General features: G+C 38.7%; 2 protein-coding genes across 3 annotated transcripts; one reads left to right on the plus strand and one right to left on the minus strand.

Moving 5' to 3' along the window:
- Window positions 1-19,035: 19,035 nt before the first annotated feature.
- Window positions 19,036-49,308, plus strand: MIER3 (MIER family member 3). Of its 2 annotated transcripts, none has more exons than XM_082835519.1 (13): window positions 19,036-19,041; window positions 20,487-20,511; window positions 23,466-23,611; window positions 31,994-32,128; window positions 33,333-33,453; window positions 34,399-34,484; window positions 34,675-34,747; window positions 36,511-36,662; window positions 39,127-39,208; window positions 40,580-40,674; window positions 44,863-44,990; window positions 45,074-45,216; window positions 45,328-49,308. In XM_082835519.1, exons 3-13 carry the CDS (start codon window positions 23,513-23,515, stop codon window positions 45,783-45,785), a joined length of 1,572 nt encoding a protein of 523 aa, XP_082691645.1. In that variant the 5' UTR covers window positions 19,036-19,041; window positions 20,487-20,511; window positions 23,466-23,512; the 3' UTR covers window positions 45,786-49,308. The 2 variants fall into 2 exon arrangements, with proteins under 2 accessions (XP_082691645.1, XP_082691646.1); XM_082835520.1 differs by lacking the exon at window positions 19,036-19,041 and adding an exon at window positions 19,497-19,640.
- A 3,949-nt stretch (window positions 49,309-53,257) lies between these two features.
- Window positions 53,258-60,501, minus strand: SETD9 (SET domain containing 9). The gene is made up of 6 exons (XM_082835192.1): window positions 60,387-60,501; window positions 58,407-58,774; window positions 57,081-57,204; window positions 56,743-56,858; window positions 55,913-56,018; window positions 53,258-53,930 (listed from the first exon to the last, which is right to left on the minus strand). The coding sequence occupies exons 1-6, from the start codon at window positions 60,482-60,484 to the stop codon at window positions 53,843-53,845; spliced, it is 900 nt and encodes a 299-aa protein (XP_082691318.1). The 5' UTR covers window positions 60,485-60,501; the 3' UTR covers window positions 53,258-53,842.
- Window positions 60,502-66,303: the final 5,802 nt, after the last annotated feature.

A 66,303-nucleotide genomic window follows, 5' to 3' on the forward strand; every position in this document is an offset into this window, starting at 1 on the left:
AAAGAGGAAAGTTGAATGTGACTGACAGTTATCTTAGCCCCTTTCTTTCTCTTTTGCTCTTGTTGCTGGAATGACAAGCTGAGGGGTGCAGGAGGGGCTGACTTGGGGGCAGCAGCTATTCTGGAATTCCAGCCTGAGAGTGACAAGGATGAGAACATGGCCAGTGCAATTACCAGTTTAGAGGCAGACTCTCATTTCCTCCAGTCTTTTCATTTTCTGCAAATGCAAAGATAAGAGAGAGGAGGGTCAGCATTAGGCTTGGTTATAAAAAATCACAGTTTTTACTGACAATAACTTACAGTTGATACTGTTGATTGTTCCTCTTATCAACAACTTCTCTTTTATGGCTGGTTTATTTAGAAACAAGTGTTGGCATTTGTACCATTTCTGTGTGTTCCAGGCTGAAGAGTCCTAGTTCAGGGTTAGACAGATTTCAAGATTATCGCAGCTAAAGAAGAAATGCTTTCGGCACAATGAGAAAAACCATCAGAAAAGTCATGCACTGTGTTTCTGTTTAACCCTTTATTCTGAGGCTGAGATCACTTAAGTAGAGGTTTCTCCCTTGGAAAACTGACTTGGGTTTGGATTTCTCAAACATTTGAATTTCACCCTAGGAAAATAGGCCCAGTGAGTACACTTCCCTACAGTAATGATTCTATACACAGCAGAAGCCTTTACTTAACAACCATTTAGACTTGGAAAATAGATTAAATCCATTAGCTAGGCCAGTGTTTTCTCTTTTACTGTGGTCATTAACCAAATTGCTAGCTTTAGTTGTAACACAGATAACCATGCTTAAAGATAACCTAGACCTACTGTTTTAGCATTTTTATTTTAATGGGCTTGACAAGGAAATACATTCTCAACCTATTTAGTTTCACAGAATTCAAGTATAAACTTTTAAACATCAACTCTCTGGAGGTGAAATTCACTTACATTTAAGTGCACCCATTTTAAGGGCTTGATTAATGAGTTATACATTTGTATAACCACTACAAATGTAAATTTATATAAGCACTACCATAATCAAGATACAGAATATTTCCATCACCCTTTCCTCCTGCCCTGTGCTGTCAATCCCCACCCACTTTCTGCCACCAGGTAAGCACTGACTTACTTTCTGTCTCTAGATTAGTTTTGCTATTTCGTGAATTTAATATAAATGGAACCAGAGTGCTTTTGAGAGTCATCCATGTTGTTGCATGTATCAGTTCATTCCTTTTTACTGCTCAACAAGATGAATGTATCGTAGAGTGGGAATGATAAAGTAGCATTTATCCCAGGAATGAAAGGTTGGTTAGACGTTGAAAATCACCATATTACCAGAATAAGGTGAAAAACCATATGATCATCTCAATGTATGGAGAAAAGGTACTTGACAAAATTCAACACTCATTTACAATAAATAATCTTAGCCAACTAGTAATAGAAGGGAATGATGATAAAGGGCATATAAGGAAACATGATGATACTTAATGACTGTATTATTTATCTATTGTTGTGTAAAATATTACCCCCAAAATGAACAGCTTAAACAATAAATACTTATCATCTCACAATTTTTGAGGGTTAGGGATTTGGGAGCAGCTTAGCAAGGTGGTTCTGCTTGATTCTCTCATGAGGTTGCATTCAAGACATCAGTTAGGGCTATAGTCATCTGGAGACTTGACTAGGGCTGAAGGATCTGCTTCCGAGACGGTTCGTTCATGAAGCTGTTGGGATAAAGCTTCAGGTTCTTACTCACTGTTTATAGAAAGCCTCAGGTCCTTACCATATGGATCTCTTCACAAGGCTTCTTGAAAGTTCTCACGACTTGGCAACTGCCTTCCCCCAGAGTGAGTGATCCAAGAGAAAGGGAAACAAGGAGGAAGCCACAATGTCTTTTATTACCTGGTCTTTTGGAAGTCACATACCATCATTTCCACCAGAGTCTATTCATTAGAAACAAGTCACTAACTACAGCCCACATTCAAGGGGAGAATATTAAGGCTCCACTTTTTGAAGGGAGGAGTGTCAGATAAATCATGAATATATTTCATAACCACCACAATAGTAAAAAATAAGATGCCTTCCCCCAGGAATATCAGGAACAAGGAAGGATAAGTACTCAACGCATTTTTTTTTTTTAACATTGTCCTGGAGGTCCTAGCCATTGTACTACAGCAAGAAAAAGAGAAAGATATTTGGATTAGAAAGACAGAAGTAAAACTGTCTTAACTATGGATGACAAATTTGTGAACATAGAATATTCTACAGATGCTACAAAAAAGCCTCTAAAACAATAAATAAGTTCAGCAAAGTTGTAGGATACAAGGTCAATATATAAAATTTAAGTTTTTATATACTGGCAATAACCAATGGTGAAATGAAAATTTTAAAATGTCCTTTAAAATAGTCTTGAAAACACATAAAATACTTAGGGATAAGCTTACTAAAGGATGTGCAAGACCTGTACACTGAAAACTATAAAACATTCCTGAAAGAAAGTTAGACCTAAATGAATGGAGAGATATGTCATGTACGTGGATTGCAAAACTCACTGTTGTTCAGATGTCATTTCTTTACAGATTGATCTGTAGATTCAGTGCAATCTCAGTGAAAATATTGGTAGGCATTTTGTAGAAATTGATTAACTGATGCTAAAATTCATATGGAATAAGCAAAGGATGTTGAATAGCTAAAATAATTTTGAAAAAGGGCAAAGTTGAAGGGTTTACACTACCTGAGTTCAAGATTTTTTATACATCTTATTACTATAAGTCATCAAGACAGTGTGGAATTGTCTTAAGGATGGACATATAGAACAATGAAACAAAATATGAGGCCCAGAAATAGGCATTATATGTATATATATAAAATGTATATAATGTAATATAAATATCTCAGTTGATCCAGTTGAATATATATATTATATATACAGTCATCCCTGGGTATCCGGGAGAATGGTTCCAGGACTGCCTAAGGATACCAAAATCCACATATGCTCAAGTCCCTCATGTAAAACCGCATAGTACGGTTTGCCCTTTGTATCGGTGGGTTCCACATCCACACATTCAACCAACCTCAGATCAAAAAAATTTTTTTAAATATTTATTTATTTATTTGGCTCTGCCATGCCTTAGTTGCAGCACGCGGGATCTTCACTGTGGCATGCAGGATCTTTAGCGGTGGCATGTGGGATCTTTAGTTGTGGCATGCAGGATCTTTAAGTTGTGGAATGCGAACTCTTAGTTGCAGCATGTGGGATCTAGTTCCCTGACCAGGGATTGAACCCAGGCTCCCTGCATTGGGAGTGTGGAGTCTTAGCCACTGGACCACCGGGGAAGTCCCAGATCGAAAATATTTTTTAAAAATTCCAAAAATTTCCCAAAAGCAAAACTTAAATTTACCACACTTCAGTAACAATTTACATAACATTTACATTGTATTTGCAACTATTAACATAACATTTACAGTATCAATATTAGGTACTGTAAGTAATCTAGAGATGATTTAAAGTGTATGGGAGGATTTAGGTTATATGCAAATACCATACCATTTTACATAAGGGACTTGAGCATCTGTGGATTTTGGTATCTAAGCGGGGGTGGGAGTGGGGAGGGTGTCCTGGAACCAACCCCTAACAGATACTGAGGGACCACTGTACTCAGTTGATTTTTGACAAAAGTGCCAAGTTATTTCAATGGGGAAAGCTTTTCAACAAATGGTGCTGGGACAACTGTATATCTATATAGAAAAAATTAATCTTGACCTTTAACTCACACAATACATAAAAATTAACTCAAACTAGATCATAGACCTAAATGTTAAAGTTAAAACTATAACATATTTTGAAAAAAAGATATTGCAGAAAATCTCTGAAAACCTGGAGTGGGCAAAAATTACATAAGCTACAAAAGCACCAACCATTTAAAAAAAGGGATACGGGCTTCCCTGGTGGCGCAGTGGTTGAGAGTCCGCCTGCCGATGCAGGGCACACGGGTTCGTGCCCCGGTCCGGGAGGATCCCACATGCCGCGGAGCGGCTGGGCCCGTGAGCCATGGCCGCTGAGCCTGCACGTCCGGAGTCTGTGCTCCGCAACGGGAGAGGCCACAACAGTGAGAGGCCCGCATACCGCCAAAAAAAAAAATAAAAATAAAAAAAGGAATACATTGGACTTTATCGAAATTGAAATCTTCTGTTAAGTGTAAATGTAATCAAGAGAATAGCAGGGATTGAGGCAGAGAAGCCTGTGTGTACACCAAATCCTCGGTGGGTGAAGGGCAGTGGCCAGGCAGTCAGTAAATGACAGTGACGGGGGAGAAGGTTGTATGACTGAGTGCTAGGATTCTCAGAGGGTGCAGCACCCTGCTTCCTATCAGAAGAGCAAGGCCATAGACCTCCCCTCCTGACTCTGAGGTCTGTGCAGTCTGAAAAGATGGTGTCCTGGGCGGGAGCAGTCAAGGAGAGGAGGTAGATTTCAGTTAAGTCAGGTGGTGGAGGGAAATGCCTGGGAAGTGATTCATGGTGTAGGGGTGTGTTGATCACAGAATATAACTTCCAGGGGCTTAGTGGAAGGGCTTGGGAAGCAAATGAGACAGGTTAGGAAGAAGGAATCTTGAGGATAGAGGACAGAAGAGACATATTTTAGACCATGGCTAAAGGAAAACCAGGAAAATCTAGTCCTCTCATTCTCCCACAGCAGTAGTCTGCAACATTTTTTGCTTGAATACTCTCACAAAAGAATTTTGAAAAAAAACTTTACTTTTTTCTTGCTTTTATTAAAATATAACTTTTCTAAAGTACACAGATTTTAAGTGTAAGACTCAATGAATTTTTCCATAATTATACACTCACGTTACCACCACCAAAATCAAGACGTAGAACATTTCCAGCACCTTAGCAGGCTCCCTCATGCTCCCTTCTTATTGATACCTGCCCTCTCTTACCCATAGGTAACCTCTATTCTGGCTTCTATCACCCTTCCTCTCACATTTTTTTAAGTTGAATTACAGTTGATTTATAATACAATGTTGTGTTAATTTCTGCTGTACAGCAAAGTGATTCAGTTACACATGTATGTACATTCTTTTTATATTCTTTTCCATTATGGTTTATCTTAGTATATTGAATACAGTTCCCTGTGCTGTACAGTAGAACCTTGTTTATCCATTCTATATATGATAGATTGCATCTACTAACCCCAGACTCCCAATCCATCCCTCCCCCACCTCCTTCCCCCTTGGCAACCACAAGTCTGTTCTCTATGTCTGAGAGTCTGTTTCTGTTTCATAGATAGGTTCATTTGTGTAATATTTTAGATTCCACATATGAGTGATATTGTATGGTATTAGTTTTTCTCTTTCGGACTGACTTCACTTAGTATGATAATCTCTAGTTCCATCCATGTTACTGCAAATGACATTATTTCATTCTTTTTTTATGGTTGAGTAGTATTCCATTGTATATAGGTACCATATCTTTTTTTCTTTATTCATACATTTTTATTTATTTTTTTAACATCTTTATTGGAGTATAATTGCTTTACAATGGTTAGTTTCTGCTTTATAACAAAGTGAATCAGTTATACATATACATATGTGCCTATATCTCTTCCCTCTTGCATCTCCCTCCCTCCCAATCTCCCTATCCCACCCCTCTAGGTGGTCACAAAGCACCGAGCTGATCTCCCTGTGCTATGCGGCTGCTTCCCACTAGCTATCTATTTTACATTTGGTAGGGTATATATGTTCATGCCACTGTCTCAACGTTTTCCCAGCTTACCCTTCCCCCACCCTGTATCCTCAAGTCCATTCTCTAGTAAGTCTGTGTCTTTATTCCCATCTTGCCCCTACGTTCTTCATGACCAGTTTTTTGTTTTTTTTTTTTAGATTCCATATATATGTGTTAGCATACGGTATTTGTTTTTCTCTTTCTGACTTACTTCACTCTGTTTGACAGACTCTAGGTCCATCCACCTCACTACAAATAGCTCAATTTCATTTCTTTTTATGGCTGAGTAGTATTCCATTGTATCTATGTACCACATCTTCTTTATCCATTCATCTGTTGATGGACAGATAGGTTGCTTCCATGCCCTAGATATTGTAAATAGAGCTGCAGTGAACATTGTGGTATGTGACTCTTTTTGAATTATGGTTTTCTCACGGTATATGCCCAGGAGTGGGATTGCTGCGTCGTATGGTAGTTCTATTTTTAGTTTCTTAAAGAACCTCCATACTGTTCTCCATAGTGGCTCTATCAGTTTACATTCCCACCAACAGTGCAAGAGAGTTCCCTTTTCTCCACACCCTCTCCAGCATTTATTGTTTGTAGATTTTTTGATGATGGCCATTCTGACTGGGTAGTTTTGATTTGCATTCCTCTGATGATTAATGATGTTGAGCATTCTTTCATGTGTTTGTTGGCAATCTGTATATCTTCTTTGGAGAAATGTCTATTTAGGTCTTCTGCCCATTTTCGGATTGGGTTGTTTGTTTTTTTGTTATTGAGCTGCATGAGCTGCTTGTAAATTTTGGAGATTAATCCTTTGTCAGTTGCTTCATTTGCAAATATTTTCTCCCATTCTGAGGGTTGTCTTTTCGTCTTGTTTATGGTTTCCTTTGCTATGCAAAAGTTTTTAAGTTTCACTAGGTCCCATTTGTTTATTTTGTTTTTATTTCCATTTCTCTAGGAGGTGGGTCAAAAGGATCTTGCTGTGATTTATGGCATAGAGTGTTCTGCCTATGTTTTCCTCTAAGAGTTTGATGGTGTCTGACCTTACATTTAGGTCTTTAATCCATTTTGAGTTTATTTTTGTGTATGGTGTTAGGGAGTGTTCTAATTGCATTCTTTTACATGTAGCTGTCCAGTTTTCCCAGCACTACTTATTGAAGAGGCTGTCTTTTCTCCACTGTATATTCTTGCCTCCTTTATCAAAGGTAAAGTGACCATATGTGTGTGGGTTTATCTCTGGGCTTTCTATCCTGTTCCATTTATCTATCTTTCTGTTTTTGTGCCAGTACCATACTGTCTTGATTACTGTAGCTTTGTAGTATGGTCTGAAGTCAGGGAGCCTGATTCCTCCAGCTCCTTTTTTCTTTCTCAAGATTGCTTTGGCTATTCGGGGTCTTTTGTGTTTCCATACAAATTGTGAGATTTTTTTGTTCTAGTCCTGTGAAAAATGCCAGTGGTAGTTTGATAGGGATTGCATTGAATCTGTAGATTGCTTTGGGTAGTAGAGTCATTTTCACAATGTTTATTCTTCCAATCCAAAAACATGGTATATCTCTCCATCTGTTTGTATCATCTTTAATTTCTTTCATCAGTGTCTTATAATTTTCTGCATACAGGTCTTTTGTCTCCTTAGGTAGGTTTATTCCTAGATATTTTATTCTTTTTGTTGCAATGGTAAATGGCAGTGTTTTCTTAATTTCACTTTCAGATTTTTCATCATTAGTGTATAGGAATGCAAGAGATTTCTGTGCATTAATTTTGTATCCTGCTACTTTACCAGATTCATTGATTAGCTCTAGTAGCTTTCTGGTAGCATCTTTGGGATTCTCTATGTATAGTATCATGTCATCTGCAAACAGTGACAGCTTTACTTTTTCTTTTCCAATTTGTATTCCTTTTATTTCTTTTTCTTCTCTGATTGCTGTGGCTAAAACTTCCAAAACTATGTTGAATAATAGTGGTGAGAGTGGGCAACCTTGCCTTGTTCCTGATCTTAGTACTACATCTTCTTTATCCATTCATCTGTCAATGGACATTTAGGTTGTTTCCATGTCTTGGCTGTTGTGAATAGTGCTGCTATGAACATAGGGGTGCATGCATCTTTTTGAATTATAGTTTTGTCCGGATATATGCCCAGGAATGGGATTGCTGGATCATGTGTTAATTCTATTTTTAGTTTTTTGAGGAACCTCTATACTTTTTTCCACAGTGGCTGCACCAGCTTACATTCACACCAACAGTGTCACCCTCCTTTCACATCTTTAAGTTAACATGTAAATATTTCTATTATAAATCTGAATAATTGAAAAAGATGTCATTTCTGGCACATCATATATTGTACCTTGGCCTGCAGAGTTAGCCAATTTAGTTTATGGAAATGTCTCCTGTATAATTGAAATGGCGAAGCCAGTCCTCATTGTCAGACCCATTAACCAGATTGAATTTTTCAGTCAGAAAAAAAATATGACATCATTTATCGATTAATATAAATGTGTTCATATGTCTCCCTGTGATCAACTTATCTTACTTTTGGATTATAATTCTAAGACATATAGATGGCTGCATAAGGTTCAGAGGCTTGCAGGAGTTTGTCACCTGCACGAAACAAGATGCTGCTGCTTTAGTGTTTTTATGAAGCTCTTTTGCTTTGCACCCAGGGAACTGCCTCACAGTTGCTTCTCACAGGAGGGAGCTGTAGACTCAAATTGTCCCTTACGGGGTGTCTTGGAAGTTTTTATACCTGGGAAAGTTTATTTGGGATTTGGGGAAAGGGTCATTGTAAAAGGGAGGTGGGGGTCTTCCCTGGTGGTGCAGTGGTTGAGAGTCTGCCTGCCGATGCAGGGGACACGGGTTTGTGCCCCGGTCCGGGAAGATCCCACATGCCGCGGAGCGGCTGGGCCCGTGAGCCATGGCCGCTGAGCCTGCGCGTCCGGAGCCCGTGCTCCGCAACGGGAGGGGCCACAACAGTGAGAGGCCCGCGTACCGCAAAAAAAAAAAAAAAGGGAGGTGGAAAAGGAGAATTGGCAGACTGTGGAAGACCAAATGTAGGAAAGATTACAAATGGAAATGAAGATAAGTAACCAATCAGCTTAGAACAATCTGCGTGCTCACCCCTGGGAAGCCTGCATGTACCCTGGGGGTGGGGTTTCTCAGTCTCAGCACTACTGGTGTTTTGGGTTATTTAATTCTTTGTTGTGGGGACTATCCTGTGGATTGTAGGATATTTACCAACATCCTTGACCTCTGCTTACTAAAATGCCAGTGGCAACCCCCTCGCCCCAGCTTGACTACCAAAAACATCTCCAGATATTGTTAAATGTTCCAGGGGCTGGGCGGGGGTGGGGCGGCGCGGCAGAACCGCTGCTGGTTGAGGCCCACTGCCCTAGCATCCTCCAGTTTGAGGATTGCTGTCCTGGAAGATAGTAGCTTCACAGAACTCACCTGCAGCCTGGAGAAGGGGCCCACAGTTGCAGTGTGGGACCCCGTTTTCCTCCTTTTCTGGTCCACAGAAGTGGAACTCGAATCTCATTTCCCCATAGGCTGGGTGGCAGCCGGAACAGGGAACCAGGAGCATGGACCACGTGGTCCTTCTTGCAGGGGTGAGCAGAGGGGGTGGGCAGTCGTCTTCACCCTCGCTTCTAGCCTTAGGCACAAAGGAGAGGGTGGGGACCATCTGTAAATGTGGTTTGATGACATCATCAGAGATGACCCTCAGAGACCCCAAGAAAAAACTGAGGAAGATTTTGGAGGACTAGGGATCTTTTAACAAGAGAGAAGGGCAAATGTTAGAAAAATTCTTTCTTTACCCTTAAAACAAGGCATTTTTAAAATGTGGTTTAGGGTAGTACTACTCAAAGGATGGATCCATGAGCTGTTGGTCTCTGACTAGAGGAGCTTGAGCCAAAATATGAATCAACACATACTGCTTCCTTCATTGAGAATATCTTGCTATGAAAAAACGTCAGCTGAATGACTTTAGTGCATAGTGACAAAGTTTACTTACATTCTGGCTCCAGTTCCTTAACTTGTCACGGCAGCAGCCCACACTTAGAGTAGCTAAGAAAATACACTGAGGGTTTTAGAGGGTCATGAAATCAATTTTGTGACTTGCAACCTTTCTTTAAAAATGTCTAATGAAATAAAAAGATATCAGAGTCCATGCTACTTAGAATAAATATTGTTTAATGAAACTTTTGTTTAAGTTATATATAAATATACAAACACACGTGTACTGGGTCACAGTGTAAAATTATATTTCTAACTGGGGATATTGGTTAGAAAAGTTTGAAAAGCACTGGTCTAAGGAAACATGAAAGCACAACTGTGCTGATTTAAGGCTGGATTGTGGTCCATTATGATTCCCAGATCTTTTTCAGTTATGTATCAGCAACAGATACTGCCAATGTTTGATCCATATTCCTCAGTCTACCCTGGAGTTGTCTTTGGACAGTACCTGTTCACACCTGGTTCCCGCATCTCTCTGCCTAAGGTTGTTCTCTGCCTGAGACAGTGGGCCTGGCCCTCCTGAAGGAAGGGCAGGCCAAAAGTGCCCAGGAGTGAATGTCAGGAATGACCTTCAGTGGGGATGGGAATTAGTGGATAAAATTCCAACTTCCTCACCCCTCAGTGGGACAATGCTAAAGCATTACACATCGTTTCTAAGAGGGTTACAACACAGATCGACAAGAGGAAACTGAGATTCAGATAAATGACTTTTCCAAGGTAACATGTGCGAATAACATTTGAACTCAGGGCTGTTTTATTCCAATGTGCACTATGCTATAGCTGTGTTACATATATGTTTTTCCCCTAAGGTACAGTACCTTGACCTGTAAAGTTATTGACCTTCTAACAACTTCTCCAAGTTAACCTGTCTTGTTTTCTGGGCCAGTCCTTACCCTGTGCTGTTAATTTCACTCTATATCCTTCCCTTGAACTGCTCCATATGACAGGTGCCAATTCCTGCAGGCTGCATTTTCCGAGCTCCTGGGTCCGCTGGCTTCTTCCCAGTTCAGGTAATGGGAGGCATTGGCAGGAAATTGGAGGGGGAAGAGAAAAACCAGGGTATTTGTCCTTTCCTCTCTATGCCTAGTTGCATCTCCAGCACAGCTGTATCTTCAGCTGTAGCTAGTCAAGCATACAGTAGTGCCAGCTTCCCCCAGTGACTGGCCTCTGGGCTGTGGTAACATTGATTCTTCCTTTTGTCTTTCCAGCTTAGAAGGCGTAACACTTTCTGCTTTTGCAAATCTATGGATTGCTTCACAGTCCTCTGTTTGGCATCTCAGCCAAACCTATGGCTTATGTAACCAATTCATGGATTAATTTCCTTTGTTTTAAATCTTAGAATGGTTCCCAGTTGGAACCAACTGATATACTTTCTAATCTCCTATTTCATAAAGAGTGATGAGTCCTCTGAACACGATGTGTATCATGCAGGAGCATGTTATTGATTACATGGTATTCAGCTCTGCATCAGCCCCAAGATTCCTTGTCAATGTTTGTCTTTAATTAACAGGGTTGTTTTTTTGTTTTTGCTTTTTCAGTCTCATTTTCCAGCTGGCACGTATGCCAGTGTTCTCTCCTGGGTTCCCTAGAAAATAGAGCCTGAGACAAGGATTAAGAGATGATGATTTGGGGAAGTGCAAAGCCATGGTAGCAAGAGTGAAGAAAGAGGGAAGTTAAACAGGGAAGGATGGGAAGCAGTGCAAGGCGATACGTAACCATGCTGGTCATTGCTTCTTGACAAAGCCACAGGAGACCCAGCAGGTCACTCAGCAAGTACATCTGCTCAACCACTGGACATCTCAGGACAGGCTGGGTGGAGAAACTGTGCCCCAGAGTCATCCACCCAAGGGCGGGAGGAAAGGGAATTTAATTGCCTGGCGCCCTGCAGTCTCCCACATCCCCATTCATCTAAGCTTGCCTGCTATGGAATTCAAACCTCCACGTTTTTGGCTTACACCATCCAATCCCCCTAACAGTCACTCAGGAAGCCAGATTCCATGCTTTGCAGCTATTTATTGTCTGAGTGCAGAAATGGCAGAAGAAGCCAGATACCAGCAGGAGCTGTGTGCATGGAATTGGCCTTCCTCAGTGGAGGCTGCGAGTGTGAGAGGCAGATTGGGTGGAAAGAATCTGAGGGGGCGTGTGTTATGGATTGAATCATTTCCCCCCCCCCCCGAATTAATATGTTGAAGTCCTGATCTCCCAGTACTGCAGGCTATGACTATATTTGGAGATAGGGCCTCTCAAAACATAACTAAGTTAAAATGAGGCTATTAGGGTGGGCCTAATCCAATCTGACTGATGTCCTTATAATTGGAAATTTGGACACACAAAGAGACACCAGGGATACGTGTGCACAGAGGAAAGGCCATGTGAGTATACAGTGAGACGGCAGCCATCTGCAAACCAAGGAGGGAGGCCTCAGGAGAAGCCAAACCTGCCGACACCTTGGCCTTTGACTTCTAGCTCCAGAACTGTGGGAAAATAAATTTCTGTTATTTAAGCCACCGAGCCTGGGGTACTATGTTATGGTGGCCCTAGCAAACTAACACAGCACATAAGATGTTTCTGATACAATCAGTTCCTAAAATTCCTTCTTTCTATTGAGAGAAGTTCTCCCAAAGTATAAGCTTGTTCTTGTACAACTTTGACTTGGTAATTTTGGAGAGAAATCCACCCAGTGGTGTGGTGAATTCATTTGTGTGTAAATATAAATGTCGGGGCATAAGTATTTCAAAAGGTGAAATACAAGTTAGTGAATGAGGAGAGCTGTTTTGCAGTGTAGACTTATGATGAATCTCCTTATAGATCCCAGCACAGTGAGATCATATGTCCCTTCTTCTCCCGGATAGAAGGCCAGGTAGAGCTGATGTGGCCAGTAAGGGCCAGGAAAAACTTTCAGTTATGGGTGAGTGGAGGTCTTAGGGAGATGCTGAGAGTAAAAGCCAAAGAAGCGTGTCCCAGTGAGTCACACAGGTAAGGGATCCCTGTGGGACGTTACTCTGTGGTATGACATCGAGGAGAGTTGGGTATCTGAGGTGGAGGAAGGAGAAAGGACCACAACAGGTCAGAACAAGTGAGCAGTAGGGCTGCCTGACTGCACAGTGAAGTCAGAGGGCTGGTGTCTGTGGCTGGGCTTCCTGGTACGTGTACCACTGGGCAGTCCCAATCTAACCAAAGGCCAGGGATGGAAATGGTTTGTAAATGGATTAATAAGTGAATGACTGTTGCCTTTGTAATACTGTTCCTAATGATGCATTAGGACTCATTGCCTATTATCATCATTATTGTATACCTTAGGTCATTTCTCTCTAAGGAAGTGGCTACCATTGAACTAGATCCTGATTCATTCATTCAAATATATTTACTGAGTGTACATGCACTGTGTGCCAAGCAGTGTGCTAGGCCAGATGTTTGCAAAAAAATGGACTGAGATGGACATGGTCTCTGCGCCCTCCGCTTACCATCTTTTAAGTACTGTATAACTCAGATTATTTTCCTTACTGTATTGTTACAATAAGTTGATCTGATACACATTTTTCTTTTATCCAGTTTCATGGGTTATTCTAAAAGTTGGTCCCTTAGTTTAGCACTTTTTTTTTTCCAAGAGAGATTGCTTAGCCTTGTTTATAAAATTATCAAGATTTCACTTAAATGCTATCTTTTTGTTTTCTAATGGTTCTTGGTGCACTCATTAACATCTTAATATGAAGAAAAGAGCTCAGGCTTTAAATTCAAGCAGCCTTGGGCCCCAATTCAGCTCTGTCATTTAAAAGCTGGATGAGTTTGAATTTCTCTGAGCCTTAGTTTCCTTATCTATAAGCTGGAGACAATAACAGCTACCTCCAAGGTGATGATGAAGAAGACTATACGAAAAAATATGTACTTAATAGGTACTCAAGGGACTTCCCTGGTGGTCCAGTGGTTAAGACTCTGCACTTCTGCTGCAGGGGGCACGAGTTGGATCCCTGGTCGGGGAACTAGGATCCCACGTGCCATATGGTGCGGCCAAAAATATATATATATAGGTACTCAATAAATGCATGTAATGTGGAATCACACTGTATTTACATTTGGTTGTGCAACTAAATGAAAAAGGAGGAAAAACTATTTAAATAGCATATATTTTGATATTCCTGAAACATCTCATGATAATAATTTTAGAAGAAATTGAACTGAAAAAAAAAAGGCTTAGGAAAGTGTCTATACTTTAAGCCTAAATACTATGGCTTGTATTTATAGGTCATACTGTACCAAAAAAAAAAAAAAAATGTATCTTTAAACACCAGAATTATACTCAGGGCAGCAAGGTGCTCACACTGTGAGAAGCCAACCAAGAGTACAGAAGATTGGAGTCTCCCATTTCAAGGTAAACCCAGAGTATATTGATTGAGGGAAATGGAGAGCAAAGTCACTGGCACTCCTTGAGTTGTGCATTCTTTTTTTCAAAAAATTTTTATTTTATTTATTTGTTTTTGGCTGCGTTGGGTCTTCGTTGCTGTGCGCGGGCTTTCTCCAGCTGCGGCGAGCGGGGACTACTCTTCACTGCGATGCGCGGGCTTCTCATTGCAGTGGCTTCTCCATTGCACGGGCTCTAGGTGCGGGGGCTTCAGTAGTTGTGGCTCATGGGCTCCAGAGCACAGGCTCAGTAGCTGTGGCGCACGGGCCCAGTCGCTCTGCAGCATGTGGAATCCTCCCGGACCAGGGCTCGAATCCGTGACCCCTACATTGGCAGGTGGACTCTCAACCACTGCACCACCAGGGAAGCCCCGTGTGCATTCTTTCTTCAAGATAAGTTATGCAGCCGTTAAATTAGTTCTGCTAATACTTGCCTTGGGAAGTGGCAATGTTCCTCCATCAAGAGAAGTCCCTATATCCTTGCCTTGTGTGTTCCATCTCAAAGCCAGTTCTCCAAGCTGGTTGCCCCAGTTAGTTTTTGCTAAAATTCTGACGTTGTTGAGTTCAGCTTTTTCAGAACTTTCTCTAGCTTCCATTCTAATACAGTACAACATACAACTACAAAGCAATTGTCAGTACTTATGGTTGTTTTGTTCAACCTGTTTTGGTCAATCTTAGAGAAATAAGAATTATTTTTTCTTTTCTTTTTTTTTTTTTTTTTTTTTTTTTTTTGCGGTACGCGGGCCTCTCACTGTTGTGGCCCCTCCCATTGCGGAGCACAGGCTCCGGACGCGCAGGCTCAGCGGCCATGGCTCACGGGCCCAGCTGTTCCACGAAATGTGGGATCTTCCCGGACCGGGGCACGAACCCGTGTCCACTGCGTCGGCAGGCGGACTCTCAACCACTGCGCCACCAGGGAAGCCCTCTTTTTTTTTTTTTTTAATAACTACATAGACCATCTCCCTTCTGTTAACAATCTTTGTTTAGGCAAAGCTTACTACAGTGAATTAGCTTTCTCAGAGAGTAGTCATCCATTCCGTCAAGAAATATTTGAGTTTCACCCAGGAAAAATGGATATGTTTAGAAAAATGCAAGAAGTTTGATGTGATAGCGAGCTGAAATGTTGGTATTACAGTCTTACCCGAAGCGATGTTGAGAGGTAAGGTTAAGAGATTCTAAGAGTCTGCAAACTGGAAGCTCACAGTTCACGTGATTTATTTAACGTGGTTTATTTAATCTACATTGTGTTGAACATTTTTTAAAAATTAGTTGATAAATTTTGAAAACCAGGAGATGTCACATAAAAATCTGGCTTTCCAGTTGTTCTTGGAAATTGAGAATGCCTGGAAGCACTGGGCCCACATTCTCACAAGGCTAGAGCCAGTCTGCTGAGACTGAGTTAGTGGCTGCTCCGTTCTGGTAGGGTTACTGTCTACTGGTTTGCTATTGCCCCTACTTTAGTCTTCACAATGGCCAGCTTCACTTATTCGTTGCGCCTGCCTGACTAGCACAGGCACTTGAGATTGAGACATTAACTTTGGATAGTCTATTTGGGTTAGATGGAATCTGTAGAAAGCTAAATATTTGTATTGCATACCGTGGCCCTGTTAAAACTGCTTTCAGTAGGTCATACATTTATAGGATGCCCTCAACTTTCATGGATGGTCACTAAAAGAAACAGTGTTGCAAACCCTGCCAGTGCCCTTTGAGGATCTGGTAGAGGATATTGCCCTCTACAGTACTACATTGTTATGTAGCTCAGGCAAGACATTTCTTTAAAGGTTCTGAAAAGCTTTGTTTCCATGGAAGAATTTGTACATTTCTTCTCAAGGACAGTGAGAATCAAGCAACGATTGTATTTATTTTTTATTTTTTGCTTTAGCTCCAGAAAGCTCTAAGCCAAATTTATGGTTTAACTCTCATGTTGTGTATCACACCTCATTACCTGCATATTCTTGTTCTGACTTCTTCTCTGGTGTTAATCTCCTAGGCTAATTAGTTTCACTGGCCCTCATTTTTTATATGTACATTTTCTTATTTTATTGTATATATTGTAAGACATCTTAAACCATACATTTATAATCTTTTCTTGATTTATTTCATTTCTAAAGATGGCTGGAGGATGTTATTACATTTTGGTTCTCCTTAGGTGTTACTGTGGTTTCAGTTTTGAGTTTTCCTTGCTCTGATTCCCATCCACCACGTATAAAAATTACTCAGTTACACAGTAAGCTTTGACAAGGACTTTTACGGTAATCCCATTGTGCCCAGAGTCCAGCATAGGACTTACTTTCTATATAATGCCACCTGTTGTATATAATAATAACAACAGTAAAAAGTAATTTTTTATTTCAACTCCCTAGAACAAGGGGACTTTTTATCTGTACCAACTGCTAGAAGCCTTGTCATCAAAAAGAATGAAAGATCCATGTACAAACAGTAGACTTTACACACTTTATCATAAAAGGAATGTGTTATGTAAGACTGGGTGGTATACTTTTTCTCTGGGGATTAGGAGTGGAAAGTGGCTCTATTTCCTTAATCTGCAAATTAATTTAGCTTCACTTATCTTTCTATGAATCCTTATTTAATAGCCTGGACGTAGACTACATGAATTACGTACTAGGATGGAGAGCATATAGGCAGCCAAAATTACAAGTGCCTGTGCAAAATCTTTATAGTTTAATAAAAAGAGAATCTGCAGACTCTCTACTAAGTTTACGCAAGTGCAGGAGTCTGTATATTTCTTAGATAGGGCAAAATGGAACCTAAGGCCACATTTATAGTTTGGATTAGCCACGTTTTGCTATGAAGGAAATGTTTCTCCTTGGTGTTAAGTATGACAAGACAGGCTGCTGGAGACACTTTCTTCATGACTCGATCCCAACCCCATTCTGTGGTGGCGTGGCCTGTGGTCCAGCTCAGGGCATTGTTTAATGGCTCTGCCCATGGGATGTGTTCACTACCACTTTTCTAAAGTTAATCACTTAATTTCAAGCCATTTTTTACTTTGAAAACTCTAAACGCCTCATTGAGGACAGTACGTACAATGTGTGCCAAGCCCTCTGGTTTCAAAGTTCAGCTGTTTTTGAGTTATTTGACTGGACAAAATGTCCAAAGATATCTTTCACAGCAGGGAAAGTGTAATTTTCCATGTCTTTATGATGTTTTGAAATGGTTGAGGTGACTTTTCTCCTAAAATTTCCATAAATAAATAACGTTCACCAGTGGAATAACTTTAATTTTGAGATGCCTTGCTTAAAAAGGTTGAAAGTAATCATCTCCCCTCCTATCCATAATCCAGTCTCCACCATTGGAGGGGAGAATCGAAGGCAACCCCGGATTAAAATCCAGACCTTTCATGTTTGGACTAAAAGAATGGAAAGTTTAAGCTTCTAAAAAGTCTCTCAATTTGTGAGATTACGGCAAAAAACCTCAATTCTATTATTTAATATTACGTGTTTTAGCAATAGTTGATAGAAGAGCTCTGGTGTCTGAGATTACACTCTTCTCCAAGTTTCTATAGGGCCCTGCTATACTTTTCTAATTGTGTTTGCATCTCACTTATCCAGGACCTTACAGTCGACTTCTCTTTTCCACTTTTTCTTTTTTTTTACTTTGTTTTCCATACATATTCTTTCTGGCCTCCTGCCTCAAGACACCTGTGTGCCAAGGCAACTAGGAATACGGACTCGAACTTCTTGCAGGATTTACCTCTGTGGGCTACCAACGAGTTGTTGGTGAATATTTTTGTGTACTTTGCTCAGAGTTGTTCAGTGTGAAAATGGAACTGCCAGGAGTTAGACTTAGGTCTCCCAATGAAGACCAAACGGCCATAAGACATGCCTAGGAGAAGGTACACCTCTTAAACCTTGTCCTCCATCCTCAACCCATCCACTTGCCCACAGGTCTACTTTCCCATTTGACCCTAAGCAAATGTTTGACCTTTTGGGAGGGAGGTGGGAGGTGGGTCAGTTTCAGGCCCTTGAGTATTCCTGCTCTTCCACAGGTCTATCAAGTGTGTACCTCTGGGTCATCCCTATTTGGGATCAACCCTATTCCCTTACCACCCTATTTGGCAATTAACAACCTCTAGTACTGTTCTAATTTTTTTTCCCGAAAGTGCAGAGTTTGTATTTTACAAGCATCTTCTTTGAATCGTGCAACTCTATTCACTATCACTTCTTTGCCCTGTTGATCTTTTGCCTTTTCTTCCGTACTGTCACTATCTTCCAAACCTGTTTGGCAAATGACCACTTCCACCGTCCACTCCATGGGCCAGTGTACGCTGATCTGCATCCCCCATTCCTGCAGGTCTCTTAGGGGAAACCGCAAAATGCCTGGTCGCTGTCCTCTCATTCTGGACTGACACTGCAGTCCATCAGCCACTTCTTCCATTTCTCGGGGCTTCCTCTCGGCCATCCACCACCTCCTCTCTTCTTACTTAGGGAAGTCTGTTGAGTTGTCCCTCCAAGTCTCTTGCCCCTCTCCCCAACGCCCTCCCGGACCGGAGCGTCTGTCGGTCGGTCCGCAGCCACCCCGGCCGGTTCTTGGGCCTCGACTGGGTGGACATGGGTCTGTCCTGCGCCGATGTTTCCATCCGTCCCCCGTCTGCCTCCAATTCGGCAGGAACTTTACTCCAGCCGAGAGGCGAAGGGCGGGTGAGTGCGGGTGCGGGTCGAGGCGCCCGCAGCGGGCACGGGGCGCGGCGAGGGGCGCCGGATGGGGTGGGCTTGCGAGCGGGCCGGGGGTGTCGCGGGCCGCCCTGCCCTATAAGGGGCCGAGCCGCCTCCGCCGCCGGGCGGGTGCCGGGCGGACCGCGGCGGCGGCGGCGGCGGCGGCGGCTGCTATTGGCTCAGGCTCCCCATCCGGGGACTGGGCTCGGCGCTGCTCGTTCGCCCTAAAGGTACCAATATGGCGGAGGTGAGCAGGGAAACCGGGCAGGAGCGGCCGGGCTGGAGCGGGTGCCCGGCGGCCTCCCGCGGTCCCCGAGCCGGCTTGGGGGATCCGGGGCCCTTCCCGCGGCCCTACGGGGGGCGGCGTGGCGGCGCGGGGCAGCGGGTCGGCGACTGGCGGCGGCGGGGCCGGCCGGGGGGCGGGAGCGGGCGCGGGAGCTGTCTCCCTCCGGGACTAGGCCGCGGCGGCTCCTGCCCCGACCCGGCCGGGCGACGGGGCCGGACGGGAGGCGGCGGCCGGCGGCAGCGAACCCCGGCCCGCGGACGCCGCCGTGCCGTGCCCCCGGGCAGCTGACGCGGGCCGCCGGAGCCTCCGCGCCGCCTCCTGGGGCCGGGGTGGGTGGAAACCGGCCGATCCCCCCCCTCCGCGGCCGGATTGCAAAGCGGGGAGCGGGCTGCGCCACTGCCCTGCTGGAGGAGTGTTCTGTGCCCCCGGCCCATTGGGTCCAGGCTGCGGTGCGAAGGAACCTCACGCTCCACTTTGCTCCGGGCGCGGAGGCGAGCGGGATGCGCGGCCGCTGGGCTTCGCGAGAGGCGAGCGGGACTCCCCGCCCCGCAGCCCGGGAGGTGCGGGAGCTCCTGTGGGTAAACGGGGAGGACCAAGACCCTCGACGCTCTCTCCACGGACTCTCGGTAGCCCCACTTTCCTCCGAGCTTAAGGGGGGAGGCAGGGCGAGCGGAGCTGCCCTGGCCGTGTCCCCCGGGACTAGTGAGCTTGGGGGGAGGGGGTGGCGCAGCAGAAGCCCCTCGGCAGGAGCACGCTAGGGCGAGGGGCTCGCTGGCGGGCCCGGGGAGCGACTGAACACTCTGGAAGGAACCAGCATCTCTGGGACTGCGGATCCGCGTCTCCGGACGCCGGAGAGAGTATGGGGGGGGCTTGAGCTTTGGTTTGGGGGCGAGTGTCCGGTTGAGAGCTGGCTACGCTCGGGGGCAGAGGACAGCCCAGGAATTGGGGCTACCGGGCCCCAGGAGGTGGACTGGATGCGCAGGGTGAGTCCCGTCCAGGAAAGGGTGTTAGGTTGCGAGTTGTTGTTTGGGGCCGTGGAGAGCCAGGTGGGATTTGGGGGACTCCTGAGATGCCGGGGTATGGGGGACCGATGCTGTGAGCCGACTGCTCTGGGTTGTGCTTCTCTACTTTGTAACTTGCTGAGCTCCAAGCGGAGTCTTGGAGTTGCCAGTTAGACACCGGGCTTCGTCCCCGGTGTGCGAGTTCGTACACTACGGACTCGGGGAGGAAGGCGAGGCAGCCAAGAGGGGCCCGAAAGGGGCCGGGAGCGATTGGAGCGAAGCTACGTCTTGCACTTTTGGCAGCTGCGGAGGAGCGCTGGGCTCCGCCTCCTCTGCGCCCTGTTGCCGGCGCTGCCTCTTTCCCTGGCTGCGCGATCTAACCGCACGTTTTCTTTTCTCTCCTAGGCTTCTTTTGGAAGTTCGAGCCCAGGTTTGTCCCCTTTTCTTACTTTTCAGTGGGTCCCAAAGGGTGATGGGAACCCAAAGATCTATTGCTCAATTTTTCCAACAGAAATTTGTCTTGCGAGTTTTTCATCATTTGTTTTTAAGAGGTTTCAGCGTTCATTTTGGTAGTTAAGCTGTTGGAGGAAGGAACAGTTACACTCTTTTCTCACTTTTATCTGGCATGTTGAAAAAAATACTTTTGTTACAGAGCTGCTAATTGACAAAACGTTCTTTTTAAGTAATAGATCTTTAATTCTCACATATCGTGTTTTTTTCTCCAAGTCTGAAACGGTTAATCCCAAATCTTTCCCAAACTTTCCACTAACTTTAGCAGTTTAATTTAGATTTTAATTTTTTTGAGAAATTGTCTCTTTAATTTGTCAGAACTTTGGGGGTGCTTATATTGATCATTAATCCTGACTCTCCATCTCCCCTTGTTTTGTCTCATACATTTTTCATAATTGAGAAGTGTCTGTGGATTGTATTAAATGCAAAATTGAGAGTTACGTAAAGCTGTCCTAATTAAAAGAAACACGTACTTTATGAGTTTGGCAAAGAAAAGTGGTAATACAGAATTTTTGAGGTGAGACAACATTAGATCATCTAGGACAGTGTTTCTTAACCATTTTGGTGTTAGAAACCCCTGTTAGGATCTGATGAAAGCAAGGGACTCTGTCTCCAGAACTCTGCACATAATGGATAATTGCATATACCTTGGGGTTTGTGGAACCCCTGAAACCCATCTATGGCAGAGACCTTTCCTCATGTGCTGAAATGTTAAGGACAGCTTTGTTTCAGTTTCTTATTCTCTTTCCAGCCCCCTTTTGGCTGCCTCTTTTCCCTCTCATAGTCTCCAGGAAAAGTGCCTCTGAACTAGTTCAACTCCCTTATTTTACACTTGAGGGGACTTCTAAATAACTCTACTGAGAGTTACCTAGTTAATAGCAGAGTCTGGATGGGCTCCCAAGTCTTCTGTTACCACATGTTGCCTTAGAGTCCATTTCCTTGCATATTACTTCGTGTCTTTAGTCAACCTTTAATGTCTCACTTGATTATCGTTTAAGGTATTATAAAATAATTAACATCAAGTAGAAGAAATTTGTGGCTATTTTGAAAATAGCTATGTCTTTACATTTAAAAATTGTTTTAAGTTTCTCTAATTTTGAGACAAACATTTCTTTGTTATAGCTGATTTCAGGGAAAGAATATTTATGTACATGATGCCAAACATCTGGATGATAATGGAATTTTTCCATTTTGTATCACTGTCTGCTTTTAAGAAGTTGCAATCTAAATAAAAAGCAAAAAGTGTGGTTTTGGTGTTTAAACAAACTTATAACTTGTTTATAATCAATTAGCCAATTTTTAAGAACATTTTAGAACCAGAAGAGACTAGAGGTCATTAAACCAACCCTATGAATTTTATAAATGAAAAACTGGACCCAGGCCCCAACGGTTTAAATGACTTGCCTCAGGTCCCAGAAAGCCAGGGACAAAGCCAAGAGTAGACCCTCAGGCCCTTCTGTTTCTGGCTGTTATTGAATGAATACTTTCCTCTTTCAGGGGAAGCCTTAAAGTGTGCCAAGTGATACGTGGATTAGAAAGAGGGTAGAGCTCTGCTTTCAAGGAGGTAGAAAAGTTACCATCTACTTCATACCTTACACTTTGGCATACCCCAAAAGTTTCCTGGAATTCCTCAAAGAAAATTTGTAATGGTTGATGTTCTGCTATTCAGCTATTTAACAAATATTCATCTTTCTCTAAAATTAACTTAAACTACCTATGCTTCAACAGGCTTTAAAAATGAGCAGGTTAATATCTTTCAGCATTCAAAAAATAACATTATAATGTAAACCTCCTAAAGAATAGAGTCCCATAGGAATTTTATTATTTTTAGGGCTAATGATTAGAGTTCTCTGAACTCAGAATCAGAAACATTGAATTGTCTGTGTTTTTTTCCATAGTGAAAAATCTTTGGTCTAGTTCAGTGTTTTGGTAATGATCTTAATGTCCTTAAATGTTTAAAATATTAAATAGCTTGACTAAAAACACATCAAACTTTTTGTGCTGAATATGCTTCCTTCCACTTCTTCCTTTCTCCACTCCAAGATTCTAATACTTCTTTCCTTGCCTGCTCTGAGAGTGATCTAATTAAATTACATAGTAGAGTAAAACAAATGGAGAAAATCCTGTTTTTCATAAATTTGACTTCATTTTCTCGGGATTATGGATAGTATTCATTTCTCCACTTGGTTTTCAGGGTATCCTGTTGACTTCAGATTGCCATTAAAAAGCATTACCATCTTTTTTTTTTTTTTTTTGGCCACACCACGTGGCTTGCAGGATCTTAGTTACCAACCAGGGATCGAACCCATCCCCCCTGTGGTGGAAGTGCAGAGTCCTAACCACTGGACCACCAGGGAATTCCCAAGCATTACCATCTTATAAACAAGTTGGAATTGACTAAAACAACTTGCAATGGGATACATCTTCCAAAGCTCTTAGATATGATTTTCTGTATTCCCTTCACATAACCTTAAGAACTTTATTAGTAGTCCAAAGAAAAGCATGCTTTTATGGTTTAATGCTGGGGAGCTTGAAATACTGTTATAGACGTGAAAAGTGAGGTAGTGCTTTTGAAGACTGAATTGCTGTATAGTTGCTTCACAGAAATTTGTATTTGTTCTAAAAACCACATTTCTGTTGTGATTTGAACCTTTATTTGAGGGTTAGAATTTGAGTAAAGTTAATATTCCCTTCTACTGAAGTTTTTAGCCTCACTATGTAAGACTCTTGTGAAGTCTTCCTTTCATAATCCATCTCACATTTTTCTACTGCTTTTAGACAAGTGTATTAAGGAACTGGCAGTAGAACACAAGTTATTTTCTTTTGTAAATAGCCTTGTGAACCTGTAAAGTGATTCAGTTTGTTTCCTTCCAGTTGGGTCTTTGTCGTCTGAGGATCATGATTTTGACCCCACTGCTGAGATGTTGGTCCATGACTATGATGATGAAAGAACTCTTGAAGAAGAGGAAATGATGGATGAGGGTAAAAACTTCAGTTCTGAAATTGAAGACTTAGAAAAGGTAAAGGATTTTACTTTAGTATTTTAATACAAACTTATAGTAAAGATTTTGACATTCTATTATAAATTATTTATAACCTACCTGAAATAAAAATAGTATCAAAGGAGCTACTGTATAGCACAGGGAACTGTATCTTGTAATAGTGTATAATGGAAAAGAATCTGAAGAAGAATATATATATACACACACATATTTATAAGAAGATATATACACACACACATATATATAAATAGCTGAATCACTTGGCTGTGCACCTGAAACTAACACAACATTGTAAGTCAACTATACTTCAATTAAAAAAATAGTATCAGCGTATTTCCTTTTGACCTATCTTGTACAGAAAGTTACTGATTTTCTTATTATTTTGAAGGATAGCCTAATAAGTACATTTTCATATAACTTTTAAAAATTATTTTATGTTTGTTAACCTGTTTTTAAGTTTATACCAGGACAATGAACTAGGTACATTTACAGATGAGAATATTGAGATATAGAGAACTGTAGGAAACTTAGTTCTGAATCCTAGCCCAGCCTCTTTGCATTATATCACACTATTTTACTGAGGGGCAAACTTGAGTTTAACTAAGCACTGCAGTAGATACAGGGAGAAGTTCTCCTTCAAGAAACTTAAAATCTGATAGATTACTATAAGGAAATTGAGAGAGAAAAAGTTTTACTCTGTTTTTAAATTTGAATTAGTAATATCCTGTTTCCTTCCAACCCAGTCATCTTTTAGAAAGTCGGGAAGGTAAATGTAGTTTATAACTTTTAAAACCCCAAATCAGTATAAATTCAAATGAACTGGATTTTAAACATATATTTATACCAGGAACTACAGAGAGAGGGGTTCCTTGAAAAGATTATACTTATCTGTAAATTAACCTTATTTGCAAATTTCTAATCAGCCCAGAATAACAAAAGTTTTCAGGAATAATACTGAGTTTTCATACTTCTTTTTCTTGAAGAAGACAAAGCACATTCTTAAGTAATCTCTTCTGCTATCTTTGTGAGGCAGGGCTGTGCTATTATTGCATTTCTTCTTTCATCTTAACACACAGGGAAACAGAAGCAGAGTCTTCAGGGCCTAGACCCCAGGCTTGCTCCTCTAGACCTGAAATCTTCTAAACATGTTGATTCCTTTGGCAGATTAATCCAACATGGTTGCGGTTAGATTTAATCATTAAAAAAAAATACATATATCTCCTATAAAAGCCAAACAGATTTGGGAATATAGAGATAAAATTGTTAGGAAATAATCAAGAAGAAAAGTCTTACCTATCACTTCTTTCAGGGGTGATGATAAGTTGTTGCCTGTTGATGAGAAAAGATACCCAAGAGTCTCACGCTCTGCCTTGACTTTATTCAGGGAATTCGTTTCTACCTCTTATGAGTAGGTAGCCTAGAAAAATTGAGAATTATAATCCAGCTAGCATTATCACTAAGCCAAGGACTGCGGTGGGTCCTGGGCTGGCAAAAATGAGCAATTTGACAATGTTTCTGATCTCTGGGAGCTTATGGTCTAGTGTGGGGTGACAAATGAGAGCAAAGATTTTTTTGATGTCCTCTGCTAAGAACTATGAAAGCAGTAAGCAGTGAGAGCTATGGGAGAAAGGATTTATGTCTAGTAAAAGGTGTTTAGCCTCATGTGGAAGTTCATGGAAGGCTTCTTAGAATACATACTTCTCTCCTGTAGTTTTTTATGTCAGGACACTGCTGTGGGCTTGGTCAAAAGTCCCAGGTGGTCTCATAACGCACCTTCCTTAATTATGTGTTTGCTGTTAAAGATAGGGAGACAGCAGTCTATTTACAGCATGACGTAAGAAAATAATATAAATGTGCTAGACTGTGCTTTAACCACACAAATAGATGTTTTGTCAGTAAACTAGTAAGAATTTAAAATTTCATTTAATGTGTTAATGTAGTTCCTACTTGAGTATGGGTAATCTGGTAGAGATTTTTATGGGCTGGTAAAATTTTGTTTTTCAGATTTGTAGGTTTTATTCTCCCAGAGATTATAGTAATAGCTGCTTTAATCTGTGTGGTGAGTTTTAAAAGAAAATTAGGGAAGATATAGAGAAATAATCAACAGCAAAGAGTTACTCACTTAGCTGTTCACAGAAATACCTAGTTTCTATTCCTGTGATTTTCATTTTGTTTAGTAAACTCCAGTAATTAAATCTTTGTAATGATACCTGTCACTGAATTTGTAGATTCTGAAAAATTACAGGCCTTTAAATGTTTCAGCTTCTCTGTACTTAGGCAGTTTTGCTTCTTGGCATTTTGTCGCATTCTTGGAAATTGAGACAGAAAAATCCAGGTGATTTTTAAACAAATTCTAGTGAAGACCTAAGAGCTGTGTCCTTGCTCAGAAGGCTAATCCTTCTCTCATTGAGCAAGGGACAAGAGGAGCTGTTTCTAAGAGTGACTGACTGCTCGCTTCATCTGAACTGTGATTCTTACCTGCAGTAAAGCATAACTGTGTAGATGTGGTCTCTGTTCTTTATTGATGTTTAATGAAACATGAAAACAAAGAAAAGAAACAGTAGATAGAGACACAAATATAAAGAGTAAAGATCATTGTATTTTTAGAAGAAGTTTGAAATTATTTCTATACAATTTAAACTAATGTATTAATCTTATATTATTGGAACAGTGATTTAGGTGTTGGTACATGGTAACAGCCTTAGAGCCTTGGTGTTAATGTTTTAGAAAACTACAAGTTGTTATGCTCATAGTAAATAAATTTGCTAGTCTATACATATGGCCTTTATTTTGGTGCTTACAAATTTTTAGTACATTATATGTTATGGAAATAAGAGCGGTACAAAATCAGTTTTCTTACGGTAGCACTTTGGTAAGTATAGAGAATAGATTACGTGACAAGATTTTAGTTATTAACCATACTAAAATAAGGTTTATGTTATATCGTTCTACATTTTAATTTATTCACGTTACTGTTTCCTGAGAGGTTTTAATTTAATAATCCTAGATTTAGACCTATAACTTTTAAAAAAGTAATTTACATTTCTGCCTTTATTAATATATAGATTTCTCCTCTGATATGCATTGTGAAATGAGACTTTGATCTAGGTCCTTACTGATTTATTTTTAAAGCATTTTAAAAAGTTATATGGATGCGGTTTTGCATCCAGTATTATAAGATACCAGACTAGTGTTATGTGAAAATTAATTTGTACCTCACTTAGACAGTGTCATTTGACCCATTCGGCAACACCATCAGGTGTGTCAGACAAGTATTAGCGTTATTTCCTTGGCTCAGAGGCCTTGTTGATTGTAAGATGTACCGTAGATTTAGAAGTAGCATAGATGGGAGCAGGGAGGGACATTACTATGAGAAATCTGTACAGTGGTAATGAGGTGCATCCTGATTTCTGATATGTGAGGTTATGCATCATAGGATTAATGAAATAATGTGTTTTTCTATTTACAGATGAGGAAATAGAGGTGAGAGAGGTTAGGTGATTTGCCCACAGTAGTAGTTAGCAATTAGTGAGTCCTCTGCCTCTAAATATTGTGCTCTTCCTGTTACAAATCCTTTGACTTACAAAACAGTTCATTTATAAGTGTGACTGGACTCAGATGTGTCCCTTGAAATTTAAATAGGTTCAACGAAATGCCTGAGAAATATTGTAGAAGAGAAAAATCCTCATCCCTGGGATAAGGTGCTAGATCAAACTTCTAAGCTGATCTAGCGACCACAGATCCTCAGAGACTTTGAGATTTGCTAATTCAATTTTGAAAACATTTCTTCTATGCTTCAAAGGACTAAGTGCTTTATTAATAGGCTCTAACAGAAAGCTCATTTGTAAAGTGCTTCAGAGACTGGATTAATCTTCTCCAGTTTTGCTTTAAAGTTTTAGTACAGATAATTTCTGTGTTTTAGCACCAGCCCCTTCTAGGGGTCATTACAGTGTCATCCTTTGACTGTATTAAGGAGGTTTCTACAAAGAAGGTCACCTTCTCCCTCAACAGATGATCATGCCTGTGTGTTTGTAGGGAAAGTAGGATTTTCGTGAATGACTACCCAGAACCTCCTGTTTGCCCCACACATGCAAACTTAGCTTTTGTGCTAATTCTTCCTTCCTTCTCTCTGGTCCCAAAAGTATCTTCCACATCCCAGGCTAGTCCCTAGATTCCACCCCTTTAGCCCTCAGTTTATTCTTCTACTTATTTTTTTTTATTTCAGTATGGCCTCCTACTCATATATTTCCCACATTTGGAAATTCTGTTTTGACCCTGCGTTGCCCTTCAACATTCTCTTTTTATAGTGTATGTACTTTCTCCCCTCCCATTCAGTCCTGAGCTTTGCTTCTCCCAACAGGTTGTAAGGTCACCAATAATTCTTGATTGACAGATACAAAGAATTCATGTCTGCTTTATCTTGCTTGATCTCTCTTTGATATTTGACCCAAGTGACCATCCGTGGTTTCTCCACCCTTGCTTCTTTCTTAACTTACATAATCCTGCATTTTCTCCTAGTTCTACTTCTACCCTCTGGTGTTTCCCTCTGTAGTACTTATGGACTTTTCTTTCTTTACCCTCATTTTAATTGATGGTATTCCCCAGGGTTCTAGCTTTTGTCTTCTCACTCTGTATTCCTCTTCTGGATAACTCATTCAAGCCCAGTGCTTCGACTTTCACCTTAAATCATCTACTGTCCCACCCTCTACCCTTAAGTTTATTTGTCTTTTGTTTTGCTCTTATAATGATGCTGTAGCTATTTAACCTTCTCAGGCCAGAAATGGGCAATCCACTTAGACTCCTGTGTTACCTACATTCCCTCTATCACGTAAGTCAAGAAATAGATTCTTTAATTCCCTTCTTAGTTCAGGCTCTTATTCTTCTACTCCCCCTAGGATGTCTTTTTCAAAATGCAAATCATATCTAAAATTTTCTAGACGTGTCCCATTGCCTATAGGGTAATATATCTGAAAATTCTTCTAATAAAGCATAGATCCCCTTCTCTTTACTCTCTCCCTGAGTGAGCTCATCTACTCCTGTGGCTTTAAATATCATCTAGATGCTAATGAATGCCAGATTTATATCTTTAGCCCAGCCTGATCCTCTGAGCTCCAGGCTCTTAGCCAACTTGACTTTTCCACTTGGATGTTTCATAGTCCTCTCAAACTTAACTTTGTGTCCTCTGCAGAACTCTTTTTTTTTAAATTATGAAATTCACCGTATTCTTCTCCTCTCAAACATTTTGGGTTTTTTTTAATTATTTTTTTTTATTTTTGGCTGAGTTGGATGGTTTTTGCTGCACACGGGCTTTCTCTAGTTGCGGTGAGCGGGGTCTGTTCTTCGTTGCGGTGCGCGGGCTTCTCATTGCAGTGGCTTCTCTTGTTGCGGAGCATGGTCTCTAGGCGCGCGGGCTTCAGTAGTTGTGGCTCGCGGGCTCTAGAGCGCAGGCTCAGTAGTTGTGGCGCACGGACTTAGTTGCTCCGCGGCATGTGGGATCTTTCTGGACCAGTGCTTGAACCCGTGTCCCCTGCATTGGCAGGCGGATTTTTAATCTCTGCACCACCAGGGAAGTCCCTCTGCAGAGCTCTTAATTTTTTTCCTTCATAAACCTTTCCTTCCTTTAGTCTTTTCTACCTCAGTAAAAGTTACCACGATAGGCAGTTGCTCAGATAGAAATCTGGGGAGTTGTCCTTCTTTCTCCCTTTTACTCCAGTAGCCCATTTGATTACACCTCAGAATATATCTCATCTATTCACTTCTCTCCATGTCTGTATCACTACCCTAACCCAGCATGCAACTCCTAAGTGGTCTCCCTGCTTTTCTCTTCCCTCTTCATCTCCCCAAACTTTTCTTCATACAGCTGCCCAGGATTTAAGAAGAAATAAAGTCATGTCACTCCAGTTTTATAATTCTCCAGTGGCTTCCCATTGCCCTGGGAGTATGAAGCCCAAGTTTCTTTCCCATGAGGCCTTTTGTGATCTGCCTCTGCTTGTCTTTCTAATCTCCTCTTGAGCCATTCTTCATTCTACTCTCTGTGCTCTGGCCATTGGCTTAGTGGAAAACCATATTCAGGCCTCAAGTGTGTTGTTTCCTTTGCCTGGAATGCTCCTCACAGGATTGGTCACTTCTCAGACTTTGGGCCTCAGCTGAAGTCATTCACTGTCTGACTCTGTAACCCTATGACAGTAGGCCCTCCACATAATTCTGTGTCTCAGGACCCTATTGATTCCTTTTGCACTCATCTTAATTGGCAGTTCCATATTTGAGTATTGTTAGTATCCCCCTAGTCTGTAAGTTGTAGAAGGGCAAGACCTGTGTTTCATACCAGCACCTGGCACAGTGGGCTCCTGGCACAGTCACTGCTCAGTCAGTGTTTCTGACGATGAACCACAAGTCCCTAGCACACAACCCTATCTGTTAAAAGCCTCTTCATCTTTCAAGACTTAGCTCAGTCTTTGTCCTCTGTGTGATACTTCCCTACCATATACTGTTATTCCTGGAGCGTAGGTCTTCCCTTCTCTGTACCTACCATTTCATAGCACCAATTCCAGAACTGATTAAAGCAGCTAGCACCATGTTTTACAATTGTTAACTTATCAGTTCCTTCCACCAAGACTGAATTTCTTGAGAGCAGGGATTTCTTTTTTTTTTTTTTGGAAATTGTATTTCTTTACCCATAGCCAGTAGTCCTTCACATGGTACCTAGAGCTCAGTAAATGCTGTGTTGATGGGAAGGTGGACTGTCAGTGTATGATGAGTGAAAGTTGCTACCTCCCCAGTTCATGGAGGGAATCTGAAACTGTAAAGTTTTGGAGAAATATTGCTAACAGGTGGTTGGCAAAGGCTGTAACCAGTCTCCTCTTACAACTAGTGTGAACCAGAGGGAATGGGCTGCATGGACTCTGCAAGGAGCAGGACTGAAGAAACTCTCAATGTGGTTCTGGCACCTTTGAGGGGTTCTTTCATTTGGGAGAAGAATACTTCATGAGATTTTCCCGTGGCATGGGTGAATTTCTGTCCATCCTGACCATCCAACTTAATTTGTGCTGAATTTGTCCATGCTCCCAAAGCAGCTTTTTACTGATTCCACTTCCAAGCTGAAAAGATTTCATGAGTGGCATGGTCATTGGAAAGGTGCATGTCTGCTACTGCAGAGTCACAAATTAGCATTCTGTCATATACCTTATTCTAATCTCATAACATGAATCTGTTTCATTCAGGCATAGTGAAAAATGTAAGTTCTATACTGCAAAGGTGAAGGCCAATTCTTAGGGACCCCCAGAACCTGTGTCCCTTGTGGGCCCTGGTGGGCAGCCAGCTGGCTCTCTGGGAGACATCACTGGCTCTCCTCAGCTCACTTTGTGATCAACTGTAGGCATGTGTTGCAAACTCTGCTTTCATGCTGTGTGCTTCATGACTTAGATTTTTTTTTTAAAGGGAAAATTAAACCGTAAGCTAGTTTTAAAAGTGAATCTCTTAATAGATGGACATAAGCGTCTTTAAAATATTTAAGAAATTAACTAGTTCATGAATATATGGTTTTGAAGTCATTTAAATGATAAACAGTTCTATGCATTTTAGTGGTTGAATTAAACTACTTTAAAAAAGGAAATATAGCACTTATTTTCAGATTAGTGGAGGGAAAAAACAATGACTGGGTGCCACTATGTGGCATGGCATAAGTATTCATAACACAGGTAGTCCTGCAGCCAGAGTCTGTAATTTTATCAAAGCAGCACTGCCAGTAAGAGAACTTGGGGGCCTGGGATTTGAACCCAGAACTAAGCCTCAATTTTCTCATCTGTAAGATGGTGGTAATGCAAACTTCATCAGACAGTTGTGGGAAAAAAACAACTGGTACAGAATATAGATACAGTAGTAGGAATATCAAAGGATAACTGTGTCTTGAACATTAATATATAAACATAATAGTGTTAGTAAATGTTCAGCAAAGGTTTTCTCATTAGGTATCTTCTAAATAACATGAAGAATAAACCAAGTGGTCAACTGTTAATTGCAAGGAAACAAGCTAAAAATTATGTGAAGTTATTGATTGATTAATCGGAAATGTTTTCAAGGCGAATCGTTATAGTAATATAAAAGCGAAAAAAAAGTCTGCATGAAGGCAAATATTTGAGGAAGTTTTTAAAAAGTAAAATGATGCTGGAAAATGAAAATTAAGATGTTAATGGTTAGACTTTTGTTCATATATTAATTATAGCTCTAGGTGTTTGATCCTGTTTTCTGGATACAGTTACAAAAAGCAAAACTAAAACTTGGTTTTGATTTGGTCCTGCTGTTTTGATAATGTGCTTTATGAACATTAATGGCATCAAGGTTTATCTGAGGTTCAGCATTGTGGCATCTGCTGAGTTCATGTTTGTGTTCTGGCTTGAATAGGAAGGAAACATGCCTCTAGAAGATTTATTGGCATTCTATGGCTATGAACCTACAATTCCAGCAGTTGCAAATTCCAGTGCAAATAGCTCCCCAAGTGAACTTGCAGATGAACTACCAGATATGACACTAGACAAAGTAAGTACAAGCATGTAGAAAAAAATTCCAGATCTGTTACCATTGACTGTTTTTATTAGTTTAATTTAAAGCATTTCATAATTCTGAATTGTAAACTTCTTATGGATGCATTGCTCTTATCATTTTGGTGACTGATTTGAATATTGTTTGGCTTTGATCTCACTACTTTAGAAGTAGTAATAGCTTCATAATACTTTGCATATTTGAGTATTCTTCCATAACTTTTTATCTTTCCTGTGTAGACATACTGTATCTAAACTTAGATTTTGCCCTAACTTCTTTTGATCCTGTGGACACTTGAATGCATTGATTAATGAATCCCCCAGAAGTTTTCAAACCAATCTGGCTTAGGCATGGAGTGGTTGGAGAGAAGTTCTGTTTTCTTGGGCTCTGGGAGTGACAGAGACCATAGCAGCCAAGGCCTCAGTGATACATCTTTAACATAGGCTGGTTGTAGGGGAGGCCTAGTCCCTGCCAAGGAGAATTCAGTCATGGTCTCTGCTAACAGATCCCTGGGAAACTTTCCTCATCTTTCAGGTCTCAGGCAGGGAGAGGACTCCACATCTTCCTGTGAGTTATGTTGTTCCCACTTTTCAATTAAATGTGATATTAATGTACCAAAAACCTTAATGACCATAGTCATTCAGCAAATATTGAGTGCCTACTATGTACCAGGCACAAGGATGACTATATACTTACATAAAAATTAATTCTGAACTGTTTCTTTTAAAATTATATCACTGGTCAGAGTGGTGCATTAGTTGGACTTCTAAAAAATTATCGGAAGAGTGGAGTTTGGAGACTTTTTTGTTTTCTTTTAGTTATTTAAGTTGGCAGAAAGTGAGTTTAATTTTTAACCACTTAGAAGTAAGATTATTTTTGTTGTAAATTCACTAAAAATTAGTCTACCGCTTCAGATAAATTCTTTACATACCCACAAATTAAGCAAATTGTTATATCATAAATGTATAATAGTATAGCATTAATATTATATATAATTAGTAAATGTTATTAACTAATTGTGTACGTGAAGTAAATTATAGGAGAATTTCAAATTTACTTTTCTCAAAACTGAGACTTCAGTTAGTTCTTAATTGTATTATAATACCATAATGTTTATGAATAATGTTATAAAGACTTTTTTTTTCAAAATTGATGGGATGTAATCATTTCTAACCCTAGCATTGCATTCCTATTCTTATAGGAGGAAATAGCAAAAGACCTATTGTCAGGTGATGATGAGGAAACTCAGTCTTCTGCAGATGATCTGACACCATCTGTGACTTCCCATGAAACTTCCGATTTCTTCCCTAGACCTTTACGATGTAAGAAATCCAATCATTACTGATTAGTAGTAGCACTGATACTGTAGCTTGAGTACATTTTGTTACATTCAGTAGTTATGTCAGAATATCTGAGTGTTTTACTTAATTGAAATAAAATACTATTATAATCTGAACAAGATTATAACCTTTTTTTATTGGGGGAGATGTAAACTAATATGCTCTTTAAAAACGAAAGCATTTGCTTGGTTTTGCAGGGCTGTTTTCTTTCCCAAGACTCATCTGTTGCTAGGGCAACCAATCTTAGTTCAGCCATGAAATTTTATAGACATTTTTTGGATTTCTGTTAAAAGGCTCTTACTCTCCTGATAAACTACTGTCAGTTTGAAAACTACCATCAGTTGCTCCAAAAGTATTTTTTATTTTTAGTGATTTATTTAATCCTTTTCTTTTAGTTCTTGGTGTTATCCCTTGATGTATATCAGTAATATTTAAAAGGTCTTTGAACTGAAATAATTTCTTATATGCAATCTTGCTTATTTCTCAGGTATTTTTATGGTAGAAGAACTGTTCAGATAACAAGTTCCAATACATATACACATATGTGTGCAAAAAGATAATTTTTATGGACTCAATGTGCAGCTCATTGTGTATGTCTCACTCTGGATTAATGTAATCAGTGTAATCTAGTGCTTTACCTTCTTTTTTTAAGGGGACCGTAGTGGTTTTCCTCTTGCCTCTCCAAACTATATGACCGTACACCAGATAATTATAAGGATATTATGCACTTTCTTCGTGTTTTCAGTGTCTTGATTTGACTAGTTTCAAAATGTGAGAATAGTACAAGAGGTTTAGTATATTTGTGCTGATCTCATTTATTCAACAAATTTTTATCATAAGTAAAATATAAAATATCAGGCACTCTTTCAAGTGCTGCAAAAATAGGCAACAAAACCCTTTTTTAAAATTTAACTTTCTTCTTTTAAGCAAATACTACGTGTGATGGAGATAAAGAATCAGAGGTTGAAGATGTTGAAACAGACAGTGGTAACTCACCTGAAGATTTGAGGAAGGTATGTTAAGTTACCATCATAATTTAGTAGACCATTTGGATTAAAGTAGCTTTTAAAAACACTTCTGAAATAATTTACGATAATTTTGTGAGATAACTTTAGATTTGTAGTAACTGATTAATGAATTGGAACTTTTTTTTCAGTATTTATTTTTGTAATAAGTTGTTTTTACTTCTAAATTTTCCTGTAGGAAATAATGATTGGTTTACAATATCAAGCAGAGATTCCACCTTATCTTGGAGAGTATGCTGGTAATGAGAAAGGTAAGGAAGCCTTTTAATTTTGATAATATTTGGTAAGCCAAATTACCACTCGATATGTTTATTTAAATATCTGATTGTATGCTCATCCTGTGAGTATAAAGACAGATTTTGGAGTCAGGGAAGAATTAGGCCTGACTTAGGAGTAATGTATCATGAGATTAATTAACCATGAGACTCAGAGAACTACCGCCCCCTTCCCCCCAACCCTGGCCCCTTATAGTGCTTCTTAACTCAGTATGCTAAGCACCTGTTAAAATAGTGGAGCTGCTCTTAAAGTACAGCTCTTTGGCCTACATCCCACTGCAGTGGAAGTTGGTAGCATCCTATCACCTGAGATAATGAGAACATTAGGAATATAATCCTCTTGGGAAGAAACACTTAAGGAAAAAAGAAGCTAGAAGAAATTCTCTTGCCCCAGCCCTGAAAGATAAGGTGGTAGAATGTAAAGATTCTGTTGCTTTTGTTGTATACCCCTACTTAAGTGTAATCAGTTTTCCTCACATTTTTGGTAGATTCCAACTATAGCTGGTTCTGAAAATATGGAGGGGTGAGGTGGTGGGAAGTAAAAATCCAGGTACACCTTCCTAGCCAAACTTGGGAAACACGTAGATTTGGCCGTGGGCAAAAGTACATGCTCAGCAGCTGCTGGTCCTTAGATGAAACATAGCGGAGGTAATATTCTCTCAGTTCTACACCTTCAGAAAGGAACGTATACCTTCTCTATCTTTGAGGGAATAAACTCAAACTATATTACCTATTTCAGTTTTGACTAAAGTTTCTTTATGAAACTGGTTCCAGAAACTTACCTCAAAAGTCAGTCTTATTGCTTCACAGGCACACTTTATTTTTAACTTTCCTGCTCATTGGGAATAGAAATGCCTGCCTTATACAGTTGTGAATGTAAAGCACTTACCACCGTCTCTGCTGCATAGTGAGCTCTCAGTAAATTACTTTTATTCGCTATATTTAGTAGTTATTTTACAATTGAAGAATGGAAGCAATGGGATAAATACTTGGGCTATCTGTATGACTTTATTGTGTGAAGTAGAAACCTTCAGTATGGCAACAGTGTTTGCGTTAATAAAATATACAGTTTGTTTTAGTGTCATTTCGCTTACTAAATATCAGCTTCTCTAAGAGGTGGAAAGTTTACTTATCTTACTGTTTATCATTGTTTTCCATTTTTAATTAGTCTGCTTCCTTTTTATTTTATTTTATTTTTTTGCTTTTTAAAATAAAAATTTACCTTTTGGGAAGAAATCAGTAAAGGAAAACTATATCTTTCCTAGGTATTTCAGTATTGGCAGATATTTTGATTGTTATTTATTTTTGTTTGTTTTAATTTGTTTGCAATTTTTAACCTGTAGACATTTTCATAGAGCCATTTAGGGAGTTTAAGAGAAAATTGTAATAAGTTTATTAAAGAATTTACACAGGTTATTTTTACCCCCTCATTAGAAGAATGTAAGACACCACTACCAGGTTTTATATTAGACTACTAGGCATAGAAAGCTTTCTAACTTGTTAGTAAATCCAATCACCAAAACAGCTACTTGCTCTAGTGACTGGAATACTTGGACCTTAATAAAGTTAAAAAAAAAATTGTTTTAAACCTTTACTAATGAAAGACTCAGCTTGCCAGACAATCAAATTACTGGTGTCCTCAAAGTTAGTTACTTGTATAGGAAGAGGAAAAACAGTTTTGTATACATCTTAAAGTGTGTTCACTATTTTTAATGTGTTGATGGGATTTTCTTTATCAGTGTATGAAAATGAAGACCAATTACTTTGGCGTCCTGGTGTGGTTTTGGAGAGCAAAGTTAAGGAGTACCTTGTTGAGACCTCATTAAGAACTGGAAACGAAAAAATAATGGATAGAATTTCTGCAGGAACGCACACAAGGGACAATGAACAGGTATACATCAACTTTTGTTGAAACAGCAGCTAACTAATATAGTATCTTCTTGATTTTCTTATATTTGATTCAAATATTTCTTACATATGAACTGGCTATCTCTTTCTGATTTTTAAAACTTGGAAAATACTGGTTTAAAAAAAATCCCAAGACCTAATGATAACCATTCTATTGTTTCATGTCTTCTGGCCTTTTTTTCTGTATACACACACATATATTTTACTTTACCTACCATGTTATATCCTTTTAATTACTTAGTCTTATTTTCTTTGCCATTGAGATTTCTTTAATACTTCATTCTTGATGTCTGTATGTTCCATTGTTTATTTAAACATTCTCTGTGGTCGGACTTTTAGATTTTATGTTAAAGTTATTTTTTGGATTATTCTTGAACTTTATTCAGGATGTGATTAAAGTTCATGTCTATTAAGAGTGTATAGGGCTTCCCTGGTGGTGCAGTGGTTGAGAGTCCGCCTGCCGATGCAGGGGACACGGGTTCGTGCCCCGGTCCGGGAAGATCCCACATGCCGCGGAGCAGCTGTGCCTGTGAGCCTTGGCCGCTGAGCCCGCGCGTCCGGAGACTGTGCTCCACAACGGGAGAGGCCACAACAGAGAGAGGCCCGCGTACCGCAAAAACAAACAAACAGAAAAAACAGTGTATAAATTTGCTTTAGGAGCATTCGTTAAATACTGTGTGCTTGTAGATGGAGTACGCTCCTGATGGTGTGTGGGTTAAGGGTGGAAGTATTGCCTATTAGGGTTTTTTCTCTCTGATGTTGTTTGCCCCTCTCATATACCTTTACACTCTATCTCCAGCCTAGCTAATCCCAGCTAATGAGTGCCCAGAGATAGGTGGACTCAAACTTGAATTTCCGAATAACACAGAGAAGTCAAACTAGCTGAACTTCAAAGTAGTTTTGTCAGCTGTCAAAAAGAAATCCCATTGGCTTTTCCTATTGATATTCCATTAAAACTATAAATTAATTTTGGAAGAATTAGTACCTTTAAAATATAAAACCTACTTCAAGAACATGTTCTGATTCTCTATGTATTTGACTTTTTTTTAATCACTCAAATGTTTTTACTTGTTTTAAGTATCACATGCATTTAATTAATTCCTCATTATTTTTAAATACAGTATTTAGCACTGTTGTAAATGGGATCACTATTATATTTGTATTTGTATATGTTGATTTAGAGAAATATAAATTAAAAAATTTTTTTTCTCAAGCTACTGAAACTATTTAATTTAGTATAATGATTTTTCAGTTGTTTCTCTTAGGTTTTCTAGTTTTAAAGTCATTACTGAATTATACGTTTGTTCCTTCCTTACCATTATTATATCTCTTATTCCTAGAACATGTTTTACTGCATTAGCTATAACTCGCAGAGACTTTTGGTAGTTACAGTGGTTTGAGGCCTGCTTTTGATGGAAGATAATACATGTAAGGTTTTTACATTAAGAATAGTACCAAAAAAAAAAAAAAGAATAGTACCAGCCTTGGGACTTCCTTGGCAGTCCAGTGGTTAAGACTCCGCCTGCCAATGCAGGGGGCACGGGTTCAATCCCTGGTGAGGGAACTAAGATCCCACATGCCACGGGGTGTGGCCAAAAATTTTAAAAAAAGAATAATACCAGCCTTGGTTTGATACAGGCTGTCTTTCTTATAGTAAGGTAGTATCCATCTACTTATAACCGTTACAGGTTTTGTCTTTTTAAAAATAGAAATGGGTACTGATTTATCTGAAGCTTTTTTAGCAGCTGTTTTTAATGGTTGATTATTAATGTATTGATTATTAACCTATTGATGTATTAATAGGTTTACCAATATCCTTGCCTTTCTTGAAATGTACTTGGGAAGGTGGATTATTATTTAACTTTCAGTTGAGTTCTGTCTGCTGCTATTTAGTATATTCATAATTCCAAACAGGTTTAATGGGAAGAAATTCTAATTTTTAAAAAATGATATCTTCCATAGTAGATGGAAATAACTATAAACTCCAGTCACTAAAATATCCATCCTTCTATTCTAGACCTGCTGCTATTCTCTTTTATTAAAACTCTAAAAGGCAGGCAGAAGGTGCTATCAAGAGAGAAGACCATAATTCTTGACTTTTCCTGACTAGAAATAATCATCTAAAATAGGGATATTCTCCCAGCTCAGAAGGCCTGGCAATGAAAAAAAAAAGTGAGGAATGATACTGGTAGATAACTTCTGAGAGGTAGAATCAGAATGAACAAACTCTTCGGATACCAGAGTCAATATACAGGATAGTTACGTAGATTAAATGTCTGGGCAAACATACGCTTCAAATGTCCTGAAATTAGAGAGCACTTCAGCTAGTATTTGTCAGGACTCTTACGATACACCTGTTTTTGTTTGTTTGTTTGTTTTTGAGTTTTTTTTTTAAGTATGAACTTTTGGTAGGTTTTATTGAATAGTTTTTTTTCCCTTGCCCTAAGGCATTATATGAACTTCTCAAGTGTAACCATAATATAAAGGAAGCAATTGAAAGGTACTGCTGCAACGGAAAGGCCTCTCAAGGTAAGAAACACTTGGGATCAAGAGAGGGAAATGATAGGGGATGGTCATTTGGGGATCAGAATAAGCAAAGTATAAAGGACGGAGCAATCCTATAACACTTTTGTATAAGATCTATTTTTATCTTCATAGCAAATAATTTTTTCCTTTTCTTGCCCTCTATTTTTAGACGTACCAGAGATTGTTCAAATACAAATTAGTTACCCCCCTGTCACCTCCAGAACAAAGCAGACCCCAGAGATGACAATATATCCAAAGTAATTAATAAGAATGATTTTATGATTTCATTGGGGGAAAAAAGTTGTTTTTTCTTTTTCTTAAACCAGACAGGAAATGAAAAGGAGATTAAAGATTAAAAAAAAAAACATGTATAATATATTCCATTCAATTTATTGCAAGAAGTGTATGTTTAGTAATCATGTAATAACATTTTTGCAGTGCTTAGGTTTTGGTTTGTGTGTGTCAAGGAAAATGGTTAAGTTTAATTTCAGTATTTTTGTCATTATATAAATCAGTTGCATGCACCATAGCTTTCATTAAGTATATATAGAGTGAAATAATGCTTACTAATATTATATAAATGACTTGGAAAAATATAGAAACTGGAAACAATGCATTTAAACTTGTAGGTGAGATAGTCTATTGAAATGTTTCCGTGTAAAAGCTGCTTCTTTGAAACAATTACTTTAAGCTCTCAAAACTCTGAACAAAGTTTTCACCTTTGTGGTGGGCTACTCTTAATGGCTTTGGGGACCTGGTTCCCATTGTGAGGCACTTCAAGTCTCCTCTGCCCCAAGTAGATTTGATTCATCAACATTGACATCTGCCAGGAAGTTGAATGGGATTTAGTCTTTTGAGAGCATGGGCTGTTTTTTATTCCCTTTATATTCCTACAGTATAGCACTTTGCAAACTGACTCTGAATAAATATGTGTTCATTATTTATGGTCTGTAATTAAAGAGCTTATGGTTTTGACATAAGACCAAAGGAAGGCTTTTTTTTCTATAAAGAAAATAACCTTTTTTTTCCCCTAATTAAAAAAAATGCTCATTGCTTAAAAAAATCAGAAAAACAATGTGCTTGAATTATAGAAGAAAATATAAAATTCTTGTCTCATCATGCAGAGGAATAAAACCCAGTTGTTTATATTTTGGTATTCTAGATTTTTTTAGTTAAGATTACTAACTAAAATCTCCACATAAAGAACTTGTCTCTGTGTGTGTGTGTGTGTGTGTGTGTGTGTGTGTGTGTGTGTGTGTGTGTGTGTGTAGAAGTTTATAGCCTTTTTATTAGGAAAACATACTGAAAGTAAATCAGTCATTTATATATATAAGAGTTTTGAGGCCAATTTATTTTGTTTTAAAATTTCTTTAGAAGGAATGACTGCATGGACAGAAGAAGAATGCCGGAGCTTTGAACATGCACTCATGCTTTTTGGAAAAGATTTTCATCTTATACAGAAGAATAAGGTAAGTTAGGCAAATTAGTATAGAGAAATTGCTTAGTAATTACAATGAATATAAGCAACTAATTTATGAGCCTCTTGGGTAGGGAATAAAAGCTATAACTTGTTAATGCTCCCCTGCTATTGACATTTCTGTTACTTTCTGATCAATTTTTCTGTAAACCCAAAACTGCTCTGAAATATAAAATCTAGTTTAAAAAGCAATAGGTGGGGCTTTCCTGGTGGTGCAGTGGTTAAGAATCCGCCTGCAAACGCAGGGGACACGGGTTCGAGCCCTGGTCCGGGAAGGTCCCACATGCCGCGGAGCAGCTAAGCCTGTGCGCCACAACTACTGAGCCTGCGCTCTGGAGCCCGCGTGCCACAACTGCTGAGCCCATGTGCCACAACTGCTGAAGCCTGCGCACCTAGAGCCCATGCTCCACAACAAGAGAAGCCACCGCAATGAGAAGTCTCTGCACTGCAAGGAAGAGTAGCCCCCACTCACCGCAACTAGAGAAAGCCTGCGTGCAGCAACGAAGACCCAATGCAGCCAAAAACAAATAAATATAATAAATAAACTTAAAATTTTAAAAAAGCAGTAGGCATAGAATATTGACCTATCCACCTAAATATTTTAGAATCCTGTGTTCCTTAGGACAAAAAGAAAGAATAAGCAAAGCATATTTTAATGAGATTTAATTATCCCAAACTGTTAGAATATACACACACTTTTAAATAATAGACTTTATTTTTAGAGCAGTTTTAGGTTCACGGCAGAATTGAGGAAAAAGTATGGAGAGTTCCCATGTACTTCCTGCTCCCACCCACACACGGCTTCCCCCCACCAGCCCCCCCACCAGAGTGGTGCATTTGTTACAACTGGTAAATCTACTTTGCCATGTTTTTATCCCCTAGTGTTCACAGTTTACAGTAGGTTCACTCTGTTGTTATAACGACACCTATCCACTATTGTAGTAGCATACAGAATAGTTTCACTGATCAGAAAATCCCTTGTCATATAATTGGAATCATACAGTATGTAGCCTTTGGAGATTGGCTTCTTGGCTCAGTAATATGCATTTAAGGTTCCTCCATGTTTTTTTGTGGCTCATTTCTCTCTCTCTTTTTTTTTTTAAAAATATTTATTTATTTATTTGGCTATATTGGTCTTAGTTGTGGCACACAATAGCTTTAGTTGCAGCATGTGAACTTCTAGTTGCAGCAGGTAGGATCTAGTTCCCTGACCAGGGACCGAACCTGGGCCCCCTGCATTGGGAGCATGGAGTCTTAGTGTGGCTCATTTCTTTTTATCACTGAATAATATTCCATTGTATGGATGTACCAATTTGTTTATCCATTCACCATTTGGAGGACATCTTGGTTGCTTTCAAGTTTTGGCAGTTACGAGTAAAGCAGCTGTAAGCATCAGTGTGCAGGGGTTTTTTTGGACATAAGTTTTCAACTCCTTTGGGTAAATACCAGTAAGTGTGATTGTTGGATGATATGGTAATAGTATGGATATTTTGTTGTTGTTGTTATTTTGGGTTTTTTTAAACATCTTTATTGGAGTATAATTGGTTTACAATGTTTTTTTTTTTTTTCTTTTTCTTTTTCTTTAAGCAAGTATGGATAGTTTTGTAAGAAACCGCCAGACTGTCTTCCAAAGTGTCTGTGCCATTTTGCATTCCTACCAGCAATGAATGAGAGAGTTCCTCTTGTTCCACATCCTTGCCAGTATCTGGTGGTGTCATTGTTTTGGATTTTGGCTATTCTAAAATGTGTAGTGGTATCTTGTTTTAATTTGCATTTCCCTGATGACATATGTGGGTCATTTTTTCATATGCTTATTCGCCATCTATATATCTTCTTTGGTGAGGTGTCTGTTAGGGTCTTTAGCACATTTTTTAATTGGGTGGTTTGTTTTCTTATTGTTGAATTGCAAGAGTTCTTTATATATTTTGGATAACAGTCCAAAAAAATATGTGTGAGTTTTGAATATTTTCTCCCAGTCTTTGGCCTGTCTTTTCATTCTCTTAACAGTGTCTTTTGCAGAGTAGACGTTTTTAATTTTAATTAGTCCAACTTATCAATTTTTCTTTCATAGATTGTGTTTGTATTGTTGTTCCTAAAAAGTCATCACTATCCCCAATGTCATCTAGGTTTTTTCCTGTGTTATCTTCTAGGAGCTTTTATAGTTTTGTAGTGTACTTTTAGGTCTTATAATCCATTTTGAGTTTTTGTGAAAGGTGGATATAGATGTCCACTTGTTCTAGTGCTGTTTGTTGAAAAGATGATCCTTCCTTCATTGAATTGCCTTTGCTCCTTTGTCAAAGATTAGTTGACTATATTTGTGTGAGTCTGTTTCTGGGCTCTCTATTGTGTTCCATTAACGTATTTGTTTATTTTTTCACCAGTACCACACTATCTTAATTACGATAGCTTAATAGTAAGTCTTGAAGTTGGGTAGTATCTATCCTCCGACTTTGTTCTTCTCCTTCAATATTGTGTTGGCTATTCTGGGTCTTTTGCCTTTGCATATAAACTTTAGAATTAATTTGTCAGTATTTACAAAATAACTTGCTGGAATTTTAATTGGGATTTCACTGAATCTATAAATCAAGTTGGGAAGAACTGACACCTTAACAATAATCAGTCTTCCTATCTGTGAACATGGAATATCTCTCAATTTATTTAAATCTTCTTTGATTTCTTTAATCAGAATTTTGTAGATTTTCTCATATAGATCTTACATGTATTTTATTAGGTATATACCTAAGTATTTCATTTTGGGGGCGCTAATGTAGATGGTATTGTGTTTTTAATTTCAAATATCAATTGCTAATTGCTGGTATATAGGAAAGCAATTGACTTTTGCATATTAACCTTGTGTCCTGCAACCTTGCTATAATCATTTATTAGTTCCAGGAGGGTTTTTTGTTGCTTCTTTAGGATTTTCTATATAGACAATCATGTCATCTGTGAACAGACAGTTTTATTTCTTTCTTCTCAATCTGTATACCTTTTATTTCTTTTCTTATTGCATTTAGCTAGATCTTCCAGTATGATGTTGAATACTTCAGTGCTTTTTTGTATGTATGAAAACCTATTGTTTTCTCACAGATGAGATTAAGTGTTTAATTTATTGAAAGATGAAACAGTTGCCCTTTTAAGTCAAAATAAAATCTCAGTTTAGCAATAATTTATGAAATATATTCATTTATTTCACAAATAAGCTTTATCATTTACCAGATATTCTTTTAAGCTCTAGAGATACATCAGTGAATAAGACAGGAAAGGTCTCTGTTCCCAAGAAGCCTATATTCTTTTTGAAGAGTTATGGCTAATGTATTTATTGAAAGGTATACCTTATTTCTTGGTTTAAAAAGCTTGTTCCTATATTATGATCTTATATCACAACATGCTCACTAATCAGGATAGAGATTCTGAAATGTCCTTATTGGGTACTGATTAAGCAGGGGAGAAAGTGTTTATTGGGTAAAGATACAGAATTTTGTCTGTACATCTGAACTCATACCTTTAGCTATATATAGTTAGAAGAGCCCTAGTCTGCATGTGGAGCCAAGTTGAACGAGGCTCAAATTTTATTGTTGTTGTTGTTCTTACCAAACTCTGTTGGCGCTAAGAGCCAAGTGCATGTTAAAGGAAAAAATTCTGCCTTTATCTGGCAATCATCTTAAATTCCAGATGCGGTAGAGTACTGATCCCTTTGCAAATGGTTCTTAATCTCTTTTGGGCCATGGAACCCTTTGATAATCTGATGAAGCTGCACCCTTCTCCCCAGAAAAGTATACCTGCATGAAATTTGGGGAATTAATAGATCCCAACGAAGCTCATTCATGGATCCCTCAGGGTTAAGAAGGACCCCTGCTACAGTCAGAATCACAGTGAAAGTTCAGTGAAGAAAAGTAAAGGATGTCAGTGTTTTAAGATTTTCGGTAAAGGTTTAAAAAAAGATAATTTCTGGATACGCATTTATTATTATTATTACATTCTGATTTAAAGAAAAAGCCTTGGGCTTTTGAAGTCAGCCTCATTATTAAATAGTGTAAATGTAACGGCAGTTCACTAATAAAAAGTTCAGAATTTCATAATTGGGAAGATAGAAAATAAGACCTATGGGTTGTAAAAAAAAATAGTTATTAAAAAATGCATAGAATATGTTGATTTTAAAAAATGCAACTTTTTTTGTTAGGTGAGAACTAGAACAGTTGCTGAATGTGTAGCATTCTACTATATGTGGAAGAAATCTGAACGTTATGATTACTTTGCTCAACAGACAAGATTTGGAAAGAAACGATATAACCATCACCCTGGAGTTACGTAAGTACTGTGGGATTGACTTCTGGGATTTTTGTTTTTAACTGTGATATGCAGTCATAAAATTATTGGGGTGTGTTTTTTAGGGACTATATGGATCGTTTGGTAGATGAAACAGAAGCTCTGGGTGGGACAGTAAATTCTTCAGCCTTAACATCTAACCGACCTGAGCCTGTTCCTGATCAACAGCTGAACATTCTCAGCTCTTTCACTGCCAGTGACTTGACAGGTAACATGAGCATCTTTTTGCATTTTTTACCATAGCTTGGGGCAAACTTATATCCTCTTTGTGGCATGACGTCAGACCGCTTACTTAAACCATTTTCCGTCTCTTTTTTAGCTTTGACCAGCAGTGTAGCGACCGTCTGCGATCCAGCGGATGTGAGTTGTTTGGATGATAGCTTTCCTCCACTGGGCAGCACACCCCGTGGACAAGTCAATCATGTGCCTGTTGGAACAGAGGAGTTACTCACCCTGCCCAGCAATGGGGAAAGTGATTGTTTTAACTTATTTGAGACTGGATTTTATCACTCAGAGCTAAACCCCATGAACATGTGCAGTGAAGAGTCAGAAAGACCAGCAAAGAGATTGAAAATGGGTATTGCTGTTCCTGAATCCTTTATGAATGAGGTTTCTGCAAATAATTTGGGTGTGGACTTTGAAAATCACACACATCATATCACCAGTGCCAAAATGGCCGTGTCTGTGGCTGACTTTGGCAGTCTGTCTGCCAACGAGACCAATGGTTTCATCAGTGCCCACGCTCTGCATCAGCATGCCGCCCTTCATTCTGAGTGACGTGAGTGAGGGGCCCAGAAACAGTGGGTGTGCAGTACCAGTACCAGGAAAGTATCAGGTTTGCTTAGTCTTTCACTGGAAGTTTGAACTTTTTTCACTATGACATCAGTGATGTCAGTATGTATAGAACTATATCTTGATTTATCAAGAGTATTTTCATTTTCAATCCATAAATGTGGAAATGAACTATGATCAGCAGAGTTGGGGACTAAGATTGAACTCTGTGGTGCAGCTTTAAGCTCTGCTTATCTCTTCCTCATCCCCAGTACCTCTTCCCCACTCCCTTCTTTTTCTATTTTCTGTTCCCCACTGCCCTCACTCCCAATTTTAAAACCTGTAGACAGAGGCCACCAGCTCAAAACCAGCACAGATGTTCTGAACTGAATGGAGTGGCTTCTATTCATGTAAATTCCTTTTGCCGTAATGGATGCAGTGGAATAACAATGTTTACAGGTACCGATCCTGATCCCTGCTCAATGTAGCATTTTTTGGTTTTATTTTCTTAATTAAATAAAAGCAGGGGTAGGTTTCTTTAAACTGCACAAACATGCAAGGATTTTTTTAAAAATGGAAACTTCTCTCATGTTGTTCAACTAGAGCACTTCAGTTTACAAAACAGCAAGTCCATCTTTATGGAAGCCAGCACGAGGAACTGCGTGCAAATTATGAAGACGCTTGCTTGGATCCTGTTTCAGAATTCTAGACCAGGGCTACCTTACACAGAATTGGTCATTTTACTGCCGGAAGATTTCTGTGTAACTTCAGTTATTGGCTAAAAGTTTGGCATTTGGAGGTGTGGTATTTAGATGGGGTTTTGTCCACCATTATCAAGATTGTAATCATAAAAATCATACCAGTCATTGATAATTTAGTTTATCCTGAGGCAGTTGACTTGCAGGGCACAGTCTACAAAGCCTAGGATGTTGCCACTCATTGGTTTACATTTTGGGACACCTCTTAAGTTTTTTTATAGTGGTGCAGTTCAAAGTGTTAATATTTAGGAGGGATTTCTAGATTTTAGACATAAAATGCAGTAGAACCTTGAAGTATATTTAAACTTCTCTGTTTAGCTTGAACAGTTACTGGCAAGAAAAATGTGAGTTCCTATCTGAAATAGAATGGTACGTTACCACTTTAAGTTTTAAAAAGTGATTGACGTTCAGTTGCATCTCAAACTCAGTTTTATTTTTATTCCAAACATTGTGAATGAGAAGCCATTGTCTTAAACTTAGGCCATTTTTGCTGTATAGACATGCATCTTTAAGTTATAAGGTGAATTCAAACAATATGTAATGCAGTATTAGGATGTGATAAGCTTTGCTTTTATAGTTCAGTTAAAACACAGAATTTTACTTTTTTTTTTTTTTTGCACTGTCAATTAAATTTTTCAGTTTCTACTAGTTGTCTTGCTTTGCAGAAACTTAAATGTTTGGCTACATTGCTGATATTTGTAAGTATAAGTCGCTTCAAGGTTGTGCTGATGAATAGATAGAATGTAGTTACCTTAGTAGTGATGGAAAGGGAGGGTATTTATTATACAAACTGTGAACTGCAATGACATCCTTAGTTTTGGATGATGTGTATTCTTTTCTTTGCAGCATTTTAATGAAGATTGCTTTGAAGTGTTTACGCATTAGCACATTTACTATAAAAGTTAGTTTAGCACAGTGGACGAAAAGTAGTTAAATTAATAACTTAAAGTCAGTCTCTAATTTATACATCTAAAGTCTAGCATTCCTGTATGCACACAGTAAATAATGGGTAGCCTGGGTTCTATGTTGCTTTCAGATATTTTTTTCCAAGTTGTCAGCTTCTTATTGCTGTGGTGTTGTGCTAAACTTTGAACCTAATTTCTTTTGTTAAAAATGAATACACCTATAATTTAGTAAGATACTGGCCATAATCTTCCATTGTTATAACTTTAATTTTTACTCTGGGTTTACAGTGGCTGGTCTGTATAAAATAATTTACACAAAGATGACTGAATGCTAATACCAGTTGCACTTAAATGAACATGCCCATTCTCAGTAGCTGATGCAGTAATATATTCAGTTTATCTATGCATTGCTGGGATCTTGATATAAGATGGAAACAGTGTTTCTTATCTGAAGTTTTGATTATCAGCAAGTTGAATGGACACTTTAGTTATTTAAATAAAGATTTTTGACCAAAATCCAGAAATGATATGAGAGAAAAATAATTTCCAGCTAGTTTAATGGATTTTTAAACGCCAATCTGATTTTAGCCTCTTAGAGAGCGCTAACTGGCTGGTAACGTTTACTTTTAATTCCTTGTTAAAATGAGGCAATAATTTGCAAGATTTTTGTATATATATGTAAAGTCTTCATCTCTTTTTAGATCTAATTCAATATTTTCTGACTGCTTCCTCCATGTATAATACCATTTTTGTGCATGCTTGATGTGACATTCATAAATTGTACCACTATGACTTTATTCATGTAAAATAGCTATTTATTGAATTTCCTTTTAAATCTGGATTTACTGGGTTTTTTCCTTTCCGTTTAAGCATCTTAACAGAGAATTTGTTACTGTTTATTAGAAGAATTGCGTTTGAGAGCATGAAAATAACTGATTTGCAGTCATAAGAAGAAACAATAATGCCTTTATTATCAAGTGTTAAGCACAATTCTTATAACAAACTGTGATAAATTCTTTTTTCTTTTTCCTTTGCCATATTATTTTTGTATGAACAAACCAAAAATCCATGGTGAGCAGTTGCAGTGTTGGCTGATGTGTCTTTTATGTACAGGGGGTTTGAAGAGGACAGCGGATTCATTTAGAAGTGAAACTGGTGCTGTGATTATAGCAATACTTTACTTTTGTTAGTTGTACTCCACTTTTTCATGCTAGCTTTTTCAGTGTTTAGTTTTCCTCTTGTCATGGTCAACTGCTGAATTTACTTGAAGGATGTAGAATACTGTTTAAACAATACTAAAGTGTGTACAATTAGGTCAAAGAATTGTGCAATTGTTTCCTTTTTAATTTTTACAATTGAGGGTCATAATATTTGAGAACGTCAGATCTAATAGAGCATAGTGATACTGTTTAATTTAACCAAAGTCTCTAGTGAATACTTCAACTTTGAATGTAAACCAACAAATAAACCTGACCACCAAGGAGATTGTTTGCCCAGAGTTTCAAAGCACATTGTCTACAAATGGAAATCGAAATAATTTATAAAAATATTGACATTACTATGTTTTTTAAAAAGTTCTTAATTTTTTCACTAAAAGGAGGAAACTATTAGTTTTATTGTTAAATATGGTAGATATTAAAACTCCTCTTAGATGACCAGTGATTCCAATTGTCCCAGTTTGAAATAAGTACGCTGTGAGTATGAGATTGATTAGTGACAATCAGAACAAGTTTTAGTATCAGATGTTCAAGAGGAAGTTGCTATTGTTGCATTGATTTTAATATTTGTACATAAACACTGATTTTTTTGAGCATTATTTTGTATTTGTTGTACTTTAATACCTGGTGTACAGTTCCAGAAATAAAAATCTGGAAATCTTTTTTCTTCTTGGTTCGTGTGAGTATTTGCCACAAATAGATTTTTATTTAATAATTCTTAAGCTATAACACATGGGTAGATATTTAACCACTGTTAAGTTGGTTTAGATGTAGTAAATAAGATATTTGATAGGTAAGTAATAAAATTGGTAGATAAAATAAGTTTTCTTTAACTCCTCTAAAATAAATTTCCATCTATAATAAAATTCTCGTTATCCCAAAGTGGGGATTGTACATACTTTTAGTTTCATTCAGGAAGTATTTACTGAATGTCTGTTATGTTTCAAACAAGTTTCTCAGTAACTGTTGTCATTTAGGAAGACATGAAATCTGAAATTTGATCAGATGTTATTATTTGACAATATATTTATAGTAAACTAGTCTTCCTTATCATAATATTCATAGTTTAGTAGACTCTAGAAATATCTTCCCTAAGTCTTCATCTTTTCAAGCTAAATATCTCACCTTAGCCTAATTTCACAAGTCTGTCCCCATATTTCACTTGCTCTGACCAGAGCTTTCTCTCTGTAGTTCCATTCTTAATATGCAGTGATCAGATTGCACATAATGTCCAGATTTTGTACAAGGACAAGAGGAGGATAAAAACCTTGACGTCTCTGCTTCAGTTGCTTATCTAAAACCACATTTCTTCCTTAATGTGCAGGGCTATCTGGTGGACACATACACAGAAGTGCCTTCAAAGGAGGTACAAGGACCAGTGTTTTGAATACAGCCAAGAGGTCAGCCAAACGCCATATAAGAGCATAGCGCTTTAGTCTTTTAGGGGAGGGAGGAGAGCCTTGTGGGAGCAGAATAATCTAGTCACTTGTAGACCTTACCCATTTTGGCCATAATTTCCATCAATGGTATACTTTTTGAGCCAGCTGCTTCTCTGACTTAAAGATTTCATGGCATCTGTAAATTGGGTATTTCATTATACACACTTTCTTTTTTTTTTTTGCGGTACGCGGGCCTCTCACTGTTGTGGCCTCTCCCGTTGCAGAGCACAGACTCCGGACGCGCAGGCTCAGTGGCCATGGTTCACGGGCCCAGCCGCTCCGCGGCACGTGGGATCTTCCCAGACCGGGGAACGAACCCGTGTCCCCTGCATCGGCAGGCGGACTCTCAACCACTGCGCCACCAGGGAAGCCCCACACTTTCATTTTTAATTTAAATTAGTCCCTGGGATATAGCACTGTTTACAGTTTCCCACCCAGGTAAGTGATCTCTGATCTTTATTCTCTTCTCTGTGTCTATCTGGGTTCTCTGACAAAACAGTGCACAGGGCAGTGAAGTCATAGTCCTAGACCAGAAATGCTCACATTTTTCAAGGTTTAATATACTATAGCTGGCATATTCACTTTAGAGAGACACATGCTCTATAGTGTACCTCGATTTTGATGAGATTGTTTTTACACAAAAAGCCAATACTGCCACAGAGTTGTTTCCTGGTGTAGAATTAATAAAAGCATTTCATAAGCATGTCAGAAATGATATGTCATTTATAAACCTTAAAAAAATATTCTAGTAAGGAAAAAGTGGTTCTTTAAAAAAAAATCAATGTTTTATTTTTTAAAAATATCTTCACCTCTCCAGTCCAAACCAAGTCATGGTACTGGGTACGCTTTATAGTCCCATTGTAAGTATTTTATCAGCAGGAACTGTGTTTTATTCTTTGAATCTTCCAGGACCCTTCACATAGTAGGCATTCACTAAATGTTTGATGACTCTTAAGCTGATGGTGACGTTTCTCCCAACTTAAAATAATAAAACTTTTAAGACAAGAGTTAAAATAACAGTATGAAGAACAATCCAGATTAAACGATTAACTTTTTACCATATTTGTTCTCTTTCTATATAATATGCATTTTTTCTGACTTATTTATTTATAAATTTGTTTTATTTTTATTTATTTTTGGCTGCGTTGGGTCCTTGTTGCAGTGTGTGGGCCTCTCACTGCGGCGGCCTCAGCTGCGGAGCATGGGCTCTAGAGCGCAGGCTCAGCGGCTGTGGTGCACGGGCCCAGCCGCTCTGCGGCATGTGGGATCACCCCGGACAAGGGCTCGAACCCATATCCCCTGCATCGGCAGGGAGACTCCCAACCACTACGCCACCAGGGAAGTCCTCTGACTTATTTTTAAAAAGTCTTTTACATTGCAATACTTCACTCCTAAATACCTAATATGGCCACAGGAGTTAAGTTTCTGTATCTTATATAAAGTTCTGAGTAATAGGATCTTATTATTTATTTATTTATTTGCTGTACGCGGGCCTCTCACTGTTGTGGCCTCTCCCGTTGCGGAGCACAGGCTGCGGACGCGCAGGCTCAGTGGCCATGGCTCACGAGCCCAGCCGCTCCGCGGCATGTGGGATATTCCCGTACCGGGGCACAAACCCGTGTCCCCTGCATCGGCAGGCGGACTCTCAACCACTGCGCCACCAGGGAAGCCCAATAGGATCTTCTTGATCAAGTGGCTTGGCTTTTTTAATAATATGAGTCCCCCGGCATCTCAGAATCTTGGCGGCACAAATAAAAAACAAATGAGCCTGAGAAAAAGAGATGCTTCCATGGATTTACATGGACATACATGATAAATACTACAGAGAAGAAATGGATGGGGATTTTAGGGGTTGGCGGTTGGGGATTGTAAATTTCCATAGGTTGGTTAGGCAAGGTGACAGGGAATGAGCTGTATGGCTGTCTGGGGGGAGGTTTTTGGAGGCAGAGAGAACTAGTGCAAAAGCCCTGAGGTGGGAGTGTGCCCGGCAGGCTGTAGGAGTGGCAAGGAGGCAGGTGTGGCTGGGTGGAGTGAGCAGGACGTGAGATCAGAGGTAATGGAAGACCGGCATTTACTCCAAAGCAGGAGTAATCAAAGAGTTCTGAGCAGAGGCGGGTTAGGATCTGATTTGTGTTTGAAAGAATCCCTCTTGGTGTTCTATTCTGTAAAAGGGGCAGGAATGGAAACAGGGAAGGCAGTTAGGAGGCCACTGAAATTGCAATAAACTGAGAAAAGCTGTTGGTGTAGCAGTGGAGATGGTCAGAATCTGGTTGTATAGGTGCCATGTTAGGATTTGAGGGACCCAAAAAATAACACCCTCCTCCCTATCCAAGTTTGGAACTGAGGGTTGGATGCAGGAGTCAGGTTGATGGAGATCAGAGTAACTCTTACTAATAAAACTGGAGAATGTGGCTTCAGAGCTGAGGCCAGGTCAGCTCACTAATACTCTACCTCTGAACTAAATTCACTCCTTCACTGGCTGGGCTGACTACAGGCTACTCCCTGCACAGGGCAGAGAGCAGCCCAGAACAGACTCAGCTGGGAGAGTCCACAGAAAAGGAACTAGAGGGGTTTGGGCCATGGGTGCCTAGTTCTTCCCTAAAGATAATCTCAGAAAATCACTCTTTCACCAGTGGGTGGAGAAAGAGGCAGGAGAATTACTTATGGAAGCTGTCCAAATATGAAAAGTGTGGAATAGGGGATAGGTGTTCCTCCCACCACCATCTTTTAACTATAATTCCATGCCAAAACAATCTTACACTCTTAAACTGTGTGTGTGTGTGTGTGTGTGTGTGTGTGTGTAAATGTTCACATACAGTAAATAGTATGATGACCCCCCCCATTTTTCCCTTAACCAGCTAAAACAATCTTTTTTTTGTTTCTGTTAAATTTTTTTTAAAAATAAATTTATTTTATTTATATTTGGCTGTGTTGGGTCTTTGTTGCTGCACATGGGCTTTCTCTAGTTGCAGCGAGCCGGGGCTACTCTTCATTGCAGTGCACGGGCTTCTCATTGTGGTGGCTTCTCTTGTTGTGGAGCATGGGCTCTAGGTGCACGGGCTTCAGTAGTTGTGGCACGTGGGCTCAGTAGTTGTGGCACGTGGGCTCAGTAGTTGTGGCACACGGGCTCTAGAGCACAGGCTCAGTAGTTGTGGCTCACGGGCTTAGTTGTTCCACGGCATGTGGGATCTTCCCAGACCAGGGCTCAAACCCATGTCCCCTGCACTGGCAGGCAGATTCTTAACCACTGTGCCACCAGGGAAGTCCCTAAAACAATCTTTAAATCACACACACACACACACCCCCCAATTAACTCATGACAACACAACAAATATTTTTGGTTTTAGAATATTCTGGAAAAATTAAGTCTTTATGGAAGTTAGTACACATCAATAGTACAAGAATTGCTGATGACTTGGCTAAAATTTGATAAACCATCACAGAGATAATCAAAATATACAAAAGAAAAGTTGAAACTGTAAGTTCAGACAGTGGGTTTTAATTTAGTAAACTACTGTGTACTTAGGTGAAAACCAATTAACACTGGAATTGCATTACAAATTTGAAATTGTAATGAAGCAAATAGCTTTCATGATGGAACTGAAACACAAATATCAATAAAAACTAAAAAGTTCCCACTCCAATTAGGTTTCAGAATATTTGCTCTGTAGGTGGAACTCAGAGAAACAACAAAAACATTTAGAATTAACTCAGTAGCTGAATAGAAAACCTAATTTCATACAGTTAGCTGACAATTGTATAGTAGTTTGAAAAAAGCTCTTCTCCTTGTTTGATGTCCCTGAGTGCGACAAGAATGACACATCGAAGTGGACTGAAAACAAAAAGAAACATAGACAAAATTAGAAGTATTAACAGATACAAGCTCATGTTTTAATACAACCAATATGGATTTTAGAGAATTTTATTCAGATTCCTTACTATCATCTTACTTTATGTATTTGATTTCCATGAGGAAATAGTTCTTATCACTGATGAAGGCATTTTAGAGTATGTTTATTTTGTATTATTTAAAAAGACCACAAGTCAATTGTTTATACAACGGACTACTTCTTTTGAAAATGTTGTTTCTATGTTCAAGCCCTCAAAACTGGTATCACAAAAAGCATTTTAAAATGACATTTATTATAATTTATTATAATTCAACACTTAAAAAAATTAATTTGTATCTTTGTATTCTGCAAAGCTGGAAACATTACTTTATAATTTATGGGAATTAAAAAAATACTTTTTATGGACACAAGACATAATGCACACCTTCAATGTTCCTACTCATTTAACTTTTTTTGTACTTGTTGAACAGTAATAATATTATGCCCCAGAGTATAAGGCTAAAAAAACCTCATTGTTAAATACACACACATAGACATGAAAGTTATCAAGGTTTAAGTACAGGGAATAGTCTAAGTTTTAAATATCATTCATCTTCAAAAGACAATTTAATAGGACCTGTACAAAATAAAGTTTGCTAGCAATTGGCAGCTCAGTGAAATGATGTAAAGACAATATCTTCCTATAGCATTGTTAATAAAGAACTCTTAGCTCTACAGAATTACTTATATTTAAAAATTGTTACTTGAGTATTCTCGGTAGACTTTCCACTTAATGATCGATCAGAGAAGAAATGTTACAATAAAAATACAGGGACTTCCCTGGTGGCGCAGTGGTTAAGAATCTGCCTGCCAATGCAGGGGACACGGGTTCAACCCCTGGTCCAGGAAGATCCCACATGCTACGGAGCAACTAAGCCCGTGCACCACAACTACTGAGCCTGTGCTCTAGAGCCCGCGAGCTACAACTGCTGACCCTGCGTGCCAACACTACTGAAGCCTGTGTGCTCTAGGGCCCGCATGCCACAACCACTGAGCCCATGTGCTGCAACTACTGAAGCCCACACGCCTAGAGCCCGTGCTCTGTAACGAGAAGCCACCGCAATGAGAAGCCCGCGCCCTGCAACGAAGAGTAGCCCCCGCTCGCTGCAACTAGAGAAAGCCCATGCGCAACAATGAAGACCCAATGCTGCCCAAAATAAATAACATTATTTTAAAAAATACATATATTCTTATCACTTATATGTGGAATCTAAAAAATACAACAAACCAGTGAATATAACAAAAAAGAAGCAGACTTAGAGATATAGAGAACAAACTAGTGGTTACTAGGGTCAACATAGGGGCGGGGGAATGAGAGGTACAAAATGCTGGGTGTAAGGCCACAAGGGTGTACTGTACAACATGGGGAATATAGCCAATATTCTGTAATAACTGTACATGGAAAGTAACCTTTAACAATTGTATAAAAAATAAATAAATTATGGTAAAAACAAAAGCAGATTTAAAAATTCATATCTTCTGAATATTTCCCTTTTTTTGACTAAGTTTCTGAACCTAATAGTGAAGTAGGCAAAAGAAGTAATAGTCTAATTTGGTCCCTTTCTTCAACTGGGTGCTTCCATGTAAAATGGAGAACAGGATCCTTAAAGTAAAATTTATTTGAAGATTTTGTAGGTAGGAAAAACAAGAGTCACCTGAAACAAACTTTAAGGTTGATAACTTATAAAATACTACACAGAATAAAAGTGGGTAATAATGAGCAGAATAAGCTAAGTTAATGGAAAATTTTAAATTTCAGATAACCTACATTAACACACTAAAGTGTGATGCACATAAAAATCTGTTATAATTTTTCACTGAAAAACTTACCCCAATCTCTATATAGTTTTTTTCATAGAAAAAATATATATTTTTAGGTACAGCATAAGACAGAAGATAGGAAAAGCTCTTCCAGAAGACTAACCTTTGTTTGTCATAGCTGTACGCAATGTTTGGAAGATACTGCTTCAGTTCTATAGGGAAAACTGCAGGCACATCAAATTCCTGATAACAGACATTAGCTGCTCTGTCTAGGAACAAGTACAGAATTTTTTAGAAACAGAGACATTTTATAAGGTCATGAATTATGTACTGAATTATGGCACTTGATGTATGGTTTTCTAAATTTTCAGAAAACGTTCAAATTAATAATCACTATTATGTTCCAGGCACTGCTAGATTATATATCTATATACATATGTTTGGATGTCTTATTTACTTTTTGAAGATCAGGAAACAAGTTCAGAAAGGGTAAAGGTTAAGTAGAAGAATCAGGCTTCAAATTCATGTCTCCCTAACACCAAAGTCTATGTTAAATGTAGCCAGATGATCAAACTTGTAGGAAAGTTAAGTCCTAGAGAAGGTAGGTAACTCACAAACTTAGCAACAGAAAGAGGATACCAGTCTAGTGTCTAGTGAGTAATCTATAAGGCTATGTTGAGGCACTGACAAAATAATCTCTAAGTTAAGTATTAAAAAATATTAAAATAATAATGATCAAAAGGGCAGTTATCAATTGCCTATATTTACTGAAAAATCAGAATAAAAATAGTAAGTTAAAGAATTCCAGTTAATGTATATCATTATCTCCCCGAACTCTCTCTTTGATATCAGCTATTATAAAGTTAGAGTTTACTCAAGGGCTTAGAATAGCTGAAATGTTAACTCAACTGCCTCTGGCACTCAGTCACATGGCAAAGGAGGAGCATTACCACTGCTGTATTTATATCTCACAGCCCCAAGGTGCCAACTTACCATTTGAACAATTGTTGACGTACTGTCCTACAGCCAGTGGATTATGAATTTCTGACGTTAGCCATGTACTATCACTCATTTTTAAAGGGCCAAGTTGATCCCTCCCATTGCAAGATCTGAAACAGGTGAAAGCATTAGCTAAGACATTGTTCCTCTGTATCTTAAAATTGAAAGTTAACCCTAGAATTGAACAGTGAAATTTTTCTTAAAAAACTTTTGTCTAATCAATAGGGCAGCTGCCTAAATGATTTTTCTTTAAAGTACAAACGCTAGTGGTCAGAGTCATTGTGGTGCGGTTCTACCTCCTATAATTAAATTTGAACATGGCACCAACTTACCTATACACGACTTTTGATATTCCTTTGTCATTTCCATCAATGAGTACCCCATCCAGGCATCTAAAAATAAACGGATTTCCAATGGACTGGAAAAAGATTGGCTCGTACTTTTGATATACTGTACCTAGTATACAAGACAAAGACATTATTATAGCAACCTATAAAAATCATAAACATCATGATAAGGACCTTTCTCTGGAACATAAACATAACATGGAAGAATTTGTTTTAATTTCTCTGCCTTTTTCTAAAGTTTCACCTCCCGTCTAGACCATCAGATTCTCTTTGGCTACCTTCCCTCATTAAAGAGTGGCCAATAGCAGAAGGAGCACAGAACCAACTTGTCCACACAGCCAAATAAAATATGACTATTTGGGTTAAAAAAATGTGAACACCACATTTTAGGTTCAGTTTTACAAAGCTGTGTTTTTATTTTTTAAAGTAGAGTGTGATTTGTCATCTATTAAAGAGCCTTTTAAGAAAAGTATTTTTATTAATAATTAAATAATGTAGATATATACGGGAATAGATGAGTCTGACATTCAGGTTGTTTTTCCTTTCATTGGCAATGAAGGAAAGGAGAAAATTAATACTTACAGGGTGCTTCCTATGTTCCAGGCATGTTAATCTATTTATTTTACTATTAATTTGTTTGTTGCTGGCTTGTCCTATTTAGTCTTTATGGAGTTAGGATAGTTGGGTAGGAGGAAACTGAGACTCACAGAATTAAAAAATAGTAGAATGACTTTTTAAAAACATAGGTCTATCTGACAAACATTCACACATACTTTCCACTACACCAAATAATATGTTTAACAAGTAACATTCTACTTAGCATGCTAGTCAATGATCTTTTGAAAAGAAGCTTCTTTACTTTTCAAGTTTAGAAATGGCAGGAAGATCTTTATTCAGTGATTTACAGGTTTAAATTTTATCTTTCATGTTTTAACCCATATCATTTTTTACCTTTAATTATTAATTAGCTAAGCCAAACTGACTTATTCTCTAGTGATTTCTAAGTAATCAGTCTTATCAAAGTAGGCCATACTATAATCTCCTAAATTTAAACATTCATTAGAAAAATTTCCTTAAAAGAAAAATGCATTTATCCCAACAAATACTCCAGAACACTTTCTAATACATGAGATAATTTACAAACAGTTAATTTCCAAATCAGGGTTTAAAAATCTGTGGAAAAAAGAAAAATCTGTGGAAATCAGAGTTTCCAATACAACCCCTTACTCCAAGGATTACAGGGATAGGCACTTTGTTGAACTTATATTTTTTTATAAGAAACTTTTGGCCAAGTACTAATTATGTCATTACCAGGATACATAGATACAACCGCGCCTTTTGGTACCAATCCTTTGTTAACGAAGACACCTTTTCCAGCCGAAATCAATGTGCTAGGTGCTCGGGTGACACTGAAACCCAATGTCTTATAAAGAATTTCTTCTGGTGTAAAGGTATTTTGCTGTTGATGTCTGTATTCAAGCTGTTTCACCCCTGGATGCTGAACTGACAGTAGGTCTTGATATTTTGATTTAACAGGTTCTGGAAACACAGTCAAGATATCTGATTGTTTATTGAAATCATTTACGAATAGAGCCTGGAAAACTTTCAGTAATGTTCCTAGGACCTCTTCATCTGAGATAACTTTGTCTTTGGATTCCTCTGGAACGTATCGGAGGGTCCTGAAAATGGGAAAAGTTTCTATTCACTACCCTCAACTGATAAAAGCCAGACTGTCTTGATGTCTTCTGGGTTACTGGCCTGTATGAAGATTATTCTCATGTGTTTGAAGGGCATAAAACTAAGAAGTTCAGAAAAGAGTTTTTTAGGTTTAGTTCTAGTTACCTGACTCCCAACAATACCTACACAAGTCAACAACAGCTAATGCTTATGAAAGGCCCATTACATACCAAATTCTGTTGGGTCCTTACATTCATTACGCCATTTTTGCAGACAAGGAAACTCAAGCTTGAAGATGTTAGGGAACTTGCCCATGGTCCGAAAGCGGGTAAATGGGAGAGCCAGAAGCGGAAACAGGGCTAGTTTCCCACTACACCCAAAGCCATTCTGTGAATGTTATTACATAATGAGAATCCTCATATTGCAATGGCTCTTTTCACACGCGTGTAGTTTCAAAGACAAATTTAAGTTAACATTATATATTTTGTCACATTTTCTCCCAGGAGTAATTACTTTTTTATTTTTAATTTAATTTTATGTATTTTCTTATACAGCAGGTTATCTATTTTATACATACTAGTGTATATATGTCAATCCCAATCTCCCAATTCATCACACCACCACAGTAATTACTTCTTTAAAGATCACTTTTTATTTCCGTAAATAGTTTTTAAGTATTATTTTTACTTCTTGGTTTACTTGAACCAATTTCCGCCTCACAATTCTAGTAATGATGCAGCTGAATTCACGTTTCCGTAGTATGAAACTCTGGGAAAGCTCTCTGGTTATTAACCAGCCTTCAGCGGAGCTCGTTTGCCTATTTAAGTGAGCATTACGTTGACTTCTTTGCCTATTTAAGTGAGCATTACGTTGACTTCTTCCAGACCACAAGCAGGCCACTTACTAAAGCCGGCAATAACAATGATCCTACGGCCACCCACTCAGCTAGATCCCCTTCTTCAAGCGCTGAATCCGTATTCTAAATCCAATATTCCGACATGCTTTTATTGGCTTTTTGCTCGTTTTTATTCATCAGCTACTCCAAGCTGTTATCCTCACAGCCGAGCTGCGCTGTTTTCTCCATACCAACTACGGAGCTGTGACCATACCAACTACGGAGTTAGGAGGTTTTCTAAGGAACTTCAAGCTCCTAACTGCCTTGGCGGAGAGAAGGCCACGCACCCTCACGTTGTACAAGTTCTTTTCTTTTCCAAAAGTTCCTATTTTTCCCCCAAGCCCAGGAACCCCAGCCCCTGCACAAGCAAAAGCGAGAACTCGAGCCAAAGCCCGCGGGCGATGGGGTCCTAGCGGACCTCGCCGCGCCGGGGACGACGGGAAATAGGCCTTAGGCCCCGCCCACCTAAAAGCCCCGCGCCCTCTTCAGGCCCCCAGCCCAACTCGGACTCCATCAGCCTCCGCCTCGCCCACCTCGGGAGCTGCCCACCTCGGGCCCCGCCCACTCAGGTCCCTGGGTCGTCTTAGGCTCCGCCTGCTTGAGGCTTCGCCCTCCGGAAGCTCCGCCCACCTCGGCCCTCTAATCCAAGTCCCAGCGGTCTAGATGGCGTCGCTTGGTTAGAGGAAAACGGCCCTGGTCGAGCCGCCCAGCTCTCTCACCTCGGGTTGTGGCTTAGGTTCAGCGCGATCCAGGGTACGAAGCGGTACTTGTAACGACGCCAACGCTGCCAGAGGCCGCGCAGCAGGCGGCCCGGCATGGCCGTCCTGTGGTGCCGTGAAGAGGACGGCACTGGGGAGGCGGGTTTTCTCGGGCCCGCCCCGACCCGAGGAGGAGCAGAGGCCGCGCCGTCCCTCCCCTTTGCGGTCTCAGCACTCAGTGCCGCGCTCGGCGGCCCCGGTACCTCCTGGCCTCCTGTCGCCGTGTCTCCGTGCCTCTGCTTTATTGACCCCCAGCTCGCTGAAACAGAGGTGCGTAGAGCTGTAGGAGGGCTCCTTGTTCCCTTTTCCTTTCTCCATTCGCTCGTGTATTTTCACACACACGCGTTCACATTTAGGAGAGGATTAATTAGACCACGCTTAGTTGCAGGAGGGGTAAACTACTAGAATAACTCAGCCATCTTCACATCAGGTGTTTATTAAAAAATAAATGTGTTGATGCCGCTTCCTCAGTCTGGAAAGTCAGCTTTCCTGTTCTTTGCCTGTGAGGGTAAATCCTAACCTAAACGTCTAAATTGAACTAGTCAGATCTAGTGAAAATTTAGGCAAATTCAAGTAGCCTTAGGACTAATTTGTTGTATTCCAAAAAAGGAATAAAAAGAAAAAATATCTGTCAAAGTTTCTATTTCACTCTACTATATAGGATAGTTGGCAAACTCTAGAGGCTGTGCTGTCAGGTGTTGTGTTTGGTAAATTGACATCCTCCAGGTTTACCTGATTTGCTAAATGGGAGCAGTTCAGTTCCAGGATGTGCAACAAATGGCATTCAAAGAGTAACTTTAAGGTCTCCAAACTTAAAAGGAACTAAAAGGAACTAGTTGACTTCTTACCTATAGTAATATACTTATCTTTAAAAACAAAAAAGTAGTTTTTGTATATATTTACAGTGCTTTTAAAATTTTTACCATATAGTTTAATCATCTGCAATGTACCTCTGGTACAAAGGACCGTTTAACCCAGACCTTACTTATTTACTTATTTCTTTACGTTTTTGAGGTATAATTGACATATAACATAATATTAGTTTCAAGTGTGCAACATAATGATGCGATATTTGTATATATTGCAAAATGATCACAATAATCTAGTTAACATCTGTCACCATATATAGAAAATTTTCTTCTTGTCATGAGGACTTTTAAGATGTACTCTCTTAGTGACTTTCAAATGTACAATACAATTTTGTTAACTATAGTTACCATGCTGTACATTACATCCCCATGACTTACTATTTTATAAAAGGAAGTTTGTACCTTTTGACCCCCTTCATGCATTTCCTCCACCCCCCCAACTCCTGGCAGCCACCAGTCTGTTCTCTGTTTCTATGAACTTGTTTTTTTTTTGATTCCACATATAAGTGAGATTATATGCTATTTGTCTGTCTTTGTCTTATTTCACTTAATAATGCCCTCAGGGTCCATCCATGTTGTTGCAAATAGCAAGATAACGTGTTTTTTTATGGCTGAGTAGTATTCATTGTATATATATATACTGCATCTTCTTTATCCATTCATTTATTGATGGGCACTTAGGTTGTTTCCATGTCTTGGCTATTGTAAATAATGCTGCAATGAACGTGAGGGTGCAGATAATCTTTTCAAGACAGTGATTTGGTTTCCTTCAGATACATAACCAGAAGTAGAATTGCTGGATCATATGGTAGTTCTATTTTTAATTTTTTGAGGAACCTTCATACTGTTTTCCATAGTGACTGCACGAATTTACAGTCCCCACAAATGGTGTACGAGGGTTCCCTTTTCTCTACATCCTCACCAACACTTGTTTTTTGTTGTCTTTTTGATAATAGCGATTCTGACAGGTGTGAGGTGATCTCTATTGTGGTTTTAATTTGCATTTCCCTGGTGATTAGTGATGTTGAGCATCTTTGCATGTACCTGTTGGCTATTTAGATATCTTCTTTGGAAAACTATCTGTTCAGATCTTGAGGCCATTTTAAAAATCAGGTTGTTTTACTGCTGTTGGTAAGTATGAGTTCTTTATATATTTTGGACGTTAACCCCTTTTCTTCCATTCAGCAGCTTACCTTTTCATTTTGTTGATGGTTTCCTTTGCTGTACAGAAGCTTTTTAGTTTGATGTAGTCCCACTTATTTATTTTTGCTTTTGTTGCGTTTGCTTTTGGTGTCAGATCCAAAAAATCACTGGCAAGAATGATGTTAAGGAGCTTACTGCCTATATTTTCTTTGAGGAGTTTTATGGTTTCAGGTCTTACATTCAAGTGTTTAACCTATTTTGAGTTAATTTTTGTGTATGGTGTAAGATAGTAGTCCAGTATCATTCTTTTGCATGTTGGCTGTCCAGTTATCCCAGCAACATTTATTGAAGAGACTGTCCTTTCTCCATTGTATATTCTTCTTTCCTTTCTTGTAAATTAATTGTTGTAAATTTATTTATATGCATGGGTTTATTTCTGGGCTCTCTATTCTGTTTTATTGATCTGTGTGTCTGTTTTTATGACAATACCATTCTGTTTTGATTACTATAGCTTTGTAATATAGTTTGATACCAGGGAGTATTTTGCCTCCTGCTATGCTCTTCTTTCTCAATACTTTTGGCAATTTGGAATCTTTTGTGGTTCCATACAAATTTTAGAATTGTTTGTTTTATTTCTGTGAAAAATGCCATTGGGATTTTGATAGGGATTGCATTGAATCTTTAGATTGCTTTGGGTCATATGGACATTTTAACAATATTAATTCTTCTAATCAATGATAATTTAATATCTTTCCATCTATGTTATCTTCAGTTTATTTCATTAATGTCTTATAGTTTTCACTGGACAGGTCTTTCACCTCTTTGGTTATATTTATTCCTAGGTATTTTATTCTTTTTGATGCAATTGTAAATGGGGTTGTTTTCTTAATTTTTCTTCCTGCTAGTTCTTTATTAGTGTATAGAAATGCAACAGATTTTTCCATGTTGAAATTGTACCCCACAAGTTTACTGAATTTGTTTAGTAGTTTAACAGTTTTTTAGTGAAGTCTTTAGGGTTTCCTATATATAATATCATGTCATCTGCGAATAGTGACAGTTTTACTTCTTCCTTTCTAATTTGGGTGTCTTTTATTTCTTTTCCTTGCCTAATTGCTCTGGTTTGGACTTCCAATACTATGTTGAGTTTAAATTTATGGTGTTAAAATTACCTGTTGGTTATCTAAGTAATTCATGAAAACAGCATTCTCCTTTTAACAAATAGAAACATGGTAGATAAGGCTAAAAAGTCTCCTATAACCACACCCTGTAACCTGTGCTTCCAACAATCCTGGTCCTTACCACTCTCCTCAGAGGTTATCAGGCTGATGTGTTTTCTGCCAATCTTATTTCTGTGTATGTACCTATCTGTGTATGTTCCTGTAGAAAATCATAGAATTGTGTGTGAGTGTGTTTTGTATATTCAACTTTTATTTATTAAAGATATATTTTGGAATCTCCCCTTATTATTTTGTATGAATATACTTCATTCTTCTATTTCTGAGGTTTCACCTTTGAGTTTAATATTTACTGTAATTTTCTGGTAGGTATAATTTATAGAGTTTAAAAAGTTCTCTTCTATTTTTGATTTGTCAAGAATTTTTATCTTAAGTTTTAAATGAATGATGAATATCAAATGCTTTTCTTTGCTATTTATTGAGATCACATGACTTTTCTCTGTTTTCCTATTAATAGAGTGAATTATAATGACACACTATCAAATGTTGCACCATCCTTGGATTCCTGAGATAACCCTACTCAATTGTGAGTAACACTTTGGTCATACCTTATCGGTTTTTATATGCTTTTGTTGTCATCCCATGTTTATTTTGAAGTATTTAAAAATTTTTGGTTTCATGGCTTGTTTGTAGTTTTATTTCAAGTTTTGGTATTAGGCTTATGCTGACCTCCTAAAATGAGTTAAGAAGTGTTTCCTTCTCTTCTACTTTCTAAAAAAAATTTTTTTTAATATAAGATTGGTGTTATTCCTTTATTAAATATTGATAGAATTCTCTGGTGAAACTGTGGGTTTCTAGTTTTCTTTGATAATGAATTCAATTTCTTTTAAAGATGTAGGGTTATTCAGAATTTGTTTCATCTTGTTTCAAGTTTAGTCATGGAATTTTGTTCATTTCATCTAAGTTGTCAAATTTGGTAGCATAAAATTGTTCATAATATAATCTTACTGTCCTTTTAATGTCTATATGATCTGTAGTGATAATTCATTCCTGATTTTGGTGATATGTTTTCTTTTTTCTTTTATCATTGTAACTGGAAGTTTGTGGATCTTTTCAAAGAAACAGCTTTTGACTTTATTAATTTTCTCTGTTGTTTGTCTATTTTCTATTTTGGCCATTTCTCTTTGTTATTATTTTATATGTCCTACTTACTTTGGGTTTATTTTGCCCTTTTTCTAGCTTCTTAAAGTAGAACCTTAACATCACTGATATTAATCGAGTTTAATATTTACTGTAATTCTCTTCTTTTCTAATATATGTATTTAAAGTTAAAAATTTCCTTCCAAGCATTATGTTTGCTGAATCCTGGGAATTTTGATATATTGTATTTTCATTAGCATTCAGTATAAAATATTTTTTAAATTTCCTTGTGATTTATTTTTTGATCTATGAATTATTTAGAAGTGTTTTTTATTTTATTTATTATTTTTTTAATAACTATATTTTATTATTTATTTATTTATTTTTGGCTATGTTGGGTCTTCATTGCTGTGCTCAGGCTTTCTCTAGTTGTGGTGAGTGGGGGCTACTCTTCGTAGTGGTGCGCAGGCTTCTCATTGTGGTGGCTTCTCATGTTGCAGAGCATGGGTTCTAGGTGCACGGCCTTCAATAGTTGTGGCTCGGCTCTAGAGCACAGGCTCAGTAGTTGTGGCGCACAGGCTTAGTTGCTCTGCAGCATGTGGGATCTTCCTGAACCAGGGCTCGAGCCCATGTCCCCTGCATTGGCAGGCGGATTCTTTTTTTTTTTTTTTAACATCTTTATTGGGGTATAATTACTTTACAATGATACGTTAGTTTCTGCTGTATAACAAAGTGAATCAGCTATACATATACATACATCCCCATATCCCCTCCCTCTTCCGTCTCCCTCCCACCCTCCCTGTCCCACCCCTCTAGGTGGACACAAAGCACGGAGCTGATCTCCCTGTGCTATGCAGCTGCTTCCCCCTAGCTATCTATTTTACATTTGGTAGTGTATATATGTCCATGCCACTCTCTCACTTCATCCCAGGTTACCCTTCCCCCTCCCCGTATCCTCAAGTCCATTCTCTATGTCTCCGTCTTTATTCCTGTTGGCAGGCGGATTCTTAACCACTGCACCACCAGGGAAGTCCCTAGAAGTGTTTTTAATTTCCAAATATTTTGGGTTTTCCTAGATATCTTGTTGTAATTGGTTCTTAATTCTGTTGTGGTCAGAGAACAAGTATGTTTTCAGTTCTTTTAAATTTATTGACTTGTTTTATGTCCCAGGAGATGCTCTCTCTTGATGAACATACCAAATGCAGTTGAAAAGAGTGTATATTTTGTAGTTGCTTTGCCTTTAATGATTTACATAAAATTTTAAATACAAATAAATGAGAAACAACAGACAGGCAGACAATTTTCTAATATATAATATACAACAAGCAAAAGGTTAGCATTGGTAGGCATAGAGATGTGCTGCTGTCCAAAATTGCCTTCTTTGCTGATTCTTTACCCCTACTTCCTATTGTTTCCAGTCTCTTGAAATACTCCACCCAACTAAAGATATGTGTGCTGTATTTTTTCATTTAAAGGCCATTTATGCTATTAATCACAAAAATGCCATGTAGGATAGATAAACTTTATTATTAATATCCTTAAAATCCACAA

This window comes from Leucopleurus acutus, assembly GCF_964270905.1.
Source record: "Leucopleurus acutus genome assembly, chromosome: 3".
Taxonomy (NCBI): domain Eukaryota; kingdom Metazoa; phylum Chordata; class Mammalia; order Artiodactyla; family Delphinidae; genus Leucopleurus; species Leucopleurus acutus.

Excerpts from the sequence above, each read along its gene's own strand:
- MIER3 (XM_082835520.1), top strand. The coding sequence starts at position 19,581 with ATGCGCGGCCGCTGGGCTTCGCGAGAGGCGAGCGGGACTCCCCGCCCC. Across the intron at positions 34,485-34,674 it reads CACCTGAAGATTTGAGGAAG|GAAATAATGATTGGTTTACA; the intron begins GTATGTTAAGTT and ends ATTTTCCTGTAG. Across the intron at positions 44,991-45,073 it reads AACCATCACCCTGGAGTTAC|GGACTATATGGATCGTTTGG; the intron begins GTAAGTACTGTG and ends TGTGTTTTTTAG.
- SETD9 (XM_082835192.1), bottom strand. The coding sequence starts at position 60,484 with ATGCCGGGCCGCCTGCTGCGCGGCCTCTGGCAGCGTTGGCGTCGTTAC. Across the intron at positions 56,859-57,080 it reads ATATCAAAAGTCGTGTATAG|ATCTTGCAATGGGAGGGATC; the intron begins GTAAGTTGGTGC and ends CACCTGTTTCAG. Across the intron at positions 53,931-55,912 it reads TACAGCTATGACAAACAAAG|TCCACTTCGATGTGTCATTC; the intron begins GTTAGTCTTCTG and ends TTTTGTTTTCAG.